Source organism: Populus nigra, chromosome 10, assembly GCF_951802175.1.
Source record: "Populus nigra chromosome 10, ddPopNigr1.1, whole genome shotgun sequence".
In the NCBI taxonomy this organism is placed as follows: domain Eukaryota; kingdom Viridiplantae; phylum Streptophyta; class Magnoliopsida; order Malpighiales; family Salicaceae; genus Populus; species Populus nigra.
This window is the reverse complement of record NC_084861.1, coordinates 8,678,659-8,750,747: the sequence shown is the minus strand read 5'-3', so window position 1 is coordinate 8,750,747 and position 72,089 is coordinate 8,678,659. Positions and strand designations below refer to the sequence as shown.

Below are 72,089 nucleotides of genomic sequence, written 5' to 3'. Positions count from 1 at the left end.
TTCCACCTCTTGCACGCCCACCGAGAGGACTTATTTTTTAGTCGAGCAGAGATTTTTCAGTGATTGGTGTTGCGGTGTCACTACTTATACTGGTTGGTCGGGGAGTGGGACAAGGTCCCAGTACTGTTTTGTTTAGCTGATGGAGTGCGGGCCGTTTGATTTGACCATTGCTATTCCCCATGTGGACATTAACACGTTCGTGATGCGTGCTCCTCTGAAAATTATGTCTCTTTTAATTAATTATTAATTAATAAAATTTAAAAAATACCAGTTGTTTCCAATGCTACGTACAAGAATACTCGGCCCTGTCAATCCGACGACCTTGCAAAGAAATAAGAATATTATTCTTTTCTTCTTCTTGCTTTGACTCTTTCAAAATATTTCAAAATTCGGATTAATACTTAATCGTTCATAAATAAAAATATTAGCTTGCTTTATATTTTATATGAACGAGACGTACACTGGCTTCCTTCGAAGATTCCGGTATGTAGAGTCACTTTAAATTGGACGTTACGGTTAGTAGTGATTATTGAATAAATTTTACAATCGGAAGGTAAATAGAAGCGCGGAGTAATGATTAACTTTATGAACAGCTTGTTTTTATATTTTAAAAATATTTTTTAAAAAATATTTATTTTTATTTTAAATTAATATATATTAATATCATATCATCTTCGGATATAAAAAATAAAATAGAATTATTTTAATATATTTTTAAATAAAAACTATTTTAAAAAGTAAATCTTGCCAGGGAAGGATTTACGTGGAAATTAAAGAGATTTTCTCTCTCTTTTTATTCAATGAAGAGATGTTTTGTTCTGTGCAAGTCAATCATTAATTAATTAATTAATTAATTAACAAGCACCAAAAGGAGTCACTAAAACACTATAGTCTATAGCACACATCACTACCCACACATAAACAGTTTAATTATGCTTTCCGCAAACAGGTGAAAATAGTAAAATAAAAATAGCCATGTTACTGCAATAAATAATTAATACGAAAACAGAAAAAATGAATAAAATACAGACTACAGAGGACACCTCGACCACCGGACAACAACGTATGGAATAAATCACATATAATGTTACCAGAAAAAACTGAACTTCTTCTATGCCCCGTTTGGTTGTGGCTTCTTAGTTTTTTTCATTTAAAAAAAACTTATAAGTGGAAGTCCTTTCTCACTCAAATAAACAAATCATCGTCCGACAATCGAAATAAAAAAATCACAATAAGAAATTGCACAAAAAGTAACACTTAATTTATTTCATGCGTTATTAAAGAATGTTTCTCCGATAGCAATTAAATTTAATAATATTGTTTCTCATGAGATCTTGGTGTATTTAGCATAGTTTACTTAAAATATATTAAAATAATATTTTTTTAAATTTTTAAAAAATTATTTTAATATTAACACATTAAAATAATCTGAAAATACTAAAAAAATATTAATTCAAAAGAAAAAAATAAACTTTTTTAAAAGCATGAAAACAAACTAAATTTATAAAGTTGCAGGTCTATTCAGGAAGCTCGTGCATAAGGGAGTCGATTTTGTTTTACATAAGGTGTTCAAAGAATTGATCGATAAAATGTGCTATACTGTATTTGATTGCACACATGAACTCGACAGGGAGATCATTCAGACAACTACTTCTTCTAGTAAAATTAATTACAGTTGCACTTGAGGGTCTAGCTCGTGGTCAATTGTGTGACTTGTTCCGTTCCTGTTTCGAGTTCGATCCTCTATGTGCACGCCTATCACCCCCGCGATGCCTTACCTGCTCACTGGGCTTGCAGGATGTTCAGTGGGCCGTGGGGAATAATCGTGATACGCGCAAGCTGGCCCGGACACCTCACGATAATAATAATAAAAAAATTAATTACAGCTCCAGTGACTCCAATTAAAGTCAGCAACAGGCACTCGATGGGCCCACTTGATGGCCACATTTATTTATTTTTACTTGACAAGGAAATATTACCCTTCTTCATCAACTCAATATCCGGTGGACATTTCAATTAAACAAAATATCACCCGAACCCAACTCAGCAACAGCTCCATTCCCTTATTGTCCCCGTCCCTTCCTTTATTTTCAAATTTTTTCCTCTGATTTCTCACAAAATCTTTTAAATTATTTTTTATAAACAGCAACAAAGAGGTTTTTTGTAAAATTCGTGTAAAGTTCTCTCCACCCATCAATCTTTCACTTTCTTGCACCTCTGTGAAAAACAAGGAAAAAGAATATTTTCAATTGAAAAATTTACATATTTTTAAACATGGAAAAAGATTTATGTATTTTTTTTAAAAAAAAATTTGAAGTTATTCTTGTCATACATGAATGTTTCGCTTCTATGTATTTTTATGGTTTCACCTGATAAAGTTGAGAAAATTCTAAAGAAATAAAAGAAATCCAAAGAAACCTTTCCATTTTTTCAGTATCCCTAATAAAATTGTGAGTGTCGAAAGCCTAAGCACGTACAATTTTGTTTTTTTTTTTTGGTAAAAATAGATACCAATTTAGAATAAAATCACCATTACAAAAGGTGAAAATAATTATGGAAAACATAGTCCACATCAAACATAATTGCACCCTCAACAACTTTTTATTTATTTATTTTTAGAATCACATTAATTGACAGTGCAAAAAGGGAAAGAAGTATTCCCTCCCACTTTCAAAGATTTGGCCAGTAAAGTCTCGACGCCAATACATTATCCTACAAATCCTCCCCCGAGATTGCCTGTCGATTATTAATTAATATAGAAATGTACAAAGGAAACCAGTCAACTGAATAAAGTATTCCTGTTAAAAACCATTACTCCCAAGCAAGACTACAAGGCGGTACCGTTTAGGACGGGGAGCAAGACTTTTTAAGGCATCAACTGCAAGTTATTTACAGCTATAACCCCCACACATTTCGATTAAATGTGTGCATGGCAGTATAAGATATTTTTATATAAATATTTTTTAATTAAAGATATATTAAAATAATACTATATTTTTAATATTAACATATAAAAATTATTAATTTTCATCTAAAAACTATTAAGAAAGACACTCACTTAACTATCCCTCGAATACGCTTTCGCGGCGCCAAAAAGCGGCCATTAACTAGTCACGCGCATCCACATACGAACTCTGATAGCGCGTATACTCAACATTCCATGTAAAACGCATTGATATTAACCCCACCTACCGTTTCCAAACCAATAATCACCTCAGCATCCTACACGTGTTGACTCAAAACTCATGTGAAAACAAAATTTTAAGTGGCACGGCATGATAGACATGACATTGTTGAGTAGATGATGGTCATGCATGATAGATATCATGCCAGGTCAGTATTTATCAGCCACAACTTACTTTCCTTGGTAGTATTAATTAATTCTTAACAGTAACTTAAATTTCTCTCTTTTTATAAATACGTTTGCACCGTCTCTCATTTTTTGACCGCATGGAGAAAAGTGAAATTGTGAATGGCCTAGAATAGAGAAAAGGGCAGAGAGAGATAGAGACCAGTAGTGGAAGAGAAGACAGAGACACAGTCACCAAGGTAGTACTATCACTTGTTAGATTTTTATTTTTTTTATTCAAGTTTTTATGGAGATTTGCGTTATGGAGTTGAGGTCTGGTTAAGGTCTTTATGATAGTATCTTTCAAAAAAAAAAAACCTGAAACCTTAAATATTTTTTTATAAAGTATCTTAACAGATGATGTTTTTGTCATGTTATGGAGTGAGCATTGTATCCATAGATTTGTAATCCTTTTTAATCTTTTTTTTGTATTACCCTCGTGGGCTTGTTTATCATTTGGTGCTTATTCTCCTAGTATATATCTGTAGCAATATCTCATTTATTTGTTCTTTTCTTTTGGCTAAACTAAGGGAGCGGGGAAGAACCCTAGAGAGAGGTTTCTCTGTTTTGAGGAGTGGATTTATGTCGGCTGAGTTTGATTTGGCTTTGGTTAGGGTGCAATTGAAGCTCTGGATTTTATCTTTGATTGCAAAAACTTTCGTTGTAGCTTCTTGCTGTTGTTTACTCTGCTATATGCTTCTCTGTTGTTTACAACAGAGGTTGAATCTGGTGTACTCGGCAATTTCGATGCCTTTGAGACCAAAAAGGTATGTTTTTTTTCCTTTTTTATTAACCTGTGACATGTTTTTTTGGGATCTTTGGATGTTTTTGGTCAGTTTCTGAAATGGGTTTTTTGGGTTTTCTCGTTTTTGCAGGACTTGTTCTCTTGGGGCTTTCTTCTATCTTTTCCTGTTCTTGAGAGGGGCTCTCACTTGATAATCAAATAAACTTTCTCTGCTTTAGTTTCTTCTGATTTGTTCCTTCCTTTATCATTCACAAGGTTCTCTGTGTATCTCACTTTGAAGGGTTTTGAAGAGTGTCTCCATCGTTTATAATTCCAGAACCAAAAAGGCAACCTTTTTTTCCCATAAAATCCTGCCAAAAATACAACGATTCAAATCCAGTCTTGTCCCAGGAGTCTAAAATAGAGTCCAAAATGAGAAAAATCCGTGTCATCTGTAATGATCCATATGCCACCGAAACTGATTCGAGTGATGACGAATCTGATAAAAGATCCTTAAAAAAACGTTTCGTGCGAGAAATCAATCTTCCTCTTGCTGTTTCTCCCCAGCCAAAAGCCCTTGAGCCTGAGAGCTCCTGTCAAGACAGTAATAATAGCGCTAAACCCCCCAGTAAGAGGAGAAGGGTTTTGCCTAAAACCCCAACATCAACAACCGAAGAAAAGAAACTAGCACCGAAGAAACCTGTTGGTGTCAGGCAAAGGAAATGGGGTAAATGGGCAGCTGAGATAAGGAATCCAGTGACCAAAGTGAGGACATGGTTGGGTACTTTCAATACTCTCGAAGAAGCTGCTCAAGCCTACGAGGCGAAGAAGCAGGAGTATGAGGCTCTTGCTTTGGCTATGGCTGCCTCTGAGAAAAGCCAAATCATGTCATCATCTGCTGGTGTCTTACAATCTCATTCTCACAGTAGCAGCAAAAATGAAGGCAGTTCTGCTTCCGATGAAACTGATGATAGCGTAGTTTCACATACTTCCCCAGCTTCTGTTCTTGAACTTGAACTTGACACTTCTGTGGTGTCAAATGTCACTGGTGATTGTGGTCTTTTGATTAAAGATGAAGATATTTGTGCCTCTGTTGCGGATCTTGATATACCTGATCTGGATTTTATGACCGATCCTTTGGCTTCTTCTCCGTTTGATCATGATCTTAACCTTGGACAGGAGGTCGGGAATCTTATTGATGAGTTTGGTCGATTCTATGATGATTACTGTGGAATTGTTGATCTTGATATCTGCGGGCTAAATGGTGATGAACCAAGCGATCTTCCTGATTACGATTTCGAGTTTGGCAACGAGGAGTTTTCTTATTTGGATGATCATCAACAGAAACCCCTCAACATTGTATGCCTATAAGTTTTGCAGCTAGGATTTTAGTAATAGTAAAATTATCATTATTATTATGATTTATCAGTTTACTTTGGAGTTATATTACAGCGACTAGAGATCTCAGGAGGACTACTTTAACATAGGCCCTTGAGAATGTTTTTGCAAGTGAGTTTTGTTTTTATGTTTTGTTGAGAGATAGGGAGGAGTGAACACATTTTACTGCGCAAGTATTCTTTGGGTTTTCCTGTGCTAATAGAGCCGTCCAAGGAATTCTCCAGTTTCCTGAATTGTTTTCAAAGTTACTGGGTTTTTTGAGTTTAGCTCATTCCTCACATCTTGTCTGTGTTATAGCAATGAAATCGAACTTTTGAGATTTTCAGCTCATCTCCAGTTTGTTCATATTTGTTGCATTTCTTGCCATATTTAATTAAGCTGTGTCTTAATTTTATTGACGATGGGCACATCTCAATTTGTTTGTGGTCATGAAAGCCTGTGAATCCTTCTCAGGTCTTTTTGCATGCGGGATCTTCTCCGCGGGATTGGAAAATTATAGTATTCTCATGTTTTTATACTCGACAAGCGATGTTCTATTGGAATGATATTTTTTATAAATATTTTGTAATGATTTTTATAATTTAATTTTTTCAATACAAATGTAGGAATGATTTTTTTGTTGTTGTTGGAACTGTAAAATCAAGAAAAGAAAAAACTAAAAATTTAGTTTTTTATTCCCCCCAGCCCCCCAAAAGCTTACTCAACTAACAACTTTGGGGTGTTTGTTTTTTAAATTATTTGTTGTTTGAATTTTTTTTATTTTTAATATTAATATGTAAAGATTGAAAAATATATATGAAAATAATAATTTTTTAAATTAATATTTTTTTGATATTTTAAAATTATTTTTATATGGGGATATTAAAAATAATTTTTTATAAATAAAAAAAATTATTTTAATATTTTTATAAATAAAAAATATTTTAAAAAATAATTATAAGCGTTTAACACAGGTAAGAGATGCTTTTTCTAAAGGCTGCCCCAGAAGAAGTGGGCCAAAAAATTAATTTTGCTTCGATGATTTTTTGCTTTCCTGAGCAATGTCTATCTGCAAGGAGAGATGTAGTCTCGAGAATCCCTTTTAAGCCAGCTGTACAGCAATAGCTTTGTGCCCATCTCCTCCTTGTCCTTCCACGTACTATTTTTTAATAAATTAAACTTGTGACAGTGTTTGCCTGCATTCGGTGACATCATCTTCACTGTGATGCTTAACCAAGTGTTGGAGAGTTTTAACAAGGGTGTGGCCTTTACGTATTCTATTTATTTAATCCTCTGAAAATAATGGAGTAAAGGAGGGTTTCATACTAAAATATTAATTGAGACCTGGAAATTTATGTGTGCTGAGTTGAACCGTGTTTATACGAATACCGCAGACCATTGGGTTATGTTGAATGGGTTAACTCGTAGACAATGTAGTTGAAGTCAATTTTTTTTTGTAAAACTTTCTTCTTAGATCACGCATTCTAAAAATCCAATAGAACAAAAGAAAGGGTGAAATGCATCCTCAGGTGTTATCGCAATGTAACTGGACGGAAAAATAGTTGTTTTAGCATTAAAAAACTAGTCGTGTAGCCGCAGTTTTTTTTTATGGTTTAAAATAATATTTAAGAAGCGTAAACAACTAACAAAGTTTTAAAGAAGAAGAAAAAATCAATAACTCTGAGTTATGGATTGAATTTAATCAAATAAATTAATTTTATTTTAATTAGATGATAAAAAAAATAAGAACCTAGAAAAAAAATATTTTAATGTAAAAAGGAATAAACGATATAGCATAGTTCTCAACCCGATAAATACCAAGTCAATCCGAGTTAACATGATAAATCTGTAACTTTGGGAATAAGAAGCGAGCCATTCCAAGTTGACACGAACCCAAGTTATAAGAACATGATAATCTGGTATATAAAAAAACATAAAAAGAACACAGTTGAAAAGAATATAAGTGTGTGTGTAAAACAATATCAGCTCACGTTAACTTCTCAAACTCATAACCTAATGCATTAGATCGGAAACACCTTATCTGAAAAAATTAAGAAGTCCAACTAATTAAATATTAAATAATTAGCTTGGAAAAAGAATATTAATCACACAAAATGATTCAAAACAAAAGAATAATAATTAAGAGAATGAAGATCAAAATTGAAATACAATATAATTTTTTTTATTAAAAGGTGAAATTTAAAAGAAAAATTAACCGAACAAAAGGATAAAAAAATAATTAAAAGAATGAAGTTCAAAATTGAAATAAAAAAACTGATTGAAAGTTGAAATCGGGAAGAAAAAACAATTTAATAAAAAGGCTAAAAAGAATAAGAAACAAATTAGAATATAAAAAATTGAGATTGAGGGATAAAATTAAAAACAAACAAAACCTCTACAAAAAGACAAAGGAAAATAGAAATTAAAATAATAAAGACTAAAGTTGAAATATAAAAACGCAAATAGGGTTATATTGTAATTTTCAGGGAAGAAGAAAAGAAAAAAAAAAAAAGAAAAGATCCACTGACGACAAATCAGGCCAGCACCACCGACACCTACCACACCACTAAGAAAATGATGCGGTGGTGCTTCAAAGACATGATAAAAGAGCATTTTTAGATGTTAAGAGGCACATATTTTTTTATATTTAATCAAATATTAAATTGCTCTTCATTGATATGAAAATAATAATAAAAAAGCCATTATGAAAGGCCAACCCCCCGGGCTAATTTTACCATTTTAGCTTCCTTTAACATTTTGATTGGTTCGTTTTATTTTCTATTTTTATCAAATACTAAATTACCATCCTGGCGACGACGTGATAATAACTAAAACATTCATTGTGAAAAACTGAAAATAATAAAATGTTCCTCAACTTTTTTGTTTTTGTTTTTAAGAGTATTCTGGTTATTTTACTATATAATTAAAAAAAATTTATTTGTTTTTGGTTAATTTAGTAATGACTAATATATATTATAAAAATATTTTAATACCCTTAATAATTAGTGTAAATATTTTTAATATAAAGAGCAAAACCGCAAAAATACTATTATAATGATCACTGTTTTCACTCTGTGAAAATCCTTTTCCAATTAGCTTATGTTAATCGCTGTGAAACAACCACCCAAAAAAAGAAAAAAACCTTCACGAACAGGAATCAATTTGGAAATGATCCCCAATTATTTTGTCTTGGCACTAGCGCGCTGCTTGTGGACAAAAGCTGTGGCTGCTTTGAAATATTTTTGGTTTTCATTTTCTCAAATTAAGTTCGGCACATCATCTAGTGAATCTGGAGGTATGAAGGGGGGGTCCCTCCTCTCCAAAAAGACAATAAAATCAGAAACCCATTATCTCTTGATAATCAATATAATGTCTAAGATGGATGTACCTGGAAACAGGAAGCGCATTCGGCCTTAATTGCTCACCTACCCAATGAGTTATTTGTCAAAAGACTTGACTAAATTGGATGGTCATGGGCTGACTCTCTGTTTACTGGTTGAATTTCTTTACCAGCTCGTTCCGACTCTGTGCATATATTAATTTGTTTTTCTTTCTTGTTTTACACTCGGAAGGAAGGTGGATTGGGAAAAGCAGCATCCAAAGGAACCATAATCATTGATTTCAAAACAAGTAAAATTAATTGAAATACATGTAAGTTTATCCGAATATTAATATTAATAACAAAAATCATAACAAAAAGATAATAATTACCCAGTATAAAACACAGATGGCCGAGTCGGCTAGCAAACAACGAGAGACCAGTCCTGGTGTCTGTTAGTGACCTGAAGGGTTGAACCGTTGATGCCATTCTAATGATTCTCGACTAATGGCTTCCATAATCAAATAAATGAGAATTAACCTCGTCCGTTGGACAAGTCTATACATAAAAGGGAAAAAGTTGTCCATATAAATCTTGCAAACTGATGTGACAAGGGGTGTGTGGTGTTTAAATAAATGTCCTGTGAAATCATTATGTTTAATGTTGTTTCGAGTAGTAATACTTAGTGTTTGTTTCATGTTAGGCACGTGATTGCTTTGAATTGTATATATATATATATATATATATATATAGACACTCACTGATTAATCTAAACTGATTAAGCTGGGTTAGCTCATTAGAAGATAAAGTTCTTCCAGCTATAATGTATTATATATATAAAATTCAATCTCGAATTTTTATTTAAGAATAATAAACATAGTAGAATCACTTGAACCAATCATAATTGATTGCTATGAATTATTATTTTTTTATTTTCCTTGTTTTTTTTTTCATTTTTCAATAAAAAAGATTAAATAAAACTCAGAATGCATAAACTATTTAAAAATTAATAGAGAGGAAGGTTAAGTTAATAAATTAGTTACACCCAAAGGTTTTATAAATAGATTATAAAAGCCAAATAGTATTCTTTAATTCTTGGATAGCTACAATTAATTGCATTAAATACTCGATAAATTGTATAAAGAGTTCATGCAGAATGTTAATTGGAAAAATTAAATTAAATAATATTCATTTTTAGATTTTCAAAATACTCAAAACACATGAAAATTAAGATATCATATTTTTCAATTTAATTGAAAAAAGATGTATGATGTGTCAAATTGACAAAAGTAGTGGCTTTCCACGTTCAATGAGTGCAGAAGAAATGTTGCCACTGAGCTTCATGGATTATGAATGGTACGATTAACAAAATAAAGTTTCGCGTTTTAAATGGGTTCTGTTGCCACTGAGCTTTATTGACAGATTTTTAATGTTGTCCGATGTTTGATCCAAATAGTTGCCCCACTGTTTTTTATTGTAGTTGAAATTAATGGTTGGAGAAAGAAAAAACATGACAGAAGCGTCTCCCATATCTGATAGCAACCCTTGCCCTTCAAAAGAAGAGGCCGATTGGATTGAGCAGAGCTACAAGGTGAAAATCGGGCCATATGGTGTAGGTGTAGCAGACGTATCCAACCACACGGCTGATATTGTTGAATCTCAACTTAAACGTAAATACTAAGAATGGTTATTGGGAGGTGATGGAATAGAGGTTCAGCTTGATTGGAACTAGAAGCTCCGCATCCCCTCTAGAAATGCAGGTATTTCTCTGGTTGATGCAGCATGGAAGAGTCGTCACTATTAGCTTACAGATTGAATGTGGTTATCTTTGGATGATGTTTGTGCTCGTTGCCATTGTGAATCTGAAACTCTAGTTCATTTGCTTCAGGATTGTCCAAAAGCTGCTTTACCATGGCAACACCTTTTTGGCATATCCTCAATTCATCATCTCTTCTATTGCTCTATTCAGCAATGGATCGATACTTATGATAAAGGATCCAGCTTCCAAAACTATAATCTGGTGTCACTGACCACCTTTGTTGTGATCCATTGGCAGATTTGGTTATAGACATGAAGAGATTTCTCATGAACGCACTGGCAGTGGCACTTTGCTCTAGCAAGTGATCATTGTACGTAGAAATTGGTTATGGGGTTTTTCGGCTCATATTGAGAAAGCTACTAATATGCAAGCTGAAGTGATGGCCACTCGTCCAGGGTTAAAAGCTACTTGGCTGAATAATATCAGACAGGTTATTGTAGAATCAGATTCGGTTTAGGCTTTGAGATTGGTTTCTCAAGCAATTGCTTCTTCACATCATCCTCTTGGGTCAATAGTTAATATATATTAAAGCTCTTTGTGCCAGAAATTGGCCTTTTTCCTTCAATCATACCTTGCGCGAGGAAAACTCTTGCGCACATTTTATGACCAAGATTGATTCTGCTCAAGGAAATCATTTTGCTAGCTGGGATTCTCCTTCTCCGGGTTTTCGGTCTCTGTTGGCTGCTGATAACGTTGGTGCCTCCTTTGTAAGGTTTGCAGAAATTGATTCTTGCTTGTAAAAAAAATTAAAAATGACAGACAAATGTTCATATTGAGCTCTTTTACTATTTTTAATTATTTTTTATCAAAACACATGAAAAAATTCAATTGAAAATTAAAATACTATATTTTTTCATTTAATCGACAACAATTTATTACATATAAGATAAATCACACTTGTAGTTCCTTTGAGCTTCAGATTCTGGTCATTAATCCTTGGATAATGACATTTTTTTTTAATGTTTGGGTCAATCAGCGTGCATCTTAACCAATCCCACGAGTCCTGAAGTTAACGACCATGAAAGTTTTTAGTGACCCTGAGGTTTGTGAGACTTGAACTGGTAATCTTTAAAAAACAAACTTAGAATCTCACTAATTGAGTTACACCTTTCAGAATTTATTGAATAATAACTTTATACTTGTAAACTCGGGCTTTAAATTCATGATTCCTACATTTATTAATTTAAATTAACTTGATATGCAATCACAATCAATAGCTCGGGAGTTACTATGTCGAGATTTATAGCTTAAAAACTAAAATGATTAAAATCTAAAACTTAAAAAAAATCACATGAATACATGATGCTAGTAACTTGTGTTCAAGTGAGGCAAGTCAATGAATGTTGTTTAAGTATACATGCTCCCTATGAACAAAAGAGAGGAGAGGATATACCCTAATTGAATTTAAACCTTATATAAATTAACAAAAGAGGAACGTTAATCTTTACCTAATATGCTTTTCAAATCCACTTGAAATTGTATTTTAAGTGAGTTAATCCACTAATGAATGCTGTAAATTTAATAATTAAAACTTTATTCTCTTTTTGAATAACTATAAATTTTTCAAAAAAGGGAACCAGGAAGTTTTTTTTTTTTATTCCAGGCATTACATTGACAAGTCACAAAATGCTCCAATCCTAGTTCGATGCATTTTGTCTTTACTGTATATATATTTTAAAATAAATATACCTAATTAGTCACGCTCGTCCTTCGAGAATAATTTTCAGGTGGATCCTACTATCAACGCCAGGAAAGTTCCTCGAAGGATTTCTTCCTTTCTCGTCGAACCCGTGATATTTCAGAGCAGCACCCTTATCGTTGCTTGTCAGTTTGCGCTCCTTTTCTGCTGAGAAACAAAGTGGCAATAGTTGCATTATCATTACAACCGTGCCACGACTACATCCACCAAGATTAATGGAAAGTAATGTTTATATACACTTAATAGTCGTCAGGCGGATAATGGACTTTTATACAAACATTAAGTAAATATTTGTTTTGTTTTTTAAAATAATTTTTAATTTTTTTTAACGTCAACAACATTAAAATAATAAAAAAACAAATTTTTTTCTTTAAATTTTAGCAAAAAAACACGGTTAGTCGGTTGCGAAGCACACAATAACTTCTAAACTGTACCCATTATTACAAGGGTCAATGTGAAGACAAAATCAGGAGAAGCATCTTCTAAATATCTTTGGAGCCCCGTATGGTTGACACAGTATTCATTTGTTTTTACGCCTTTTCATCCACTATAGTTTTGGTTCTTTCGATAAAAAGAGAGAACCATCCAAGTCCCTTTCCTCCCTTTGTTTCGCAAGAGGAGAACACATTATTTGACTAAAGCATCCAATGGTAGCTAATCTCAGATTATTATAACCAGGAAATAAAGGTGCCCATAAGCTCGTTCCAACAATACGATAGATGGGGACACTTGGCGGTGAATATATACCAGTTGCCCCTGTAAAAGGGCTCCCTTCGTTGAAAGAGCTTGGACAAACAGGAGGCGAAGCCCGTGATTAAGTCCTCGAAAGTCTCATTTTTCCTCGTATAATTAATTTCCAATTTCCCCCGGTCACTGACACTCACAAATTGCCGATTTTTTATTTAATCTACTGGATGAAGAAATTTCGGACTGTTGTTCTGTAAGAGCTGGCACGTGGGGACGTAGTTCCAGCTTTGAACGTGTCTCTTTCTCTTTTTTAACTCTTCACCATACGTGAATGCTCTCATAAGTCGAAGGCATCTTACGCTAACTCTTAACTATGCTTAACGGAATAGTTTATAATTTTAGAGATTTACTTTACTTCAAAAACAAATGAATTATATATAAAAAACTATAAAATATTTCTATGTGATCCAGTGCCAAACCCGATCAATCACTAGCTGGGCTGTAAACCAGTGAGCTAGACCCCTCATCGGTCAGATAAGCCTGTCAGACTGGGTATGGTTGTTTTTCAGATAAATTTTCATGTTAAAATGTATCAAAATAATATTTTTTTTATTTTTTAAAAATTATTTTTAATGTCAGCATATTAAAATAATTTAAAAACACTAAAAATATATTAATTTAAAGTAAATAAAAAAATAAAAATAAAATTTAAGTTTGTTTTAAATTTTTTTTGAAATACATAAACAAAGGTCATCTAGGAGCCTATCAAACTATATATAAAAAATATTTTACATATTAGATAATAATATAAATTATATTTAAAAATTTTATTATTAAAATGATTATTTATTATGATATCAGACTATTAAATTAAAATAATCACAAGTTAAAATAATTATAACAATTCATAACTCCACATTAAAATGAAAGGCCAGTTAGGTCATTTTCCAAATCAACATTTTAACAACCCCATTCAAAATCAAATAATTAAGTTACTCGATATTTTATAAAAATAAACCTCTTATATTGTCATTAAATTCATTCCTGACACCTTCTTATAACTCTGAAAGTATACTTGATTGAAATCCAATAATAACAATTCATTTGAAAGAAAAGACAACACTTACAAAATAATAATTTTCATGATATAAAGCCATACGTTAAAAAAAATCAATTGGTAAGGATTATTCGATGCTTCCAAACATTAATCTCTTACTCGTGTGACAGTGGGACTTATGAGTAATATCATATTAGATCCCTCTTTTATATGAGTGGCAGAGCGGCTAAAAATTCCGGCTTCTCTTGTATACACCAGTGGCGGAGTGTCTAAAAATACCGGCTCCCTTCCGGGAAAACACAAATAAATGCCGTTCCCTTTATTGGTTTTAGAGGCCTGTGCGGTGTTGAATATGGATATGGGCTTCTACCCTTGGATTTAGGTTTTGTTTTGATTCATTGGGTTATTGCTTTCACAATATCAGGCTCAATAGCTCCTTTGTTTCATAGAATTGATATCGATAATTACGATGCCACCAGCCTTAGAGGTGTTCTGTTACCTTTTTCTTGGTAGGGGCCCATAGACTCTCTTTTTTTTTTTATTATTATCTGTCCTTTGTAACCACCAGCTGAGATTTCTTAAGAATTCAAATCTAAAACAGTTGTTTAGAACCTCGTTGGAATTTGTCGTCCTTCATAGCATTATAGTGGACGCACAGAGGACAATCAGAGAGGACCTAGACAGCTTTCACGTAGAACTTTACTAGATCAAAAGAAGGAATCAGAGAAATGCAGTGGACCTAGACAGCTTTCACGTAGGACTAATGATTTTGAGCAGAGATAGATCAAAAGAAGGAATTAGAAGGTTTGGAAGCTCATAGAGGAGTGGGAAAGAAAGAGGGAGTGAGAGATATAAGAGAAGAAACGCTGACAGGAATTCCATGGATTAGCTGTGTCACACTGGGATAGTGTAGCGATAAATTAAAATTTTTTCAATGAAAAAAAAAGAAAAGATATGTAATATTTTGTTCTTTCAAGAAAAAAATTGGGGAAAAACATAATATTTAATATGGGACAGATGGTTAATCTATTTTTATTGGGGAAAAATATTAATTTATCTCTGTTGAATTCGCAATACCATTTTTTTTTTTCTGTAACAATCAAGCATTTTATTTTATATCGAGGCTTAGCTTAACCTATACTCAACCATGTGTGTCCTTAATTATGTGCGCGTGTATTTGTATTTATATTTTTTAAAATATGGTTTTGTTATCATAAATGAAAAATCTGAAACTAAAATGGAGGAATTAGAATGACATTTTAATATCGTGTATAAAATAGTAACAAAAAATCAAAATAAAACTTAGTATATTAATTCCTTGTTTTTAAAATAAAAAAAATAATGGTTACAAAATAATTCATTAATAATGGTGATAGTAAAAATAATAAAGGTGATTATATCGGTGCTGGAGAAGGATGGTGGGAACAATGATATTATAATGATAATGATAATTAAGATATTTTAAAATAATTAATGATAGTATCATAGAAAGAGGTGGTGGTGGTAGAAAAAAAAACGGGGATAGTGGAAAAGTGACAGAGATGAAAGAGTAGCGTTATAATAATAATAAATTTTATATTTTAAAAAAAATGTTATCATCTCCCTACAATGATGATAATCAATGAAATATATTAACCTAAGTTTTATTCATGAAGTTTGTGAGGCTAGTAAATTTCGGAAAGCTTAAGTTTCATTCTCACTCTTTATTTTAACCTTCAGGTACTTTCGGAAAGCAAATGTAGGCGATTTAATGCAAACTAAACTCTAATAACAGAGCATTCTTAATTGTTTTAAGAACTAAGGTCCAAACTGCATGCTTCTTGTGTTTCAAGATTCAACGCTGACGATTTCTCCTCTTAATCCAACCATTCAAGGGAGTGCAAAATGCCACTCAGAAAACGAAGAAACGTCTTCCCATCCCCAGTTACAGTACATTATTTATCCAATCTGAGGAAGTAATTATTTGTAGCACGGATTATTGGTTTTACAGGAATCCCTTCTCCTGGAAACTCTTGATGCAGTCATCAAACATTTCTTCCAGTGTTTTGAAAGGAGGGAACCCCAACGTGGCAATCTTGGTGGTGTCCATGCTATGCGGATTGCTGTCTCCTTTCTGGCTGCTACACCTACAAATACAACGCCACATTCAATTAGATCATAGGAAGGAAGATCAACAAATGTTAAGAAGAAATCTACGTGGGATTGTTGAAATGCTAGTAGGAATACTGCTAAAAAGGAGTAAATTAACTGCATCATGTTATCATGTTGACTACACAGTGGACTAGACAGCCTAGCATTCTGGTTGATGCTTATTGATTAACTCACTTGTTTTCATATGGATAGGATGGATATTTGGCCCTGAGCATCTCAATGATCTCTGACCAGTGAGCTACTGAGCCTGAACATACGAGCCTGCCTGATGCTTTCTTATCCTCCATTGCTAAAATGTGAGCAGCGACCACATCATCTATGTGCACGAATCCGATTGTCATGTTTGGATATTCGCCTCGCAGACCTAGCTAGGAAAAAAGTAGTGCAAGTTTTATTGGAAAAAAGAACAAATACCGCAAAGAATAAATGTGGTATTTGAAGTGGCATCTAACCCTCCATTGTCTTTTAACTCGGAGTACTATATGTTAACAAAAAAATTCTAATGTTTTTGGGGCCCTATCTTTCTGCGGCTGGGATCTTTATACAAAGGAGCAGAATTACAATATACAGAAAAATATTGAAAAAGTTATTGTTTTGTAATTAGCATTTTGGATATGCATTTCATGAATGTGTTATTAGGTGCTTGCTTAAATAACAAATGAAATTCCAAAACATGCATGTAAAGGATCTTGCTGATCGTTATTTTGCTACGGAATATATACAAACTAGCAGAATTTTCCAACCCTTCACAAAAAAAAAACGATCAAGATCCTTTAAATATGTGTGTGTGGTGTGACGTTTAACATTTTATTGCATGTACTAGAAAACAAAACCTTTAACAATGGCCAGTATCAAGAGCAAAGTGCTGGTTGGTTGTGGTGCAAGCAGTGGACCAACTACAAAGGAAGGATTAACCACCACAAGATCAATGCCATTTTCCTTCGCTGATCTCCAAGCCTCTTTCTCCCCTACAGTTTTTGCATATGCATACCAAAGCTACAAGCAAGAAAGAATTCATTAGAAAATCAGTTACTGTGAATTAAAAGGATGGATTTGATGGAGGAGGGATGAGAAATGAAAGATCGGATGATTAATATTTTCATGATTTTCAATAATTCCAATTTAGGCAGATTGATTTTTATCCCTCCCTCTAATATTTATCTATTCTCCTATTGTTCATCTGATTCATACATCATGACAAACAGACCCTTAAATTGGTGAGTTGCAATGTTTATTGATGATACAAAGTAGAAAATGTTATTACATCGTAGCGTTTGCAATATTCGGGATCGCTCCAATGCGATTCGTTGAGAGGAGAAACTTGTTGGACGTCGTCACGGTATCTTATTGCAGAGCAGGAAGAGGTAAGGACAACTCGTTTCACGGTATTAGCCTTCGAACAGGAGTTCAGCACATTCAAGGTGCCATTGATACATGGATCTATCAACGTTGCCTGCAAAATATTTAGCAATAAATAAAACAAAAACAGTCAACATCACCATGGTACAACGAAATATACACCAAGATACCTTGAGTACAAAATATTTATCAATATTTCACTTTTATCCCATGCATGATTCATCATTTCTTTGTGTTATCCTTCTAGCAGTCACAAAAATTTCAAAATCATTAAACCTGCCTTTGCTAATTCGGTTCAACCCGCTGTTTTTTAATGTGAAAAAGCATTAAACTAATATTATCAGGATTTGAGAGGATAAATGAGAGGAAGATGAGAAAAGGCACAAGAAAGAGATGAAAAAAGTGAACTTTCCTAACTATTTGAACATTTGGGGTATTATAGAAACTCTTAGGAATCTATAGGGGTAATTTTACGCAAAGTTTAAACTATAACATTGGTGAATCTGAGTGAATCAACTAGGATAGAAATGAGGTTTACTCTTCATTGCGCATTTCTGGAACGATGCAGTGGCCGCGGCTGCCACTGGTAGCGTCATTTTTATGATCAGATATGCCACGTACGGTCAACAAGGAGTCTTTTTCAGACATTTGTGCCCACGTCAAACAAGTATGGACACCCAATTCCAATTTTTAAGTCGGTTTGGTACTAAATTTTAGCACTTGATGAATATCTCTGTTGGGTTGTGACATTTTTTGTCTCCGATAACTCTATGATTTTATTTGTTTATTAACGTAAGTGTTATTATAAATTCTAAAATTAACAATTTTGTAATTTTTGAATATCCTGATTATAATTATTGAAAAATAAATTTAAAATCTAATTAATTGAAGCTTCAGGTAAAGGTAAAGGTTGATAGCTCCCTGATTTGGAGCAACGAAAAGGAAACAGACACAGCTACTAATAGGGTGGAATATAGAGATTTACCTGGATATTATCGTCGTGAGGAACAAGCACCGGTGATGCGGTATGAAACACCCCATCAACACCTTGTATAGCCTCATCAAAGCTGCCTTCTTCCAACAAATCAGCTTTGAAAATCTTCAGTCTCTCCTTGGCTCCATCAAACTCCCGAAGTAAACCAACCTTTCCAACATCGCCTGTAAAAAAAAAAAAGTTTGGTATTTATCACTGTATATATATAGTTGATGGCATGGCATAGCATACTTGATAAAAAAAAATTAAAGAAAATCTAGTATAGATTGTTTCAACCGCGTCACCAGATAAAAATCACTCCAAGTACAATTAGTACCTGGGTCTCGTACCGTGGTCCGTACACGATGGCCTTTCTCAAGCAAGGATTTGACCAAATAGGCCGCTATGAACCCTGTTCCGCCTGTTACACAATATTCCGGCATCTCCTCTTCCCGTTTGCTCCCTCTCCCTCTTCTATAGCGTGCTGCTAACAAGGCGGACTATATATGCTGCTCGCCCGCTCGCCCGCCTGTTATCTACGTTTAACCTTTTTGTTCTTTTTAGGTAACACTTGGGTGGAGAAGCATGTGGGTAGGTGATTCATTCATTACCTCAAGTGTCTCTTTATTTATAAAAAATTGTTTTATCAACCCACTAATTGGCAAGTTGGTGGATTAGAAATTTAGACATGTTCTCCACTGTGCCAGGCAGGGTCAATATGGGCCTATTGTTTTGGTCTGGCCCAGTATAGCTAATTGGGCTTACATCCTGTTCTGACGTTCTTCTGGATAATTTGCGGTTTTCTAGAAATTATAATATTAGATGTTTTCTCTTAAAGAACAAAACATCATAAACCCTATTCATACTCCTTTTTTAAAAAAAAGAAAATTCACCTGAAATCGAATGCCACATTCATCACAAGTCAATTTGAATCTATTAAAAACAACATTGCTTTGGGTTTTTTTTTTTAAGATAACACGATGTTGTTTGGACAAAAATATCTTTTTAAAAAAGTAAAAACAATAAAATATCATTTTAATCAATAAAAAAAAAATTAAATTAATCTAACAGGGTTTGACCGGTCAATTCTTAACCAAGTTTAAAACAAATCCAGCCCAAGTCATGCTACTTATCAACCTGTCATGCTAGGTTTGCTAAGTCTGCATTCATTACAAAGCATGCTCGTAGTGTATATGTAACAGGACTTGGATATATTAAAAAATTTTGATTAAAAATTATAAATTGAAATAAGTTGCATGTACATATAAATAACATCCTTCTCGGAAAGAAAATGAAAATATCAATTGAATTTTTTTTAAAAAAAACGAAATCTCATTTGTAAATTTTAAGCAATAATAAATTTGGCAATGTATTTTGAAGCCTTTTTTACAATAAATTGTAAATCATGTATCGTAAAGAAGAGTGACTCGAAAAAAATATCCCAATAAACACAGAAATAAAGGGAAAAGGGAAAAGGGAGATAAAAATGAAAAGAAAAAAAAATAAAACGGGAAAAAAAGAAAGAAGAAAGGCGATGTTGATCGAAGAGTGGAGAGAAACGGGAATCAAATGATACAGTGTACTAGCAAAACTATGAATGAACGTGTGTACGTACACAACACAACACGTGTGATTTCACATTCAATAGACCCATAGTTGACACGCGACTAATAACAATTAGAGATGGAGCTTGATCGTGGCTTCGGTAGCTGGTTGCTCCAACCCTCAAAATTAAATTCGTTTTATTAATTTATAGTAGTGAAGTGGACCAATGGCGTTGTAAATGTCAAATCCTACCTTGTCGGAGTTCAATCTAGGAAGAGAGTAGCAAGTTTTAGACACATAGATGCTGTTCTTAAGTCACATGTCTCAAACCGAATGGAGTGCCAAAAATCCTGGCAACACGTTGTTCCCAACTCAAAACATTATCAGTCATCTTGGGATATATTACCTGAATGCAAGCTTGAAGCCACCTCTGATGGATCATCCTACTCTCAGTTGTTGTCGGAATTGGGTTTTATATTTCGTGTTGGGTCTATGTTCCCGATCATATGATTCATGTCTCAAAGTTTAAGTTTCAGAAATGGATACAAAGTTATGATGGATCGTAAAGTTAACCTGAACATCTAAAACACAAATAAAACTTGCATCCATTATAATTTTGGACTCCTGGAAGTCTTACGGCCCAACGTGTCCACCATCAAATTACAATCTAATGACCCAACAAGTCCACAGATTTTACCATTAAATTGGATCTATTATATCCATAGAAACCAGAGAGTTTGCAGAGAGTTTGAACGAGAACCTGCAGGTGCTGGGCGAAGCTTCTCTCTTCCGCTTCCTTTCTGCTCTTTAACCCTTCTTTTTCTTGTTCTTCTTGTTTTTGTTTTCACACGTTCTGTCTCTCTCTCGTCCCCTCTGTGTTTTTTTTTTTTTGTTTTCGTTCGTCCTCTCTCTGTTTTCTTGTTCTCTTTTTGCTTTTTCGTTCTCTCTATTCTTTTCTGGCTTTAGTTCCTCTGTTTCTTTCGTTTTTTTTTTTCCTGTGTTAGTTCCTGTCAAGGGCGGAGCCTTGCACAAGGCTCCAGTGGGCTGTAGCTCAGGTAATAAAAAAATATTATTTAAATACTTGAATATTTATAATTATATTTTTCAAAATATTCTGAGTTCTTGAATATATCTTGTAATTGTCTTTCTTCGCACCACATTTTCATATGCAAGGACATGCTCTGATTAAATTATAATATAGTTTCAACTAGATTGCCAGATCACACGGCTACCACTTTTATACTGCCAACACAACTCAAAACCCATAATTATTCTCCTCCATGAAATCAAAGGGAGCTTTTTTTGTTTTTCTAGCCACGATGTGGCAGGCAGGTACCAATCAAATGGCAAGCTAGGACTGCAACCTGGAAGTTCAATGTATTACTAGAATGTTTTTTTATTTAAAATATATTAAAATAATATTTTTTTATTTTTAAAAATTATTTTTGATATTAATATAATATTGAAAAATATCAAAAAAATAATTAAAAAATATATTTTTTAAAAAAATATTTTTAAAGTGTAAAAACAATGTGCTCTTAATTATGACAGATAGGGGCATGGAATGGACTCCAAACTCTATTTTTCAGAGATTGTTCTTATGCATATTATGTACATTGCTTTGCTCACTGACTACAACTGGCATTAGTTGCAGTAGCTGTAAATGAGATTTTTATTTGGTTATTTTTCTCAAAATTAACAACTATTATTAATCTTATTAGTGCTTCTTCCAAACATCATATCGAGTTACATGATATTCAAGCTATAGAAATTGCACATATGGTAGCTATTGGAGAATGTGAGACTGGTAGAGTGGTTAATCAAATTGGTAATTTACATCGAAGTGGAACTACTCGCTGGAGCTCTCATTTTGATTCTATTTGCAGCTTAATAGATATTTATGGTGCAACTATTATTGTGCTTGAAAGTATGGTTAAAGAATGATCTTCTAATTCTATACGTGGAGAAACTGGTGGTTGTTTGATTATGATGAAATCTTTTGAATGTATATTCATCTTATATTTGATGCATAAAATAATAGGGATTACAGATTTACTTTGTCGAGCTTTGCAGCAAAAATCTCTTGACATCTTAAATGCAATGGATCTTGTATCAACTACTATAACATTGCTTTGAATTTTGAGAAATGCCAGATTTGATCTTCTCCTTGCAAATGTGCAATCAGTTTGCACAAAATGAGATTAACATACCACATATGAATGCTTAGTATAAAAAGGCTACATCTCGTTCATGTCAACAAAAAGGTTCAGTGACAGTTTACCAGCATTATCATTATGATATATTTAACTTAACAATAGATTTTTAATTGGAAGAATTAGATTCTAAATTTAGTGATGGGACAGTGGAACTCCTCGTACTTAGCTCTGCTTTAGAATCTAAGGACAATTTTAAATCATTTAAAGCTGATGATATTTATAAGCTTGCTGAGAAATTTTATCCTAAAGATTTCAATGAACAAGAGATGTATTATTTGAGATCTTAATTAGAGCATTATTAGATTTCTGTGATTTATCATGAGAGATTTCAGAATATGTTTACCATTTCTGAATTATGTCGAGGATTAGCTGAAATAAATAAATCGCAGCACTATCATTTAATTGACAGGTTGATTCGTCTTGTTTTGACTTTGTCTGTTTTCATACCACTATAGACTGGATATTTTCGGTTATGAAACATGTTAAAACTGTACTTCTTAATAAAATAAAAGAGGAGTTCTTAGCAGATTCTACGATGATTTACATTGAACGAGAGCTTGTTGAAGATATTGATTTGGATTCGATTATAGATGAATTCTATTCTACAAAACATCAAAGGGTGCAACTTTAATAGTGTAATTTATTTTTATTTTGAATTTTATGTACTTTAAATTTTATTTTTTATATATTTTATGTTATGTATTTGAATTAAAACTTTATTGTTAACTTGATAAATTTATATATCCGAGTTAACGATTAATCTTAAAAAGTAATTTATATGCATTTATATCATAGCCCAGGATAAGAAAAATTACTGGCTCCACCCCTGGTTCCTGTCTTTGTTCGTCTCTGTCTTCTGTGTTTTTCTATAATTCTATTCGTCTTTGTTCTCTCCTCCTCTGTCTTCTGTTTTTTTTTTATTCCTTTGTTCGTTCTTTCTGTCTTCTGGTTCTCTGTGTGTGTCTCCTCTGTTTTTCTATTTTTCGTTCCTGTTGGGTTGTTGCCATTGCATGTCCAGTAAATGGACAACACCAACCATTGACTATTGGCAGCCACCTTTGTTGACGAAGAGTTGGAGTTGGCAGCCACCTTTGTTGAAGAAGAATAGGAGCTGGTGGCACCATTCATGCCTATAAATAGAGGCATACATGAGAGAGCAAAATGAGAGAAGAGAGTGGTGAGAATGTGAAGAGTGTGGAGAGAAAGTAAAGGGCTACAAGGCAGCAGTCTTACTGCCATTGCAGCAGCTGCAAGAGCAGCAAAGATGAGTTGATGAGTTGAGTAGAGTGGATGTAATCCTCCTCCTCTACATGTATGTATTGTAACCCTTTCTCTATCTCTAATACAATGACTCTCTCCCGTGGATGTAGGCGGTTTTGCCGAACCACATTAAAATATTGTGTCTCAGTGTGCTTTACCCTCCGATGAGCAACTATCAGTACACCACCGGTCCGCGCATGGGGTGCCGGAATCACCCAACGGTTCCCCCTGTTTTTTCGTTCCTCTCACTGGCGTGGCCTTTCTCTGGCTTTTTATAAAGCCAGAGAATGCCATGCGATCGCCCGGCTAATGAACGGGCTCGCAGGACCGCTACAATGGTAATGGAGATGCATCGTGGGGCGCGGCGCGGCTTTTCTTCTTCCTGGTCAGGTCCGCTGAAGAAGACGAATAGTGTCCTTTGAAACGACGCCGTTTTCTTGACTAAAATGGCTATTTGCAATTGTGCCCCTGGATCAAATACAATTGGACCCCTGCATGTCGGATCCATGTACAAAATGGTTCTTGGATTTTAAGTTCTTGCAATTGAGACCCAACTGTCCCAAACTTTAGTATTTCTTTAATTAAGCCCATGATTTCATTAATTAAAGTAATTTCAGGTTTAATTAAGTTCCACAACTTATTAATGTTTTCAATTTTTTACCAAGTTGACTCTCAAATTTAATTTCTTTCAATTAAAACCTTAAAAACTAATTTTTCTTGCAATCAACCCCTTCAAAAACTCAATTAATCTTGCAACAAAATCTAATTGAGTTCTTAAACATCTGATTTTGGACTTTTCTTCTTCAAATTAATTTTTTTTTGTCAATAGAGCATTCATCAGTAAAAATATATCGCCAAATTTTAAATTTTAAATTTTTGAACTTTCTTAACCAATCTTTGATCATTTTTAGGCGCCCCGACATCCTTTTCTCACCGTTATTTTTTTTTAATATATATTTTTTGACTTTTGGTATTATTTTGTTTTTTGAGATTCAATTTCTAATTATGTAACTCAAAACCTATCAAATCTCTCATTTAATAAAAACAAACAAATAAATGAATGCATATTAAATAATATAAGGTGGGTGTGTTTATTTTAAAATTGATAGTACATAATGATTCTACACATTTTTCACCGGAAAAAGAAAAAACAAGAGAAAAAGTGGCTTTATAAAGAAGAAGAAACAGCTATTTTCTAAGAAAGTTGTCTTGATGAGTCTTCATATATTTGAATTCATCTATAATCACCATTTTACTGATAGCACTAGCAACTTTTTTTTCTTAATATAAACAATAATGTTATTTGTAAGAAATTCATCATTCATCACGTAGTTTTGTTTTGATAATTCCAAAACTTGTTCATATAAATATTAAAAAATTATTTTAATATAAAAATTTAAATTATTAGATAACATCTCAAGATATAATTTATATTATTCTCTAACAATAAAAATAAAAAAAATCAATATCTCAATGAGACGGTAAGTTTTCAACATTTTTATTTTTAATATGCTAGTCATAATTAAAAAACTATCGATATATTTTAGAAGTTCTCTTTATTCAATATATCAAACTTATAATGTTACATCTGAAGTTTTGATCAGTAAAATCTTGAAAAACAAAATTTATTTACAAGCTTACAGATATTTCTAATGGTAAATGAATCGTAACCATCATTGAGATTAAAATTCTAATTAGTTTAGAGTACGAAGTTCCATTATTCACTCCTTCAATCTGTAATTTAATTATTTTTGTAATTGATGATATGTTCCAACTATAAATATTTCAACTTTATAATGATGCTGGCGAGATGACCTCGACGAGTAAAATATTGGACACCAATATCAAGAATCTCGACATCACGTTCATCCACCCAAAGATCTTAGAGTTTCGAGTAAAGTACACCATCCATCATCTCTTATCCTTTTGAAGTACGTAGTGATTTTGATGCATAACATTTTAAAATCTTGAAATAAAGTTACAGAGATTGACAAAGAACATCAACAATTCCTTAATTTCCTTCATCAAACGTAACATAAAATGATGGTGATTTGTATAAGTTTCAAATTATTAAGAAAGTTAATATAAATTCATTTAAGCTAATATCATAGCTTTATTTTTTGAATTAAAATAGTTTATTGAGACAGTATAATCTTTTACTTAGCAATTATAACACAACAATTCGTACAAGTTATCGCAACTTTCTTTTGGTTGTCCGGTGAGAATCAATTTATTGAAAAGAGGATCACCATGGGTGAGCAATGAGCATCACTCAAAAAAATATGAATTGCCCGAATTACTCAAACCAATTCGAGCAGAAAATTTATAATTTTTTTTTTGAAGAAAGGGTAATTTGGAGAATTTCTCAAAATTCAGGTAAAAAAAACAAACAAACAAAAAATATTTGGGTTACCCATATTACCCGAATTATAGTTTTTTTTATTTGTAAATTTTTAAAAATAATGTGCTTATAATTTTCCTTAAACCTAATTTTTCATAGTTAAAACTTTCATAAGGTATAGTTTTATCTAGTTAATTGAATTTAAAAAAAAATAAGGGAAAAATTAATAAGTGATGGATAAAAAAATTAGGACAACCGAGTTTATTACCCAAATTGTTTGATCAAATAATCAAAATTTGGATCGCGTAAAGGAAAAATAATTTTGGATAATTTAGATATAATTCAAAATGATAATTTTCACTTAAATTATATAAATATTCACCCTTAATTACCAACACCGAAGTCTGATAAGCCACGAAGTAAGATATAATTCATGGTTGTTAATAATGTTATATTTTCGTCGAGATGTGTTTCGCATCAATTAAAAAATTAAGATAAATATTTATTTATTTTTTACCATTTAAAATATTATTCTACATCATTCCACGTGAGTTCAAATTAATTTTTTTTTCACTACATCACTTATAACACTTTCATTTTTGAGTGATTGGGGTGTCAACATTTGTAGTAATTATTATTTTCAAAAGTTATCTGGTTGAAATATAAGAATTATTTATTAATAATTAGTAGCATTTCTTTTGAGAAGAAAAGAGAAATAAAAGCATGCTCTACTTTGACTTTTCTTTTCCTTTCTCTAACCTGGTCAGCCGTAGCTTTCAAATGTTAGGCGCCGGTTGTTAAATGATCTCGGGAAGAGGTCCCACATCATAATTTTCTCCACTTCAATACTATAACAAATTTCGATAAAACAAATCCGTTGTTATATATTATTTTATCAAAAACTCCGATCTCATACTAATTAACTAATTAGATGTTAAATTAATTAGTTATTGGTTCTATAACAAACCCACCACATCAATAAAATTATTTGAAGGTCTAGGTTTTTTTTTAGATTTATTTTCATTAAAATTCATTTTGTTGGCATTATAGAAAATAATTGTTTTTATTTATAAAAATTTCTCTGTGTGTTTTTTTTATTCTACAGGATCCATCTAATTAGAGACATTTGTTTTTCATAAAATATATTTTCTCATAAAATATTTTTCATTCTAGTAATTAATTATGTGAAAAATATGATTGTAACAAAATGAGGGTAGAGTAAGGGTGATGATTGTGACGATAAAGGGGTTGACGATGTTTGGATTTTGATCATTAAAATTGGAAGATGTTATTATAATTAGATTATTGTTGTAAAATATTTTTATAAAACTTTATGAGTTTAAAGTATTTTTCAACAAATAAAAAAGTTTATTTTAGAGACTGATTATAAAATATTGTAAATTTATATTTTTTTATAGAAAATATTCTACCAAGAAAAACACAAAAAAAATCAAAAAAGTATTTTCATGTAAAATATTATAGCTAAAACAAAAGGTGCTGTTAATATGTAAAACTTTCTTTTTCTTAAAAAGAAAATATGATTCGTAAGAAGGTTCGACTAGAATATATCAAGCCCTGTGAATGATGGACGTTACATTTTATTAATATTTTCCCTTAGGAATCTTCTAATATGATAGATAGGGGAATTTAGCACAAGATTAGGTTTAAAATGGAAATTGATTACAGTGATCTGGGGTGTGTATCTTCAATTTTAAAAACTTAGCATTTTCTTAATCTTTCTCTCCTTTCAATCATATAATTTTTTTAATCATTTATTTTTCTTATTATATTGAAATGTATATATAATTATGGTTGCAAAAAATAAAAAAAAAGTCAACAGTGAGCTATCTTCAACTAGTATTACTGTCATTATTTTTTTTTAAAAAAAGGTATGGATGCAAACCTCTCTTCTATATATAGAAAAAGTATATTTATCAAATTTTTAAAAACAATATACCAAACATAATAAAAAAATAGCTCTAAGTCTATTTCTTTTATATAATGATCAGTCCTTTAGTGATTTATTTTTATTCTCTATTGAAAAATAAAATATATTAACAAAAAAACTAAAATAGAATGAGATTTTATTGTACATCTCATCACAATACACCATTCACTTCGAAAATGTTCTCTTCTTCTTCTTTGTTTTTCTTTTTAAATTTTTTTTTAATTTCAATTTCATTTTTTAACATTAAATTTACTAAAAATTGAGTTTTATAACTTTTTTAATTTTTTTTTGTGAGATTATTTCAGTTTAATGACTCATATCATGGTTTTAACTGCTATATTGAGTTTTTTTTCTTTTCTTAATTGACTTTTTTTTTCTTAATTTTATCTTTAATATTGAGTTTATTGAAAATTAAGCTATGTAATTTGTTTCAATTTGCTTTATGTGAGATTATTCTTATCTCATGACTTAAGTTACGGGTTTGGCAGGTTAACCTGAATTAATCCGAGCTGTTTTTTTTTGTGTTTTTTAATCAATTTTTTAATTTTAATTTCATTATTCAACATTAGGTTTATTGAGAATTAAAATTCATAACTTATTTAAAATTATTTTCTATTGGGTTTTTTTAGTCTCATGATCCAAGTTGTTGGTTTGACACGTTAACGCAGGTTGACTTGGATCATTTTTTTTGTCTTTTTTAATTGATTTTTTTCAATCTCACCTTTCAACATTGAATTTATTGAAAATTAAACTTCATAATTTATTTTTATTTGCTTTCTCAAGGATTATCATGGTCTTGTGACTTGGTATGTGGATTGACAAGTTTACCCGGGTTAACTCCAATTCAATCCCGAATATTGTCATCTTAATATTTATAAAAAATATAATCTTGAATATTTATTTTGAGTCAAATTATATTTTTATCGGTTGTTTAAGTTGCATTTGAATTCATCAAGATAACCAGTTTACATCGGATTAATCTTTATATGATTTAGTTTTTTTTTTCTCTTGAAAAAATATTACCAATATATACCTAAATGTTTTTTTATATTAAAAAAATTGATCCGACTTGTAGTGTAACATATACTAATAATGTAGTATTAATGTAAATGTCATTACTCCATCCAATTTTAATATTTCTTTGAAACTTTGCTAAATAACTCAACTAATTACTAGCTAAGTACTCCATATATATCTTTTTATTTTTATATAATATAATTTCTATTTATTAAAACGAATATTACTCATTTGATTTAAATAATACAGAACAACACTATGATTGATTAATGAGCAAAAAGAGACGAACAAAAAAGGCATAGGACGGGAATCCTAAAAAATCCTTAATTGGTCGATGTTTAGTTACAACTGGAAAGGAAAAGAAAGCCAGCAGAGAAGTTAATAGAGTCGAGTGAGCGTTGAGTGACGTGAGGGCCTCATTTAATCCTCTCATCTGCCTCCTACATTTCCCACGGTCATGTGCCTTTATATCTCCCATCCTCCCCTCCTTCTCCCCTCTCCTGATACCATCAACTCTCTTCCTCTCAAGCAACAATAACTCACTCTCTTCTCATCTCTCACTCTCTTCAATATTTCTTTTTTGTTTGCAAAATAATGCCTCCAATCTTGCCGGATTTTTCTAACCCCGTTAAGCTCAAGCATGTTAAACTTGGCTACCAATATCTTGTAAATCACATTCTGTACCTTTTATGGATACCTGTTATGGTTGGTATTCTTATTGAGGTTCTGCGTTTAGGCCCTGATGAAGTCTTGAGCCTATGGAGATCACTTCATTTCGATCTTGTCCAAATTCTTTGCTCATCTTTTCTCATCGTCTTAATTGCTATTGTTTATTTCATGTCCAAACCAAGAACTATTTACCTAGTGGACTATGCTTGCTACAAGCCTCCGGTCTCTTGCCGGGTTCCATTTTCTACCTTCATGGAGCATTCCAGACTGATCTTGAAAGATAATCCCAAGAGTGTTGAGTTTCAGATGAGGATTCTTGAGAGGTCTGGACTCGGTGAAGAGACTTGTTTGCCTCCATCAATTCATTATATACCTCCGAAACCAACTATGGAGGCTGCAAGAGGAGAAGCTGAGCTTGTTATTTTCTCCGCCATGGATTCTCTCTTCAAGAAAACAGAGATTAAACCAAAAGATATCGATATTCTTATCGTCAACTGCAGTCTCTTTTCACCAACACCATCTTTGTCTGCCATGATTATTAACAAGTATAAGCTCAGAAGCAACATAAAGAGCTTCAATCTTTCTGGCATGGGGTGCAGTGCAGGGCTAATCTCTATCGACTTAGCTCGTGATCTTCTCCAAGTGCATCCAAATGCAAATGCAGTTGTGGTCAGCACAGAGATCATCACGCCAAACTACTACCAAGGAAATGAGCGAGCTATGCTGCTTCCAAACTGCCTGTTCCGTATGGGAGGTTCTGCAATTCTCTTATCAAACCGCAGGTCTCATCGCTGGAGTGCCAAGTACCGCCTAGTCCACGTGGTACGAACCCACAAAGGCGTAGACGATAAAGCTTACCGCTGTGTGTTTGAAGAAGAAGATAAAGAAGGAAAAGTTGGAATTAATCTATCAAAAGATTTGATGACTATAGCTGGTGAGGCTTTGAAATCGAACATCACAACAATTGGGCCTTTAGTCCTTCCTGCTTCTGAACAGCTCCTGTTTTTGTTAACTCTTGTGGGACGCAAAGTCTTTAACCCCAAATGGAAGCCATATATTCCTGATTTCAAGCAGGCTTTTGAACATTTCTGTATCCATGCCGGTGGCCGTGCCGTCATAGATGAACTGCAAAAGAACTTGCAGCTATCTGCAGAGCATGTAGAGGCTTCAAGGATGACACTGCACCGTTTCGGCAATACCTCATCGTCTTCGCTCTGGTATGAGTTAGGTTACATTGAGGAAAAAGGCAGGATGAGGAAAGGAAATAGAGTTTGGCAGATAGCTTTTGGCAGTGGATTTAAGTGTAACAGCGCAGTTTGGAAGTGTAACAGAACAATTAAGACGCCTGTAGATGGTCCATGGGTTGACTGTATTGATAGGTATCCAGTTCACATTCCTGAAGTGGTCAAGCTCTAGGCGTCAAGATTGGTGGGTTACTTCTTGTTGTTTGCTAAACATCTTCAAAATCTGGGGATTTGCATTCACTTCTCTGATGACCTGTTGTGTTCACTGTTGCAATGGGGAACTATGTGTTAATCGTGGAGGGGATTTTGATTAGATTGGCTGCACTTTAGCAGCTAGGAGATGGTGTCAGTGAAAATAAAGCCTATGTTAATAGCTGGATTGCATGCGCAAGTTAACCCCAAGCTTTAATATCCAAGGCACGTAAGAATACCACATATAAACACTTGTTGTATACAGTATATATACTCAACCCGTTTACGTCTCAATAATAATAATAATAATTTGATATCATGTCAAGCATAACAGGTCTGGAATTTGAATTTGAATGAAGGTATGAGTATTGCTGTTCTTACAAATTTCTTGCGTACCATGCTGTCTACCTGGTGATGCTTTAATTTGGTATGCCCATGAATCTACATTTCTGAAGTGAAATCTAAAAAATTGTACTTGATAAATATAAACTTTTTAATTATAATCCAAAACAGTTGTTCGACAAGACTTACGCGGGTGTCACAATTCATGCGGTTTTCTTTCTTTTTTCTGGTTTTTATTTCCATTTTCAATCAGAACTTCAATAGTTTGTTCTTGGAGTTTCCGCTTTAATTCTTGTAACTAGATATCCGGCCATCCATTAGGGCTTGTTTGTTTTTAAAAAAGTGATTTTTAAAAAATTATTTTTTATTTTTTTATATTTATTTGTTATTAAAAAAGATGGTTAATAGAAAATATTTTTCGATCAATAATATTTTCCAGAAAATATTTTCTTTTTATTTTAGATGGAAAATATTTTCTGAAAGTTGTGAAAAATTTAAAAATATCATATTATTTGGTATTTGCTGATTATATCAAATTTGGTCCTTAAACTTTTGATTGCTATATATATATATATATATATATATATATATATATATATATATATTGAATATTTATTTTTCAATTTCATCTTTTAGAATTTAATTTTTATATTAATTTTGGTCCTCATTTTTATAATTGTTATTTGCTTTTCCCTTATTATTTTTTAATTGAAATTTTTTATCTATCAAATTTGATCTTCATTCGTTTGATTATTACTTATTTTATTTTAAATAATTTATGAAATGTTAATTATTATTAATTTAATTTATTCATCTTTTAATTTTTTTTATTTTTTAGATTTGATCTCTATTATTTTGTTTATTATTTATTTTATTTGAAATAATTTATAAAATTATAATTTTTTTTTCAATTTCATTCTCATTTAATTTTTTAATTTGTAAGATTTGTTTCTTATTATTTTAATAAACTTGAAAAAAATAAAACATTAATAAGTTATTTTCCAGTATATTTTCTATAACATAACTAAACACTGAAAATATTTTTCAACTTACTTTTCATTACACTATCAAATATTAAAAAATAATTTATTTTTTCAAAATTTATTTTTTTTAAAAAAATTATTTTTTAAAAAACAAACAATCTTAGGTGACGGACTTTTCACTTGTCGGTAACGTGTTAAATATAGGTAGTAAGAACCAAGTAGATTGTACGTAGTGCCTTTGGACTATAGACCTCGCTGCTGTTAGTCAACGTCTAAGGTTATATCATTCATTAAAATAACCTAAACTCGTGGGAAAAGTTTTGTAGCAATGCCATGTAGTACTATAGATTTTAATGGTAAAATTATTATTTTTCTCTTAACTGAAAAATCAAATGAATTGCCTTAAAAGATAAAGTCGTCTTTTCAAGTGGTTAATTTGTTATTTTTTATTTGTTTTAACAAAACAGTCTTTTTTTATTTTGTTAATAACAGTAAAATTACTATATTAATCTAAAATAGTTAAAAATCAAAACCTTTGATCAAGGGGATTATAGAAATTTTATTTTCAAATAAATAGTGTAATGATTCCATTAACTTTAACATCCAAATTTTTTTGTCTTGCTTCGTAGTCTTGATAGTAATTTTATAATGATTTTTTTTTGTTATTATTATTTAGCCTTGAAGGCATTTTAGTTTTTGTACAAATAAAATAAAAGAGAAAAGAAAACGTTGATGGTCCGTGCCAAGCACGCGTCAACCATTTCGTTACCTTTGAGCGATGCATGCAACTACCTACAATGGTATTATTTATGTTTTTGTCGAACATTTAATTCGTCTCGGTATTTTTTTCTTCCATGATGGCACATGTATGTTGGATCAACGGAAGTTTGCTTTTCTTTTTTTTTTTTCATTATTTTCTCTCCTTCACCTCAATTTACAAGTTGTCCCTTGAAAAAATCACATTAGCCCTTTAATTTCTTTTCCTTTGAGATGTAATCCCTTTTCTCTTGATTGCAATTTTTAAATTTGAAAGCATTATTTCAATTTGAAAATCATTTTCAATTTCATTGTTCTTTAGTTTTTTCATCTTTCAAATTTGATCATCGTTTTTTTATTTCTATTTTTTCATTTTAGATAATTTTAAAAATTATTTTTTTGCGATTCATCCTCTTTTAATTTTTTTTTCCATCAAATTTGATCCTCATTCTTTTAATTGTTAATTCTATGTTTTGACAAGTTTTTAGATTGATTTTTTTAAAAAAATTTATCTTTCAGCTGGGAATTAACCTTCTTTATTAAACCCGGGTATGAGATTTCATAGGTTGCAATATTTTTTTTAAAAAAATTTATTTTTAAAAATTAAATTGGTTGGGAAGTGTCATTTTCAATTAATTCCGAGTATGAGTTCACAGGTTGAGATTTTGAAATATTAACTTAAATTTTGAAAATTCACCCCGGTTTTCTTTGTTTTCATGTTGTTAAATCAGTGCTGCCTTGTTTACACTATTAAATTAACCAAACTTATCTTTTGTTTCTTTCATGTTATTTTGAAATATTATCCTAGTGTTGCCTTAATATTTTTCTTCTCCTGTCCAAAAAAATTTGCCCCAGCTCGTGTTGTTTTCTCTGTCGCCGATGTAGGTTTACTAAAGTCATCAATTTTTTTTTTTTAAATTTTATGGTTTTATTCATGTTTTCCTTTTAACATTTGATTTATTATTGTTGGGTTTCTAATATGTTTCAGTATGAGTTTTATGGTTTTATTATTATTTTATATTTTATATTATGAGTTTAGCAGGTTAATAATGGTTACCCTGAGTTAATTCAATGTGTTAACATCAAATTTTTTTTTTCAACATGTAACCAATTAATATTTCAAAAGTATTTTGAGCAGCATACAGCATAATTTTTATTTTCTAACATTTTTACAATTTTTTTAATGTCAAAAGAAAAGGCGAGCAGCGCAGCGCCGGTAAAAAAAACTATTGTTTACTAGACTTGGACATCTAACCGAGAAGTTAGATTTGCCCACACGTAGTTTCTTTGTTTCATTCTCTCCGAGAAGTTGACAATATAAATACAAAATGAAAAATGATTTATTTTTTTAAAAATAATATATATTTTTATACAATATACACCAATTATTTATGATACGAATTACCACTAGCTATCGCTATTATTAGCATTGATGATAATATTTTTTAAAAAATATATCATAATTACTATTATTTGACAAGTCAATAAATAAAAATCTATATTATTTGACAAGTCAGTATAAATAAAAATCTTTATGATTTGACAAGTCAATATATAGGATGGAAGAAAATATATGTTTTAAATCAAATGATTATTAAAAAAAATTTAAACTATTTTAATACATATGAAAAATATATATTTGTTTGAGTTGAATAAGAATCTCTTTTGTTCGAATTATATATATATCGTGGCCAACAGTCCTGACTCTTCTCAGAGACAGGAGCGAACGTGCCCCCATGATCTCGAGGCACGAACGCACGAACAGAGGCCATTAGATGGCTTTATAAAAGCCAGAGAAGGCCACGAACCAGTGGGGAGAGAACCAGAGAAACACTAAGAGGGAAAGAATAGACAGAGACTACCAGAGAAAGACGAACAAAAAAAGCAGAGAACAACACAAAGAAAAACAGAGAGCACGAACGGAAATAAAGAAAGAAAGGACTGACTAAAAAAAGAGAAAGGAGGAGAGAGCAAAAAGCCAGCGCTCCCAGCTTTGCCTTCGTCCCCAGAACGCAAGCAAAGTGAATAAGGGAAAACAGAGAAACTGCAAGTATTGATCAGCCTGGGCATTCGTCTCCAGCTTCACCACTCCGAACCATCAGAAACAGAAAGAATAAAGCTAGAGGAACAAAGGGAAGGTTGAAACGGGTGCCCGGCTAGTGTCACCCGATCACACAGAAAGAGCTTCACTATCGTCTTCATCGCCTCCAGTAGACCAGGTAAGCAACTTTTTCTCCTCCCGCTTTGCTTCATTTAAATTTTAATTCACTTGTTCACTGTAGCAACATGCCTGCTTTGCCCAACCGGGTCACTAACTTGGACCAATAATCGGGCCAGATTGACCAAGTCTAGCTTAACCCTAAAAAAATAAAAACAATATATGCATGCATATCAAATAAAATTTATTTTATTGGTTTATTCTCTGATAGTAGAGTCAAAAATAAAAATACTGATTTAAATTTATTTTATCTTATTTTTAACTACATAATATTTACCAACGCCAAAATTAAAAGTATCCGTAGTTGAATATTCACTAACATCAGAGTTAGAAATATTACAAGTAAATTATCATAACATATGTCAACCATATTTTAGCAGCCTGCTATACACAAGATGTTTAAGAAATACTAATATCTTTTCTTTTACATAACCAGTCTCATATTATATAATTTTTAATGACCAATTAAGATTTTCAGTGATTATAATACTAGGTAGCGACTTTTTAATCATTCTTCATCAAAAAATAAAATACCAAAAATCTATTCTTTCATTTAAATGAATATTTTTATGGCCATCACGATATTAGGTGGGCCAATATTAAAAGCTAATCGAGCTAAAAAAAACTTATGAACAACTTGCAGCTATAAACCAAATGTATAACAGATCTGTAATGCTTGTCTTGCAAGAATTTTTCCAACAACCAAATACTGCTTTTTGTGCCTTGTACCCAAAACTTCACTTGCCAGAGTATATCAAACCGGAACCATATATATGCATAATTGCATATCATCATCAATTTTTATTATTTCACAGAATAAGAAAAGAAAAAAAAAACCAACACCTGCTGTTGAGGTCAGTCATATAAGCAACGTATGGACCTTAGAAAGCTATTGTTAATTAATTACCCATTCCTTGTGTATGCCCATACAAGAGTTCTCCTATTGCTGCTAATAAAACTTATCAAAGCATGGCATATAGACTGTTTTTTTTTACCTAATGACTAGAGAACCCATCACATGACATGCATTTAAATAAAGAAGACAGAAACATACCTAAACTTACGCATCTAGGGCATTTAAAGATGGACATACTATAATGGAAAGAAGTTTGTGTGGGTTTTTACCTTTCCATGACAATGATGGTTCTAATTTTCTTGCTCCAGAAAAAAATGAATTGATCTCTCTTTTCTTGCTAAAGCTGGTGGCCTCCTTTCTATTCTTTCTTATTTCTGCTCACTGCATTCTTATCTTTGCTGCTATTAGTATGAAAGCTGCAATTGTTAATGGTCGACACAGACGCAGATGGTAGTTGTCAGTTATGAGGATGGTGATGGTTGGGCTTGTGTGGCTACTGTGGAAGAAGGAGAAGCATAGACCTGGTGGTGAGCTGGAGGAGTTCACGGTGCTGTGTTGCCAAGAAGAACAGCTGCAATGAAGATAGTGTGGTTCGGTCTGGTACACTATGAAAGAGGGGCTGTTGAATTCACCGTGAGGAGGAAAATGGAGGAAGAGCTGAGTAATGGTCCTTTTTTTTTTGGATGGAGGCTGTATGATGGCGAACTGTCAAACTTTAGGGAGGGTCATGTTTTTTTTGCTTTTTTCCGAGAGAGAATGTTTGTTTCGGTGATTTTTTTTTTTGGTTTTTTAACTAATTCCTCTACTTTTATGTATCACATAAATAATTTTTTTAACTTAGAGGTAAAAAAAAACTAAAATATCAGTAATTGAATTCCAAAAATAAATCTCAACCATTTATTAGATAATTTAGAGACAAAACATAAAAAAAATAGATCCTTGGACTTGGATTAAGAAAATGATTATAGACCATAGTTTTTAGACCAGTCACGGTCCAAGGCCCGGGTTTCGGGTTTTGACCGGGTTATCAGGTTTTGATCTGGTCACCTGGTTTTGACCGGGTTATCGGGTCGCCCGGGTCAATTTATTATTTTTTAAAATCAAAATGATGTCGTTTTAGTAAAAAAATAAAAGTCAAAGGGCTACAACCGAGTTTTTAACCGGATCACACCTGATTTTTCCTTCCCCTGTTTTTTCTTCAACTCGACCTGATTCCAGCCTCGGATCGGCCGGGTTTTAAAACTATGTTATGACTATTTGATTAAAAAATAGGTTACTAGGGTAGAGTATTTTCAATTTTCAAATTGATCATCTCCCTTTTACCATTACAATTAGATCAATAAAAATATATTTTTTTTCTTTTTCTTTTTCTTTTAAAAATATCTTTGGAAAAGATGCTAAAAACAACGCAAATATATTAAAAATATATATTTTTGAGTTTTTGTTGTTTTATGCCTCATCTTTACAATTCTTACAAAGAAAAACCTCATCAATGTTTTGTATAGTGAGTTTGTAAAGAAAAAGTGTCTGCCCGATTTGCTGGATGATCCGTCCATACAAAGACTTTGTTTTTTTTTTAAGAAAATGGTTTTATTATTATGGATGGTCTGTTCATTTTTAAAATAAAATGGTCTATTTTTATGGGTGACATGTTCATTTCAAAAACTGGTCTGTTTTCACGGGCAATTTACCCCTTTTGACACTCAAAGATTTATCTATTTTCACGACCGATCTATTTTTTTAATTTCAAAAAGAACTTTAATAAGTGTTCATGCTTCTTTAAATTTGGTTTATTTTCAAGGGCAACTTACCATTTTGAAATTCCAAAAAGAATTTCAACAAACATTCATGCTTTTCTACAATTGGTCTATTTTCACAGTCGGCTTTTCATTTTAAGATTTAAATATTGCTTTATTTTTATAGGTGACCTGTTCCTTTTTAAATTTCAAAAAGAAATTCAACAAACGTCTATACTTTCATGAAATTGATCTATTTTCATGGATAATCTTTCTATTTGAAAATTCAAATTCTAATCAATTTTTATAAGTGACTTACTATTTTTAAATTTGAAAAAAATTTCAGCAAGCATGCATTCTAAAATATTCTTCTTTTGATGATATTGTTCCTTTTATCTTCCTTTATGTATCTAATTAGCTAGTAGGTGTCTGCTGCGATACTTTCGGCTAATATAAAAATACTAAAATAGTCAAGGTGAACTGTTAATCCATGGATTAACCAAAAACAATTTACCACAATAGTTTTGGTGAACATGTCACACTTTTTTTTGTCAATGTACTTAGCCCCCCACCCCCAGAGTTTTTTTTTTTTTTTTCCTTGCATTTTTATGTATCAAACATTGCACCGCTAAACCAACAAGGACATAAACGGAATATCACACGATCTACCTTAATTCTTGTTGAAACCTAAAACTGACAGGCTCGCCAGACAAAATCGGGGGAGTTAACCTCTCTCATCAGCATTAATGACTCGTCACAAACAATGAATTAGATGAAGAGAAGCACTTTGAGCGAATAGTGTACGAGAATATAATAATATTATTTTTTAAAATGTTTTTTTAAATATATTAAATTTTTTTAAAAAAAAATTAATACAACACATGAAAATAATTTTAAAATATAAAACAATAATATTAAAAAAAAATTTTAAAAAATAAAATTCAATGAAATGTAAGAAGGTAAAGACGGAATACATCCAGATTACTAGGCAAAAAGTCAATGAACGCATAAGAAAAGAAAAGGAGGAATAGGCGAGCCACGTGAAAAATAGGATAGGATTTAAGGATGTTGCCTATTTGATATTTAAGAGACAATAATTTTTTTTTTAGATTAACGTGGTGTTCGGATCAGCTTGCGCGTACCTCGACTAATCTCGCGAGTTCTAAAGCTAAACAATAACTTATATTTACTTGTAAATAGGCCATGCCATATAAGGAGGTGTGCGTTCATTTAGTTGTAAATTAGAAGGATATCGCTTGATGATGTATTATTTATAAAATTTGATTGTAATCTTAATTTTATTTTTGTCGGGTCCAACCCAGTTAAAAAAAATTTAATTTTTATTTTTTAAAATTTTGTTTTATTTGAAAAATTAGAAGAAGATCGTTTAATGATGTAGCATTTGTAGAATTTGATTGCAATCCCAATTTTTTTCTTGATGATATTTTACCCGATGTTGTTGCGTGCTTAAAAAATCATGGAAAATATAGTTCTTGTTGGATAGATTTCGTACGTGATGAAATTGCACATAGTTTAAAGGAACAATAAAAAATATTTGATATCAATATTATTTATTTAATTATGTAATAACAGTAGTTAAATCTACAATATTTAAATTAAAAACTATCAATACTAATATATATATATATTTTATAGCCTTAATTTGAAAAGCATTCTTTTAACCAAACATCTTAAATTACTTTTTATTCAACCACAATTTTAACCAAATATATATTTTTCCAAACCAATCTCAACTAAAAATACTTAATTTTTATAAAATAATTTTTTTAAACTATAAGCACAACAACTACTGCAATACCAAACACCCTTAATAAGTTTAGGTTGTTTTAGTTTTAATTGTCTTTAGATTCAGTGTGTAATTTAATTTTCTTAGTTGATTTCACGTCTTACTTTTAATTTGCGACAATCGTGTAGTCACTAGTGAGGTCAATTGTTTGAACCAAACGATTCCTAACAAAGTGAAAACAACCAATCGGATTCCAACTTCCTAGCAAAGAAAACAACCAACATGGGGTGCCCACTAGGGTGTAGGCTGTTAGAGAATAATATAAATCATATCCTGGGACCTCACCTAAAAGCTTAAGTTTTTAGGTGAGATGGTCATTTGACATGGTATCAGAGCCTTGATGACCAAGTGGTCATGAGTTCGAATCTCACCATCCCTATTTATTTGATAAAAATTAAGCACAAGGTAAAGTGGGCCTGTGCAAGTTTCAAGCCCAAAGGGCTTTCAAGGGCTTTCACTTGAGGGGGTGTGTAAGAGAATAATATAAATCATATCCTGGGACCTCACCTAAAAGCTTAAGCTTTTAGGTGAGATGGTCCTTTGACATAGGTAATGTATGCCAACTGCAAATGCAATATATATCTTCGAAAGTCCGCTAAGAAAATTAAAATGGTGGCCTAAACTTATGCTATATATATGCCCATGAATGCGTGTATATATATATATATATATATCCATTTTCAAGTCGGATTTTCATTTAAAGAAAACACGATCTTTTACCCTTTTTCTTTGTGTGTACGTAGGTGTCATTATATATTTTTATTGGATTTGTAATTTTGTGAGCAAGAGTTAAAAACTTCATATTTATGAGAACTTGTGTTCATAATGACTGGCGGTGGAAGAGACAAGGACAGATCGAGATGGCAACAGGTGAGTCATTTTCAAGCCAAGGAATGTGTCGAAATTTCCCCAGCCCCCCCTTGATCCTCCCCAGGATTTTCTGCTGGCTGGATTTCAAACGTAGAAGACGTGTTGATGAGGCCACCACATCATCGTTATCCAATATCGTTAATCCCCATCTAACAGCAGGTTTTGTCAAACTGTTTGTCTATGATCCCATCCTTCTAATTTGTTGCAACTTTATCCTAAAACGATTATGAGGTCGTTATATACGCGTAGAAGTTTGGGTAATTTCTACACGGTACAACCGATGTGTTCTTAATTTGGGTAAAAACTCTCCAAATTTCTACACATTACCACAAGCATATGTGATTATCAAGAGAATATTAAGTGATATAGGAGAAGAAGAAGAGTTAATGCTTGAGAATGAAATTAGGAGGGACTCGTATATTGGATTTAAGAACCATTTCCTTAATTTGTGGTTTTCTATCCTTTTTTTCTCTAAATTGCAATAAGAAAAATGAAATAATTAAGAAGTTTAAAGTATGATCTGACTGCATATATATATATTGACTGATTTGTAATAGTAAGAGTCAAATTGGATGTCTTGAAATAAGTTCATCTTGTGTGTGGGATTGTGTATATTTATGTAAGAACTTGTGTTGAAACAATGCATTTGTACCTACAAATATCAATGGGTGTTTAGACCAATGCTACTCTCTTGACTAATGAGAGCGAGTAATCTTGGGTTCGAATGCTACTATTTATCAAATAAATTATATGTATATGTCCGGCTACAAATTAAACTCAACGACCCTCTCCCCTGGAAAATAAATTAATGGAATTCGATTTTTTTTTCAATTATCTAATATCGTAGTAAAAAAAAGGCATTATACAAGTGACATATCCATGAGGAAACACGGCAATTGGTTCCTAGAATTAGTTTTCTCTTACTTCATTTCGCCCCTTGGGACTGCCAAAAAAAAAAATCGATAATAAATACATTCAAGGCATTTTTTTAGCTTTTTCCCTGAAAAAATTAGGCATGACAAAGTGTAAAGCAAGTGATGTATAATGCTGCATGAAACAAGGAAATTACTCGTAACTGGTTCTTAATTTTCCCTATTTTCCTGTTTTTCTTTCCTGTAGAACGATGTTTATTTTACAAATTGATATATCATGATGATTTATAAAGATCTTGTGCATTATGGGATCACTTTCCACTACAGTTTGCGAGATGTTAGTGCATTACAAATCGAAGGAAAAAATTTCTAGTCTACGCCACTAATATATATTCATCTGTGGGGTTAATTGGGCCGAAAGTCGAGAGAGATTGATAGGGGACCTCGAACGAAAGTTTGAACTTTAAACACTGTATGATAAAGAAGGAGACGTCCCAACAAAAAGGTCTCCTTCAAATTCTAGTGAGAAACTAGATACCTTGACCGGCATTATGTTGTCAATAGAATTATCTTTTTAAATATATAAAAAAAAATATAAAGACGCTACTCATTTGTTTTTTAACATAAAAGATCAACAATGAATTAGATATCTAATGCATATTAGAATATATCCTTTTTAAATATTAAGAAAGTGATATATTAGAAAACTCTATTTTTTTTTTAATAGTAAGGTAATGATATATCAAATCGAGGGATCAATTATGCCTAACATGCAAAATCTATAATCTGGGTCATGAGAGCGTGATAATTCCGTTAAAAGTTATAAAGCGAAAAAAATTAGAAAGTCCAATTTGCAATAAGCAAAAATATTGAAAGAAGAATATTTAAAAAAAAATCAATTAAAGAACAAAAAAAAAAACTTGAACTAACCTGAAAAAACACACTAAATCCATGAATCTAGTCATGAGAATGAGATTATTAACATAAGGCACTTTGAAAATATTTATAAATCATATCTCTAAATCAACTCATTGTTGAAGAATAGAATCAAATAAGAAATTATTTTAATAAAATATGATTTAATTCAAGTTAACCAAACAAATATGTAACTGAGGTCATTAGATAAGAATAATTTAATAGAAAGCAAAATAAAAAAAAATTATGAAGCTCTCAGCCAACTAAACCCATGGTTCAAGTTATGAAAGCGAGATTACTCTTTAGAAAGCAAACTGAAAAAAATACAAAGCCAATATCTCAACCTTCTCATTATTAAATGATGAAATTGAAAATAAATAAAAGTAATTAAATAATAATTTAAGTCATCTTAAGTTAACTCGACAAACATGCAACTCGGGTCATGAAACTAAGATAATTTAATAAAAAAAAATCACAAAGTTAAATTCTCAACAACTAAACTTGTAACATGAATTGTGAAAATAGGACTATCCTATAAAAAGAAATTACAAAGTCCGACTCTAAACAGACTTGTTATAAAAGAACAAAATCATAAAAGAAACAATTTAAAAATACAAAAAGAAGAAGAAGAAGAAGAAGAAGAAGAAGAAGAAGCCAAATTCAGCATGGGTTAACTCGGCAAACCTATTACCCACATCATGAGACCAGAATAACATGATAGAAAGCAAGTAAAAAAAAAATACAAAACTCAATTCTCAACAATTAAATGTTATAGGCCAAAATTAAAAAGTAAATGAATACTTTTACAAAAAAAAAAAGATGCAAACACAAAGAAAAGAGAAAAAAAATCAAGAGAAAAAACAAGATAAATGATGAAGATCAATTTCTAATCAATCTAATATTGAAAAATGATTTAAAAAAAAAGACCAAAAAATTAACTTGAGTCAAGTCAAGTTAACATATCAATCATGCAACATTAGTCATGAAATTAGAATAATCCCGTAAAAAACAAATAAAAAAATTTATAAAGTTTCATTTTTAAAATATCTAGTGTTAAGGGTTGAAATCGAAAAAGAAAAAAAAATCTAAACCCATGAGTCTGGAATATTACTCAACACAAAAGGATTAAAAAAAAATATAAAGCACAATTTTCAAAACAACCTAATATTGAAGGATAAAATTAAAAAATTAAATTAAAATTTTTTAAAATAATATTATTGAAAATTGAAATTAAAACAAAAAAAATTAAATAGAAAAAGAAAAAAAACACAACACTATTTCAGTGAACAATATTATGTGAGCGTGTATAGTGAATTAATTGTACCTTTAGTTATTTTTGTTAATAAAAAGCTGAAATTAAAAAAAAAAGAACTAAATGCATGAGATTGATATATAACTTAACATAAAGAAAAAAAATTACAAAGTATAATCCTTGAAACAACAATGAAATTATATACATATATATATATATATATATATATATATATATATATATATATATATTATGTTGTTTAAGGGTTAAATTTAAAAAAAAAAAAGATAAGAAAAAAGAAAAGAAAAAAAACATATGAATAGTATTTTGTGATGGTAACTATAATGAATTAGTTAAACCCTTTAACTATTTTTGTTAGTTGAAGATTTAATTATTTTTATTAAATGAAAGTTGAAATTGAGAAAAAAAAATTAAATGTATGAGAATGATAAATGACTAATTATAAAAAAATTTATAAAGTATAACTTATAAAATAATTTAATATTAAAGAATAAAGTAAAAATAAAAAATTATAACACTGAAGTCTGAAATCTTTTTTTTTATAAAAAAAAACCCCAAAATACTACTCCAACTGCAGACAAAACAGAGAAGAGAGAACTGAAGATGGGTTCTCATCCTTACTATCTCTACTGACCCCACCAGAAATCCCTTGACATGATTGGCAGCCAATTAGAACACCGAAAATAGGATGATTCCTTACAAACTCAACCAATTAAAATTCAGATAAGGAATTGTTGAGGTCCAAAAGTGCAAATAGCTTTCAACGTGGAGAACTCCTCAAGAGTGCATCCAAAAATGAATAAAGAAAGCCCACTGCCGCTAATCGGACCACAAAAGCGCTCCTTGCGGGTCACACCCCCTATATACTCGAATTATCGAGCCACTGTATGGTACAGGAACTCAGAAAACACATCACCAAAAAAATAATAATTAAAAGACAAGTCCCAAAGACCCAATAATTTCTGGGAATCCTTTTGCTCGATTCTCAAGCTTTTATCAATTTGATTTTCTCGCTCCCACTTGTTTTTGGCTTCAAATTTTGTTTCTTGAATAAAACCACAGCAGCCTCATGATTTGTAACAAAAGTTCGGCCAACGCTGTTGGTGGCAAAACTGCTAGAGCCTGTGATAGTTGTATAAAAAAGCGTGCTAGATGGTACTGTGCAGCTGATGATGCATTTCTTTGCCAAGCCTGTGACTCTTCAGTCCACTCTGCGAACCCATTAGCACGTAGGCATGAAAGGGTTCGCTTAAAGACTGCATCACTTAAATCTTTGGACCTATGTTCAAAGGAGAATTCTGTGCCCTCATGGCATGGAGGGTTCACTAGAAAAGCCAGGACACCAAGACATGGCAAGGCAGTGTCTCAATCAAAAATTGCAGAAACGATAAGTAATATTCCAATTCCACTCGTGCCAGAAGTGGGTTCAGATGAAATATCGCATGAAGATAATGAAGAAGAGCATCTACTTTATAGGGTTCCAATCTTTGACCCTTTTGTTGCTGATTTATGTGCTTCAACAACAATCTCAAATGAAGCAGGCGCAATAGTGCCAGCTGGTGGTAATGTTGGTACTGATCAAAGAGTTGCTGATTCTAATGGAGTCGAATCAAAGATTTTGATAGGTGCTATTGAAAGGAGAGATGTTGAGAGTTTGCCTGGATTTCTTCCATCTGATATGGATCTTGCAGAGTTTGCAGCTGATATGGAGAGTTTGCTTGGCAGGGGTCTTGAAAATGAGTCTTTCGGGATGGAAGAGCTGGGACTTATGGATTGTAAAGAAGAAAAGGAGTTCGAGGTGAAAGGGTTTCCATTATGGAACGGAAAGGTGAAGGTTGAAGATGAAGAGAATGCAAGCGTGGAAAGAAAAGCTGTTAGGAAATGTCATGCTGGTATTGAGACTGATATGGCAAAAGACAGGATTTTTGAGTTGAGCTTTGACTATAACTCTTCTGCAACTTGTGGAGAGGAAGATGAGAAGGTAGGGATTGAAGAGGGAGACTTGAAGAACACCAGGGGAGAATACGAAGATGATGATGGCGCAAAGAGGAAGATACTGCTGAGTCTGGATTATGAGGCTGTCATGACCGCTTGGGCAAGCCAAGGGTCTCCTTGGACCAATGGTAACAGGCCAGATTTCGACCCTGATGAACGTTGGCCTGACTGCATGGTAGGTTTTTTTTTTTCCATTGCTGGTAATTTGTTTTATTTTTAACCCAATAGAATACTAAAATAGAATTTCGCGATTCAACATCGGTGTGTGTTTTGTACATAATTTAATTACAAATTCTGTAGTTACTTCTCATTTCCTTTTTCTGGACAAATAAAAGAGGGAGAATATATTGTTTTGGAGAAATTATGAGATGAATTCGGCTTTACCTATTTGGACTATGAATTAACTAATCATACTACGTGACACAATCGTTTTTCTCTGTTCTCTTTAACAAAACAAAAAAAAGGTTTTTTCTTATTCTATGATCACGGTTATTGTTTGTTAATTTATCTGAAAGTTCATGATGTAAATTTGTATGATCATTTAGTCTATAGTCTATGAGTGGCGAACCGAATTTGCCTAATAATTTAGTGGTTTCAATGCCTCGTTTATCTGCCGTTTTCTCTGACTTGCTTGCGTAATGGGATTTGAACTTTGAACTACTTGATGAGTTGATGATTGACTGCAATTGTAATATCGTCACTCCTAGGGTATTTGTGGAGCCCAACTTCATCATCCTTATGGAGATATGATCAGTGGACTAGGGGCACACCCTGCAATGGTGGATGGAGGGCGAGAGGCAAGAGTATCCAGGTATAGAGAGAAGCGGAGAACAAGATTGTTCTCCAAGAAAATAAGATACGAGGTCAGGAAATTGAATGCAGAGAAGAGGCCCAGGATGAAAGGGAGATTTGTTAAGAGGACAAGCTTAGCAGGAAAATAAACATGGACTGCTCTAGCGAGGTTCCAGTTTGCTTGCACCAAGCGGTGCGATCGACGCTGATATGCACATTACATAGGAGTTCTGATTGAGGGCCTTCGCAGATTTAATAAATAATAAGTTTTTGTGCTGTAGTAGAGCATTGGCAATTGGCAACTTTGTATAGGTACCCTTCCTTCCTGCTAACTTTTGCTGCGCAGAGGAAAAAATTTTCATGTGGATTTTTCAGTCATTATGAGAACTTTTCTCGACTTGATTTTTTTTCTTTTTGAAGGATCCACGTCAAGATGGCCACCTGTGTTGTTCATCATGGATGTCGATTTTCAAAATGCTAGTCTCTTTTCTCAAAAAACTTTTAAAATCTACTCTCTAGCGTTTACAGGTTTACAGTCTGAGCATCACAGAGGTATTTTTTCCATTGAAAAATTATATAATGTCATGTTTGGTTTTTTTTTTTTAACAATAAAATGTATTTTGGAAGTATTAGACTCAACTCTGCCAGGCCCATGTGCTAGGCTTTGAACTTCTTGACGTAAAATTTTGAAAGGGACTAGAGTGAGATTGGCTCATGTATCGAGGTGGTGTCTGGTACCAATATCTAACTATACTTTTAAAAGTATTTTAAATTCTCTTAAGATTTAAGTTAATATTTCATATTTTAAAATATTTTTAATATACTAATATTAAAAATAAATTTTTAAAACTAAAAAAATAATTAAAAAAAAACCCCTCAATACTCTCAATTATACCTTCGGCAGGTGCGCTTGGCCTACATGGCCTCCATACAGACAGACAGAGAGAGACCTGGTGCTCGGTTGTTTTATGGGTAGCATCTTTGCAGTACAAAAGTAGTCTCTAGGAAGTTGCTTCAACCCCTTTTTAAAAAATTTAAATTTTATTTTTATTTTTTTATAAAATTTAATATAATTTGAATCATTTTAATGTGCTATATCAAAAATAATTTTTTAAAAATAAAAATATTATTAATATATATTTTAACATGAATAATTATTTCTACACTATGACGAGTCATAAGTTAATGTGTGGTCCCTTACGCTCAGGCACCCCTTTTTACTCAACAGTGAAAGGCAATTATAAGCTTTGGACAAGAGCGCGCGCGCGCGCGCGCGCGCGCGCGCGCGCGTGTGTGTGTGTGTGTGTGTGTGTGTGTATAACAAGGGCCCCGAATCCTCCTTTGTACTAGGGAACGTCTGACAGTCAGTTGCTATGTTTTTAATTATAATAATTTAAATCTCAAATAAATATTTATTTTTCAATTAGTTACTCTTTCAAATTGTGACGTGTAATCTAACAAATTTTTGCGTGTGAATTGTTATGACAGTGATTCGTATTTTATGTTTGGAAAGATAAATTGATAAAAAAAAATTAACTAAAGATTGACTTCATTCGAGACTTAAATTGACATAATTAGAGATGTCAAGTGTAATTGGAAACTTATTTTGTTATACAAGGACAAATTTAAGACAATGGGAGACAAGATGATAAGGATGTAAATTATTTATGTTTGGCATGGCAAATAAAACAAATTTATGTATATTTTTCTATTTATGTCTCCATTTATCGTGCCCTCTTATATAAAAAGATTTTTTAAAAAATAACATATAAAAAATTTAACAAACTAGCATAATTGAAAATAAATAGTCAGCACACTTTAAGTGGTTGTATCAGTAAACCCTATTGAATTTATTTTTTTAGTTTAACGTGAGTGTTCGAACCAACTTGCATACACCTCGATTAATCCCACGAACCCTGAAGTTAACGATTATGTAAACCTCCAGTGGCTACCATATAAACAATCACAGGGCTCGAATATGAGACTATAAAAAAAATAAACCTTTTAATTTTAAAATCTTATCACTGAACTATTATCTAAATAGTTAACTCTATTAAATTTTAATTGGTTATGTTGATGAAAAGAACACAATCACTATATATATGTCGGTGCAACTTGATAAAATACAAAAAAATTTTAAAAAAAATTAAAGGGCTGAGCTCATCCTTTCAAGACGGTTCTTCAATTTTCTTCTTTTGAGGGTTGCATGATTCATCCATAAGCACAACCTTTTATTTTATTTTTATATTTTTATAAACACAACCACGTAAAGTTGCTGGCTATTTATTTTAGATTGTCAGGCATCAACTTCATCAACCACTTTTTCTGCAAAAATATCAGATACAATAAAATCAATCTCGAAGTTTACCAGATGACCACCGAATACAGTAATAGAATCTGTCTCTATACAAACTTGTACAAATTTGCTTCAGGTCACGACAATTAAAGATTTTAATTTTGCCTTTGATTGGACCAATGCCACATTTAACAGCCACGAAAAAAAGAATCAGAGAAGAAAAAACGCTTGATTATGGGATGTTAATTTCAAGGGTAGACTTTCTCTTCGTTGAATTGAAATGTGCACCAAATGTATGTGTGTGGCGTAAATTATTATCTGGAAAGGACACCTAACACCCAAGCTGTGAAAAGCAGATGAGATCTGGGGACCATGGATTCTATCAATTTAAGGGCAAACTCGTGTCATATCATGTCATTCCACTCTGTTGGCACTTGGCGTGATTAACGATAGCCTAGTCCCTAGATAGCTGCAACTGTTTCACTTTCATCTGGGTAGTAAAATTTTTGTGCAGTCAGTACCCTGAGGTTATGAAATGGTCCTTGCCTTTATATCTGCAATTCTTTGTTGAAGGAGGAACAAATATGATTTGAACCTCGAATTCAATAAACCAGTAAGGAAAAACAATGTAAAAGATAGATTATGACTGAAGAAACCAGAGTTAAAGCAGAACATTAATGGAACCGATCTTGGCAAACCAACTCAAACTCGTACGGCTTTCTTTTTTCGTAATTAAAGATAGAATACAATCATTGGGAATTAATAAATACACAATAACGCTCCACTAATCCTCTTTCATTTTAACAAAATTAAGAAGCCGAAACAATCAGACCACCAAGCATTGATCTCCACTGGTTCGGACAGTAGCAAACAGTTCGACGAGGATATATATTAGCACTCACCAAATGTCAATGTCATTTTCCCCCTTCAATTCTCTACCTTTCACTTCATGAAAGTAACCAGTTCCCCACTTGCAACTATCTTTGTACAAGTGGTCATAGGTTACAAACGCTCATGAACTTAATTTAGATAAAGAGTTTCGATCTCTAAGCTCGCAAGTTATTCTTCTTCAACCTTTAAATACTTATTATACCCTCTTTGTAACACATATACATGCACATAAAGATTTACTTAACTTCCAAGTATTGCCACTATGAAATTTTCCACAACTTATGAAGGAGATTTGTTTTGTAGGTTTCAATCCCCTTCACCACCAGTCATTGACTGATAATTACGAACACCTCTGCTACTCTTATATGGAAGCTTGCTCGTGTTAGATATTAGTTATAATTCTAGTGCAGGTAGGAATCCTTGAAAAAATATTTGTGTTAGATTAGTTTATTAGAATCTTTGTTTAATTAGATAATTAGATTTCTCGTTAGATTATAATAATTAGATTAATGCGTTCAGAATAATAAGCATGTTAGATAAGTATATTGGTGAGAAAATAAATTAATCAATAAAGTTTAGAAGGTTGATCCAAATACTTTATTTCCAACCATTAGTATTAGAGCTTGGATTTAGTGTTTTCAATAATCTATATCGGAGCAACAAGCATAGATCAGTAGGAAAATAGACACAAAATACAGCAACGGACAGAGGCAAAGGATCAGTCGAAACGACGATGGCGTTTCATGGCGATGACAAGATGGAAGAGGACTCTGAATCTGCGGTGGGATTGGGCGGTGAAGTTGTGGAAATTGATGATGGACTCCACGAAGAACAAATGAATACTGAGAATAAGGAGCACTATTTGAATAATCATGATCCTCTAAATCATGTTGGCGTGCCACATCCTAAAAGGGGCACTACCGCAAACCTACCAAGCTCTTCTCGAAAAGTTTGTCTCGCACTGACATAGAGGTTAGACTGAGCGCCCCTACAAGATGTCTACGCTTTTTCCCAGAACTTGAAGGGAAAAGTGCAATCGAGTCCCAGGCAATAGATGCTCTTGGGAAACAGTGGTCCTTTAAGCTATCACGGGACAGTGGCCTTGAATATGTGAAGTAGAAAGGTGTCAAGATGGGTGATATCAAAACTATATTACTGCAATATAATGAAGTTGATGAAGTGCAATACAGCATTACAGTGTCCAGAAAGGTTTTCAATGTTTTGGCTTATTTGCCAAAACATTCTCTCTTAGATAGCTACCTCAAGCCATGATATTTTAAAAACAATTACTGCCAATGCAATAATTCTATCAATGCTACGAATTCGACAAAGCTACTTCTATTGAAAAAGGATGAACTTCTGCTTTAAATTTTTTTTGCTGCTGTTACGTTAAGAAACTTGCTACTGTTTGCTGAAAAAAGACTGACGCTGCTGCTGGAAAGGTTTGTAAATGCTGCTGCCAAGGCTGAACTGACTTGTCTCTACGGCTACTGCTGTGACTGTCACTGGCTGCTACTTCTAGGAACGTGGCTTTGATTAAGAAAAACTGATGCTGGACAGCTGCTGGTGAAGTTCACTACTGCTGCCACGCGCTGCAGCGGTCACGGAGGGAGAAGGCAGGTGTGAAAAACAAATCAAAGCTGCTGCTGTTACAAAGTAGCTGCTGTTAAAAAGGACCTGATACTGAGGCTGATTGTTTCTAAGGAGCTGCTGCTATTACTATCAAAATTAACGCACTTCTACTTGTCCAAGGTACTGCTCGAAGAACGAACGGCTGCTGATTCGAGATTCAAGCTGCTGCTGTACTCGTCCGAAAGCACTGCGGTGTTTTCAACTTCAAACCAAGGATACAAAGCAATGTTATAATCAGAAACACGAAGAATATGATCCAAAAATTCAGCCATGAGACAGCCAATATCAAGCCCAAAAATGAGCATTTTTTGCCTTTAAAATTTGATTTTAAAAAACTAATAAAATCCAAAATTAGTTTAAAACAACATACATGTTCATACAACATAAATTCAAAATTAGTTTTTTAAACTCATTTTATGCATGAACAATTTTAACAAGCTAAGAATAAATACTTACTTTAACATGCATTACCTAGGTTAAATAAAGACTAAAACAACATTTTATATATAAAAAAACTAAACAACAACTTTTATATATATATATATATATATATATATATATATATATATATATATATATATAACTTCAAAATAACTTCATTAAATAAAAAATACTGCAACAAAGAGGTTAATACAACATTATTTGTTGAATATTCAAACCATTTACTATGCTTATAACCATAAATATAAACAAAAAAACAAATAAAAAACAACAGAAGCAAGCCATTAAGGACCTATTTTTGAATTAGAAAAGTATACTTAGAACGACTACTCTTTTCTTCATCTTTTTTCTCTAAGATTCGAGAATATTTATAAGATTTTACTAGGGTTTTGAAGTGAATCCATTTTTGACCTCTTGATCTTGAGAGAAGTATTATAAACCCTTGATAAAGACTCATTAAGAAGGCTTTGTGTGTGAACAATCCATTTTTGACCTCTTGATCTTGAGAGAAGTATTGTAAACCCTTGATAAAGACCCATTAAAAAGGCTTTGTGCGTGAACAAACAAAAAACAGGTTGGTTTATGCATGATAGTTACACTAGGCTGATTAGTTGTCCATTTTCAAGTTTTCGTAAGAGTAATTATGACATCATCGTCGCTTGAATTCACTTGAAGTTGGTACTGTGGATGTACATCTTCCATTTGAATCCAACCTTACTCAATTGGATGTTTGTAGCTCCACATTCATATGCTTGAAGTTACCAACTTGATTAGCCAAAACAGTCAGGACTGAATAGAATGCCTACTTTCAAAGCCTCGATGGAGAAATTTTGACGCCGCCGCCGTCTAAGACCATCTGAAAATGGTAGAGGCAAGGCACACCTTTCATTTGAATCCAATATTTCTTAACTTGGAGGTCTGTAACTTCACATTCATATTTTTAAAGTTATCAACTCGATCAACTAAAACTGTAAAAAACAAAGGCTAATCGAATGAACAACGAGTCCCTCACATTTTCTTCTTTAAGTCTGAATGACGTATCATTTAGGGTTTTAAATTGGGATTGGAAAATTTCAATTGAGCCTCTATTCTTTCAATTTCTCTTAATTTCACCCATAATCGTCTTCAAACTTTTAATTCCATCCCCTACAAACTCAATCAAAAGCCTCTAAGTTGTCTGCCTTTTCTATTTGGTCACCAGTTCTGAATTTATGCATTTTGACCCTTAATTGACTAACAAATTTTTAATTTTTTCAATTTACCCCATGATTTGGTCAATTTCAGACCTATATTCATTTTAATCCTTTGTTTTGGATTTCTTCAATAAAGTCCTTAATTGCCCTTCAAACTTTAATATTTATGCAATTAAGCTTCTTTTTTACCAAATTAACTTGTAAAATTACAATTCGACCCCTAAATTTTAATTTCTTCCAATTAAAATCTAATTTGACTTTAAAAAATACTTTTTCTTGCAATTAACCCCTCAATAAATTAAAATAAATCTTGAAAAATTTAAATTGAGTCTTTAAACATTTAATTTTAAAATTTTCTCCTCAAATTAAATTTTCTTTGCTAATAGCCTAATAGGGCTTTTATCAGTCGAAAATATACTGTTAATTTTTTTAATTTTGTATATTTGATTTTTCTCGACAAGTCTTTGACAATTTACCATTCAAAACATATATATGTGTGCGTGCGTGTTTGAGTGCATGGAAAACTTTCTTAATATATGTCTCCCAAATTTCCTCTCTTCTTCATTTCTTTATAAAAAAAAATCTCCTTATAAAGAGAATGATTTGCTTTCTATTGAAGTCATAGTTTTGAAGTCCGATCCGGTCATCGACCCGGTCAAGTGATCGGGTCATGAATCAGATGGGTTGACCCGAGTTGACCCGGGTCCACCTAAAAAAAAGAGTTCCTAGTTAGCCAACCATTTAAACAAAAGGTCCAAGAACATGTAGATATGCTCAGAGAAGATTACAGAAAATTAATGAGCTGCTCATATCTCTCCATTAAAAAAAAAACAACTCAGTTCCAACAAATCAATTGTTTCAACAAAATTTGAGTATTTATATAATAGTTATGGATGCATTTGTGCATGAGTGCACATATGAACACACACTTTGGTGCGCTTTCACATCATACCTCAACTAAATAAGGAAGAACTACATGGACACCACTGTATATTCAGTGGAAAATTCAATAGTCCAAGCATCATATAATCAATTGATAATTTCTAACTTTTGAAGCCAGCTACCATGACAGTACCCAGAACACCACCATCATTAACTTGGTGTGATCCAAGTCCATCACCCTCTACTGCCAAATAGCGAAGAACAATCTCGATGCAATAATTATCCCTAGGTGAAATGGTAACATTCACCTGCAATAACAACTCAGGTCATGACCAAAGGACATAAAATTAACTGAAAAAAGGATGACACAAAAAAGTGTGGAGTACATTATTTCCCCCGCAACCTGTAAAAGGTAGAGCCCCAGGTGTTGCTGTTTTCCCCAATTCTGAGTGAAAAATAGTACTATTTCCCATATATGGCTGAAGTTGTTGTTTTCCCAGTGCGCAGAGCCCCAGGTGTTAGTTGGGTTAATAGTACTAATCACTTTTTTTGTGCTCCTAAGGCGAGAAGAAGAAAAGAAAACGCGAAGCAATTTGCACTTGTCTCAATCAAGATGAGCTGCAAGACTTCCTTCATTTCCTAATTGTTCGATCCTTAGCATCTTGGGTGCCAACGAATACCTTTGCTTTCGCTTGATTTGAATCATCTCTGTCGAGCCTCTCCAAACTAAGGGGCGAAGCGACTCGACGTCAGAAAAGGGATAGAAGGCTAAAGGCCATAAAAAACAAAGAGTGAAAGAAGGAGATTCAAACCTTTTTCACAGAGAAACAACAGCTATCAATAGTTAGACTTCCCTTTCTGCTCCTCAGCTGGGTTTCAAATAATTAATTAGGTTACTGATTTTGCTTCATTTTTCTTCACTCTTCAGTCTTCAGCGTTTTGATTTTAGAAAGCTAAAAATGACATCGTTTAATGACAGTTAAAATAAAAAAAAATTTGACCGGGTCTCACCCGGGTTTGACCGGGGGGACCGAGTCCCGAGTCAACCCGCCGGGTCGAACGGGTTTTCCCGGGCCAATTCCCGAGCATGTTTTTGCCTCCACCTGGACCGGTCCCAAGCTCGGGTCAGCCGGGTCCCGGGTCGCCCTGCCAGGCCGGTCCAGGTTTTAAAATACCGATTGAAGTTTTTATGGTTTGAATTAAATTGTTTTGCCTGATCATAGGAAGATATATTTGTAGTGTTAGGCAAATATTATTTTAAAAATAATGAAGTTTTCTAGTTTTTTTTCCAACACATACCACTATCATATTTTGATTGTTAAATTCAGTTCGTTATAAAACCCAACATATAATTTTCTTCAGTAAAGTAGATTTATTTGATTATTTTTTTGTATAGCTCAAAATCCGATAAACCTCGTAACAAACCTTTTTTTTAGATGTACTTATAAGTTTATGTTTATTTATTTTATTTATCATGAGATTTACTTCTTCAGCATAAATCTTATATCTCATATCGTGTTAGAAAGAAAATTTTAATACCTGCTCTCTAAAACAATCATTTAACTTTTCATAAATTAATAAAAATACTTTAATCGATACTCCTTGACTGAGAGTGAAAGGAGTCACGGCCCTGCAACAAATTAATTGATGGGGGCAGAAATGAGAGGAGCTGTGTCCACCTGGAGCATTATAGCCACTACATGCGATGAGACCTGGAAACAATCCCCTAGATTCATTCATGAAGGGCAGCTGTCTGAATCCTTACAGAACCACCACATTACGTGGAGTGAATTCACGACCAAATACATGCACTGATGCACAATGGTCATGACTCTTTTGACGACCACCATAATATATCATCCACCGTGACTAAAATAAAAGGTTAATCAAACGGAAAATAATGGTTCTCGATCAGTAGCTAATTTTTATTAATTTCTCTAAAAAAAAGTACTGGTACGTCGGTACTGGAAAGATTAGTTAATAAGCAAAGCTCATAGAAAGATTATTTAATACTGAAGTCTGACCACAAAACAAAAGGATGGAGACAAATTCGAGATGAAATATTTTGTTGATTTCATTTAAGCAATCCGATATATTTCATGGATTCTGAAAGAAAAAAAAACAACTACATTCATACTCCTCGCCAAATTAACAAAAGGTAAAATTATATATCCCTAATATTGTATGTGTCTTTTCTTCTAAGTTTTTGATGATTTTTCTTAAATAAGAATAAATTATTCCTACAATATATTTATGCTAGCAGAAGAAGTTCAAATAATTATAAAACCGCATCGCTGAAGCTAAGGCAGCACACCTGCATGCCTCAAGTCAATTTTCTACGAACAGGTACCATTTTAACTTGTACTACTCTGAAACCAAACCCAGAGTCAGATCCAAACGGACATCACTGTCATCACCTTGTCCATTAAACTTGAAGAACCTGTCCGGTTCAACCTGACTCCACAAAGAACCCTCCACTGTTTCAACAGAAAATATGCTATCCTCATCTTTTATATAACTACCCCCATTTCCCAAATGACCCAAACATGAATCACGAACCGGTTGAAATCCCCACTCACCCGGGTTAACCCTGCTCGTTGGTTCAGACTGTGAATTGGGCCTGGTGGCAATGGACCGCTTGAACCGGGTCTGGTTCTTGGCTTTGGTTAGTTCAGGAGAGTCTTGGTCCCTGGGCACGTGGCGTATGTCGTAGGTGTTGAGAGAAGAGATCAAGTGTGGTGCTGGAACCTCAGAAGAGGAAGGCAATGACATGATGGGTGACCCTTTGAGCACCGCATCAACGGCTGCTTGGCATTGGGCCCAATTACCTGACCAAAGCATGCCTACTGAACCATAGACCGGATTCACTATCCGGCCACACGCCTCATATAGCAATGACCTAAATATAGCTGCATGCAAAGCCAATAACAAAATCAGACCTAAAATTTGCTAGAAAAATATGTATACAAAATCAGATCGAATAGTAATTTATACCTGGGCGGAGTTTTGGGGGGCCGGCTTCAATGAGGTTGACGAGGCCAGCACGACCATAGAACTTGGCTAAGAATAAAGTGGCATTCGCTTGAGAATCAGGGGTTTTGATCCATTGAAGGCAAGGTCTAATGGTGCAGTTATCACTGCAACCTTTACGGAGAACCCTGCAGCCATTGCAGCTCATTCTCATGGTTATTAATGTTTCTGATTTACAGAGAGGAGGGGTTTATTGTACGGAGATGGAGAGAGAGGGATGGGTAAGGAGGGGATGAAGGTGAGTATTTAAGGGCAAAGGGTTGGTGGGATGCAAAAGGCGCAGCGGTTTCCGAAGGAGTGGTGTTTTGGGAGTAAAATAGATTTGCTGAAAACCAGGGGTTTTGTTCCTAATCTTTTCTTGTTAAGGAAGCTGGGTGCTTTCCTTGGAAAAGCCTCTGATTCTCCAGTCTTTTTCCTTGGTTAGTATTTTGCCCTACATGCATAAATTTTATTACAGATATACCACGATACACTTTAGCATTTAAATTTATGGAAAGCACAATATTCAATCTCTATTAAAAAATGAAATATTAATTATTAATTAATGAGTGTTTTCACCCACCAAAGAATAAAAGGATGGTACAAAGTCTTCTTTCAATATTGGAGCTGACTCCCATTATATGTTCTTATACTAAAAAAGAGCTTGAATAGACAAATATAAAATAATTTTAGCTTTTAAATTTTTCTATGGTAGATTTAGATTATTTTTGATAGTGTGGTTGTGGATACGTTTTAAATGAACCGCAAAAAATTATATTTGATTATGATTGAAATTGTGTTTTATTTTGGTGGAATTCACTAAGAATTAAGATTGAATTTTAGTTCGAAAAAAGTAAGACAAATAAGCTCCAAGCGTATTATCTTATTTTTTAAATCCATTGACAAAAACACATATAGAGAAGATAAGAGAGAAAAAAACTGTTGGAATAACCCTTTTTCTCGTACCACCCTGCAATGGTTCATTACATCAATAATTTTTCATCATAAAAACCATTGAAAAAAATATCTTGCAATGGTTTTTTGATTGGGTAAATCCATCATCTCTCTCCCTAAAATTCCAAAGCTCTATCTTCTCCAACCATTTCCTTTCCTCATTTGTCAAAATTATTTTTCCTTCCTTTTTTTTGCCTTATAAGTTTTTCCAAGGTAATGATCTTATAGATCTATTTAAAAAGATATTTGATTAAGTGATGTTTATTGCTTACACAATGAGCATTTCTTTCTTTCTTTTATTCTTCAAAATTAAAACCTAATCTGACATTTTTTTGTTTTGTAGTTGCAGAATAAAAAAGAATTAAACTACAATTTTGTTATTGTTTCTTATAGTGAAATCCGTTCTTGCAGAATTTGCTTACAGATCTGTGTTGGTTTTGGAGGCATAACAACAAGAGAACCCTGAAAACTGGTATGGAAACAAGAAGAGAAGGTGTTGTGAAGTAGATAATGTGTTTCTTTCTTTACATATCTTTAACTACAAAACTTGTTTTAATTACACAAAAATTAAAGTTTGGATGTTGTTGATTGTTTTTATTTACAATATTATGAACTTTGGGTGTTGTGAAGTAGGTTAATTAACCATGTGCACTACTAGGTTTTCATGCCGACAATGTGCATGTTTTTTCCTCTTAAATCTTGTTAAAAATAAATTATTCATACTTAGAAGCTAAGGAATTTGAATACCCAAGGATATGTCCTAATATTTTCTTAGAATGATAAGATCTATTTTACAGTATGGACTTTGTCATCTTGTATGAAGGATATGTCAAAAGTGACTCGAATTATGCACCACCAACCCTCTTTACTCGTCTTAGCACTCTGTCTTTTGTTCTTTCGTCAATTTGCTTTGTTTAATTAGTTGTTTATTAAATAATATGGTTTCTGATTTACCCAATAAAAAATTAGAATATTAAGATTTTGTTTTGCCTTTTTAAATAGGCAGTTTCTTCACCTTTTTTAGAATAATTATTTTTAAAATATAAATTGAAATAATTTAGAGATTGAAATAATTAATTTTGTAAGATATAAATGATTGGAGATTATAATATTAAATCTTTTTATTATTATTTATCCCAACAACTTTAAGTAAGTTTAAAATTGACACAAATGATTTGCTTGGTTTTGTGCAACTTCTTCTTTCTGACTTAGCTTAATTTTGTATAATAATAAAGTCATGAGTCAATGGAATTTTTTATAAACAATAAAGAAGAGGTTGGATCTTGAGACTTTAAGTAATGTGATAGATTGTTCTTTTAGAGTATGGAAATAAAGGTTGATAATTTTACAAAACATGTCTGTTTATCCATACAAATCGCAAGTTTAGATTGTAGTGACATCAATGACACTACATAATTACTTTGAAAGAAGATCATATGATGACGCGACATTTACAAAATTTATTTACAATTTCAATTTTGTTCCTGATAATTTTTTAATTGACATTGTTATACGCTCAAAAATTCATGGATACCAAAGGTCTTTTTGAATGGGTTTTGTACGTGATGAAATTGTAAATGGTTTAATGAGACAATAAAAAAACTTTTTTCATGAAGTATTATTTATATCATGATGTAATTATAATTAAATCTAAAATATTATAATTAAAAATTATTAATATTAATATATGTCTTTTATAGTCATTTTATTACCAAAACTTAATTTGAAAAATATTTTTAATCAAACACATTAAATTATTTTTTTATTCAACCTTAATTTTAACTAAATATATATTTTACCAAATCAACATCAACTAAAAATACTTTTATAAAATAATTTTTTAAAAATTACAATAATAAAATTTATTACAGTGTCAAACACACCGTTAACTTTCGTTCCACTTTGTGGAGAAGGCAGAAGTTTGAGGAAAAATTGGAACGAGGCACGTGTTGAGCACAAGCTCGGACATAATAATTCGTGCGGATCGCCACGTCTTATTATTTGTTTAAAAGAAATTGTGGCTGCTTGCAAACTCAAAAGCTCCCCGGTTTTCAGGGGTCCGTACACGGAAGCAGAAGAAAAATAGAACCTCTTTTTTGCCCTTGAGAGAGAGAAAAAAAGGTTTTGTGCGGGTACTGTGGGCGCCCTGTGCGGAACGCCTGTGGTTTCGAGAATTCCATGTTTGTCTTTGCCCTGCCTTGAGAGAACGATGGGATTTATGGACTTGGATCATATTATCCACTCGATCTTTTTTTATTTAGTTTCGTTTATGTTCTGAAAATCATATGTTATTTAATGATGGATTCTGTGTGTTCATTTCCATTTAAAAAATTTAGACATTTTTTCACTTTAGAAAAATGATTTTTAATTTCTTCTTCTTTTATTTTTATTTTTCTTTTTTTACATTTTCAGTTGCGTCTGAACTTCCTTATGGACAATGATATAATTAGTTAAACATTTGAAATAATGAATAAAATGCCAATGCCGACACATTGAGATTTTTGCTACCTTGAATATCTTGGCGACGTTTGATGATATCTTTATGTTGCCACCTTTGACATAACGACGAAGAAGGCTTAGGGTTGTTTGTGTGAATAAATTATAATTAGAAAATGGTTGGGTCAATAAATATTTTTAAACATGCGTGGATAATTCCACTTCCATTAGACTTAATTAATGATCAGAGTGCATTCACCAGAAAATATTTTACTGGATGGTTTTAATTTTTTTCCCGTTTTTTCCAAAATATTGAAATCCTCGAACCTGAATCTCTATGAGCAACACTGTAAGCGAATATATGTCAATTGGTGCACCCATTAAGGAATAAAGGATATATACCATGTAAGAAACGAGAGAAAAAAATTTAGAAAAAAGCCTTGAAAAACTACAAAACAATGACACACAAGAAACAAAGCGTTAAATTAAAGTACTCTTAATTATGAGTTATGAAATTTTCTTCTTATTATTTTTTTTCAAACTTTGATCTAATCGGCCAGACAATATATATGCGACATTGATTAATAATAGATGACAGTGTTCTAAAAACGAAAGAACAAATAGCTGGAACCAAGACTTTCTTGTCTGATAATCAACCAAAAGAACTACAGAAGAAGTTGGAAATTGAAGTGCATACATATATAAAAATAATCGAGTCAATTGATACATTTGTTGATCAAGCACCGATTTGGTGGTTGGTCGGTGCTTTTAATGAAGTAGATGATGCATAGATGAGGTTTTGCGTGTATAAAATGAGAGGCAATTCTACATGATCTCTAGGTGATATTTCGAAAGTGACAGTTGATACCGCTTGAAACTGCAATGTGCATGGAAGAAAACATCCTTAACTTTTGTTTACAATACAGCAGATATGGTAAAAAAAAAATTCGAACCAAACCCATCGACACAAAGTTAGTATATTTGATCTGGTCACGTCAAATGAGTAGTTGCAAAATCACAGAGCACCATTTTCGGGGTTCTCCTTCTTTGCATTGCTAGCTGTCATGTCTGATGTTTTAAAGTTGTATGTTGAATATTTGTAGCAGTATGTTTCATGTGGCTTATGGTTTTCATGGTGGTTGCATCGGTGGGTGGATATATATATATATATATATATATATGCCTTGTTGTGCTTTTTGTGATGCATGGTGCAGGCTTAATTTATAGACTTGGTAAAAAAAAGGTAGAAAAATTTAATCTATTGATGCTACAAAAGAGATTCGAAATTTTAGATTTTAATAAAAAAGATACTAAGTGATTAGCAAACGTATCTAGCTCTTGTAAATTATTTAGCAAGAGAAATTACATTGCACAAGGGGTTGGTATTCCCAATACGAGAATTAGAAAATATTGATGGAATATTCCATTGGTATTTAAGGAAACTTTTGATGATATATTAGCAATTGCAATAAATAAAATTGTCGAAAAATATCTCATTGGAATTTTTATTTCGTTAGCAATTTATAATACCGATGAAATCATTAATAATATATTTGCACCTCAAAATCAAATTTTACCACTGATTTTTCATTGATAAACTTGTCGGCATTAGAAATTATTAACAGGAAAAAAAAATTCTAAAAATTGAAAACTGTCAACAATTATATTTGCGTTTTCAATTATTTTTTTTTTTATCTTTAAGCTAATAAATACTCGCAATAAACTTACAGCCATGACAAAAGGCATCTTCAAATATTAAAAGAATGGACACAAATTAGAAACAATTCCCATTAGACATTAACAAATGCACGTAGCCGCTAAGGTCGGGCTTGAATCAAATATAAACAAGATGTCAAAGAACAAAATCTTTTTCATGGTCATGACATAAACAAACACCATACTAATCTTGTAAGCTATATCAAACCCATTATAAAACAGTTGCTCATATCATGTGCAATTAATAAATGATGGGTAATGATGAACAACCAACACAACATAATCAAAACACATATTTGAGGAAATTACATTACTAATTCATTTTAAAACCCGAACTACTGCTCCGTTGAAGATGAAAAGATTTAATAAGTACATACCACCATACGAGATCCATGGCCACTTTGGTTTTGTCCTAAGCTAAATCTAAACAACAGCTAAAAACAGAGCTACTATTTAAAAGCTATAAATGCAAGTAATTATAATCTACGTGTCAAAGAACCATCTCAACCCAAAAGCTTAAGCTGTTAGGTGAGGTCCTAGGATATGATTTATATTATTCTCTAACACACCCCCTCAAGTGAAAGCCCTTTGGGCTTGAAACTTGCACAGGCCCACATTACCTTTATGCTTAATTTTTATCAAATAAATGGGGATGGTGAGATTCGAACTCGAGACCATTTGGTCATTAAGGCTCTGATACCATGTCAAAGAACCATCTCAACCCAAAAGCTTAAGCTGTTAGGTGAGGTCCTAGGATATGATTTATATTATTCTCTAACACTACGCAATTATACACCAAATTGCTCAATACTTCATCTTTATCCTCGGTTGCTCGTAGTCATTAGCTTACTCATCACCATCTTTCTCCTACAAACAACAACCAAACATGATTGATTATAACACAAAACTCTTAAAAAGTGATGCAAAAATTATACATGCCAAGTCAAGTGTAGGTTTCAAAACTACCTCTTCTTCATCGCTCTCGCCTTCCTCACCCTCATCATTCACTTATAACTTTGACCTGACATGTTCATCATCAACATTTCCTCCAGCCTAACATCACCCAACAGAATCCAATCAAATTCACCCAAATTCATTTTTCCTTAAATTTTCAATTAAACCATAAAATTAATAAAAATCAATTTGTACTCAACTAACCACCTAATATTTATTCAATTCAAGCACACATAACATCAATTAATGCCCTAATTATACATTATTTAATTTTCTCTAAATTTTCAACAAAATTCTAAATTAACAAAAATTAATAAGGACCCTACTAATTATTTATCATTCTTACTTGCAACTTATTCTGCCAAAAATTAAACCTTGAGTTATTATCATTTCCATAGAAATTTATTTTTCCATTGATTTTCATTGGCATTACTATTGCTTTCTCTAGTTTTTTTATTGTGTTTATATTGGCGAGAAAGACTGCGGATGTTTTTATTTATTTCCAACCGATTACCGATCATCCTTTAATATTGAGATTCATGTTATTAGTAAATTATTATAAATTCAAATTATCAAGGAAATTATAATTAAGATTAAGCATTTATAATATACAGATTATTCAGATTTTTAGTTTTTTTTGTGTTTAAACTTAATTATTTTAACAAACTTATTGTTTAAATTATTCTTTAAAAAAGCCCGGTTTCTAATTGTCAACCAGTGATTTTTATTTGTTTTTCGTTTACAGTAATAAAATATTAATTTCGTTGATCCTTCATCTTCTTAAGCTTTCACGTGCCAATATGCCAAGAAATATTGGAACTTGGAGAAGTGACAAGCGAATCCCATTAATTTCTCCAACGTTGTTTTGTTGCTTTCCAAAGTACGAATATTAGTAGTACGACCTCATAAAACAAAAGGAAAAGAAAAGAAAAAAATTACCAAGGACTTCATAATACCGGTCGACTCAAATTTAAGGCGCATAGGCAAGTGATCATTAATTAAAGGGCTGATGAGGCAACAGATGAAAATGGTATCCAATGTTTACAGGAAATGCTCGATCCATGACGCCTCTCCTCTTCTAACATGCTGGAAATGATTGATTAAGGATTCTGTGGTTAGTTACATGCATGTTACGGGCTTCAATGGCGGTTCAGACAAGAGGCGGCGGCAGCCTTCCGGAGGATTTTCATTTTTCTTCAGCTATTATATATACACATTTTAAAGTCCCTATATTTTCGAATTATTCAATTTAGTACCTGTATCTCAAAATTTACTAACTACTCGGCTCCTAGTGGATGGACGTAGTTTGGGATTGTGAAAATTATTAATATCCTGGGACCCAAGTCTCAAGACAGTGTGCTATGGACGTAATATTAAGATTGGGACTTCGGCCCCGGCATTCACTCTGGGACTTCCGAAAAAGTAGTTGTTAATAGCTTTGGATTTGCAAGTTTTGGCAATGTAGAAACCCCGCGTATTTGAGAGTCCAAAGAGAGAGCAAGATGGTCTTTTGACCGCGGACCCTAACATATAGGAACCATCGATCTAGGTATGACAGCAATTGCCGAATCGCAGCCTTTGTAGACAATCAATCGAACATCTTGTGAGCATAATCAGAGGAGGAGCCGTCTCCAAACTTGCAAGTCTATAAATAATTGTGTATCCTTTTCAGTGTGGATGCTTGAGTGGTGGTATATTATGAAGGGAATCTTTGCTACCTAGCCATGGGCATTTTGTAATATTACCAGAAAACCCTCCTGGTTTTTAGAACAGACTACTAGTTCACACGCCATTTCTAAAGGAGAAGATATTCTATTACAAAACCACAGAATTAGAACACCGGTGACCAACCACGCATGTTTCTGGCGAGCTTTCTGAACAAATGCTTATGCACCAATTAATTTATTTTGTTCATCATTTTTTAACATGCTCTACTGGTTAACAACTTCCTCAGCGACGCGGCAGTTGCCGGCCTGTGCTGTGCTGGGATTAATTGAGTCAACAAATTAAATAAAAGAAGTGGGCTACCAAGCTATTGGGCTTCAGTAGACTTTAGACTCAATGAATGATGGCGCGCGATTCTTGAGCTCTGCTGCGGGGGCCCAAAAAACCACCTCTTTAGTGCTGCCACAATGAGAATTCCGTTCATCGGCAAACAAGCAAAAAACATAGTTATATTGACAACAGCTTAGAGGCTTTTTGACACACGCTCGAGTCCACTACAAACCTGTCAGCAGTTTTGGATGGCAACGCGAGGTCAGAGCATTAAATACCGCCCCATCTCCCACGTCCTGTACGCAAGGGGGCATATCTGCATTGGTCCTCTTGATAGCTAATGGCTATTTTGCCTTGTCTTCTCACTCAACGAGTATAGAGCCCACATGCAAGAGGTATAAGTATAACCATAGTCTAAATCACAATCGCTTTCATTTCAAGTCGAATTTAAGCAAACTATCCACATTTAAACTAGTATAATTATAGAAAAAGTTTTCCTCGTAACTGCTTTGAAATTTTGAAAAGGGAAAACGAAGAGATCAAGTCAAATATTAAATTAAAGTTGAAAATTAGTGAGTGTTTAATAACGTGATTGAAATTATTTTTAACAATATTTTTTTGTAAAGAAATATCAAATCATTAAGTTTTTTTACACAGAAAATCTAAAAAAAATCTTAAATTTACCTGAAAGGAATAATAATATATACACAACGCGTTTATCATTGAGAACCAATATATAGGGGCGTTGGTGAGCTAAACTGTCTTCAAGGGGAGGATTTGTGAGAGGGCAGAATCAGTTTGATTCCAAATCCAAAATGCAAAAAGACAGATTAACACGGCTACAGAATCACTTGCAGCTTTTTCAACTTCTTACGCCGCATAATACGTGGAGCTTTCTCACGTTGGTTTCTCTGCATTTTTTAACTCTCTCTCTCTCTCTTTCTCTCCCCTCATACCTCCCACAATTACCAGAGAACGAGAGAAGGCACCTTTGTTTTGTTCACGCAAAATACAAAGAACATGCTTATTTTATAATTACAATCCAAGAATATTGTAATGCCCATGAAATAATCATACGCAACATCATTAGTACTATTGCTAGTTAAAACACATATAATCAATCCCCTGCAACTTGGTACCCAGATTGGTATCAATCATACGTAATTTACTGGGATATAAAAATAAAGAAAGTAGACAATAAATATCCCTGGAATAGTACTGGAAGGAGGTCTCTCATATTAAAATTTGGAACTATAACCGAGATTTTTGAGGCTTAGATTATTAAAAGGTGAGAGGACAGTAGGAGGTCGGAGACAAAAAAAAAAAGATTCTAGAGTGTTTAACGCAATGATTTTTAGTAGAGTACCTTTAAATGTTTCATTAATGATACTATCCCCTATTGAATAACTCAATTTTCGTTAAACCTATTATCCTTATTTAAGAGAGAGAGGACGGAGGAAGGAAGGAAAAATTAGTATCTAGAGAGTGATAAATCACTAATTAATAAATATTTCGAAATCAGACGTTTCCCTAACAAGGTAGGGTTTAGTTTAAACATGCGACAAACACCACTGCTAATTAAGGGTTTTTGTGCTTTAACTAGCAACGGAACTTGACCATCTTAGATTGTTCGAATATCTGATACACACACACATACGTATAGAAAAACAGCACAAATAATTGACGAAAAGCTTGCAAACTATTAGCCAGGTGAATTGTCTACCTCCTCCTCCACTTTTTAGAGGGAATTAAGAAAAAAGAAGAAAAGTTTCCACATCTTTTCCACTGTACAGTCGATAATAACTTATCCTTGTGCACTTCTTCACGACGGGACAAAAAGTCAACTGGGAGTAGCAATAGAAAACTATATATATACTTTAAAGTTTCTAAACTAAACAAATTAATCGATGAAAACTGAAGTCCAATCTAATATTCAACTACATGTGCTCTAATTACTATATATCTTATGAAATCTTTATGGTGTTAACCTCTAGAATTTTCATGTCTGACGTTTGCAAAATCTTTCTCCGAGTAACATTTACAACGCAAGTATCTTGCTTCAAATACCATCCTCAACAGCACCATAGGAAGAAGAGTGAGTTCTCTCTCTTTTTTTACTTACAGTGTTTCTTCTAATCAACTGTCAACTGGTGAGAGTCAACGCTTGGGACTTGCAACAAGAGTCCATAGATTTAACGGCTTAGATCTCTTAATCAGACGACTGCTGTGAAGTAAAATCTAATAGATGCCGGCAGGACTTTGAAAGCAGAGAAAGCACGTGATCGACGATCAGTATTTATTTGTTGGGGAAAGATGAAGAATAGACTACAACACTAATCAATGAAGAACTTACCAAAGGAGGAGAATACAAGTACGGGAAGAATTTGCCAGAAAATGCTAAAACCGGAGACTCAACACTGAATAAAGTTATTGCCTCATCTTACCCAGAAAGAAAAGATAAAAGCTTCCATGATATCTCATTGACACTGTTGCAAACAATCAATATTCGATGATAGTGATGTAAGGAGCAAAAACAAATCTTTGGATTGCTATAGTGAAAAGCAAAAGTATCTGTAATTACAATCCCTACCACGTGTACTCTTTTCTCTAACTAGTTCTTCTTAAAAGAAAAGATGAACTCAAAAGGATTCCAATTGTTGTGCATAGAGACAGATTAAAGCAAAACAAATTTTTCCATGGTGTAATCACTATAAAACAAAATTCTCAGCTACTATAAACATCATCATCCTCCATTTTATGATCTTAAATGCAAAATAAAAGGACTTGACATGGCAAAATACCCAAGTTTTTCCCTCCTGAATTACAAACACTAGTCAAGATTCTAGCACGAAAGCGATGAGAAAAACGTGGGTATTTTGGACAAGATTCAGCAAAAAATGCCAAAAAAAAATGAAAAATGAGTAATTCAACTAGTTATGGAGAGGATCTGGACAACTGGGCACTCTTCTTTTGCTCTCTTCAAATCCTTTCTCAGTTTTGTTGAAACCATGAGAAGTGTTACCTCTTTCATTGAAGTACTTCCTGAAGTATTCTTCTTTGCTCTTGTAATTATTTGCAGTAATATTATTGCCGCTCTCTTTAAACTTTGCCATGCCATTCTCTTGAAGTAACCTTATTGCTCCTGCCTTACAGTTGGAGACACCGCAGACCCAAATCTGTAACACAAACATGACCAAGACCACCACCAGAGATGTAGAGTACATGATTCTCCTAGAGCTGCCAAATGACATCTCGCCTGTTAATTAATTAACCCGCATAAAGCTTTCAATACCCCACTCGTTTTAACTTTCTATTTGACACTCTTGTAGTTCTTAATTTTTTCTCAAGAAGTTTTGCTACTTGGCTGGGGTGAGTTGGTTTGATTGTTTGGATTCCAGGCTCAAAAATCTCTCTCTCTCTCTCGCGCGCGCGCACTGTCATGTAGGTGAAGATTCTATAAAAGTGAAAGAAGTGACGGCTATATTGGGGTAAGGAAGGAGAGAGTAGCTGAAGGCGAGAGGGTGATAAAGGGAGCCTCTTACTCTTCTTCTCTCATGCACACCCACACTGGCCCACGTGACGAGAAAAATGGCACTTTAAATTCATTTTGTAAAAGCATATTGCAAACAAGACTGATCTTGTTAAGAGATAACTTTACTTTTGCCCAAGCTTCGCAGCTAAATTACTGAAACTAACATTGACTCCTTGGCATTAGCCAAGAGAATTCAGTTTGAATTCTGCCGCATGTCGGTCATTATGTTGAAAACTCACGCCCACGCGCCTCTTTTCTTGAGAAGGGCCTTTGCACTCTACTATTTAAATGTGGATTATCAATCATTCTCTTAATTATCAATACGTGTCCATTTAATTATTTCGTTATAAAATAGATGCTCGAGTGGATGACCTGCTAACAACAATAATACATTAATGTGGTTGATTTAGCTACAATTCATTCACAAAAATCGCTTTTATAATAGATGATGTACAAAAATACTAGTAGCCTAATAGTAGGGTTTAATTAGTTAATGTTTTTATTTTAATAATTTATTTTATTTTTATTAATTATAACAATCAGTAGCCGTTGCTTGTAAATATATATTTTTTTAATGGATTTAAGGACTCTTTAATAGTTAAATAAGTATTTTTTTAATAGAAAAAATAATAAAATTTTAGAGAAATATTTTAAAAATAAACATGTTGTAAAGAATGAAAATCGTTAACCTTCATGCAAGAGGGGCTAGAATGTTATCTCGACATGATAATATTAACAAAATAAAAATTTATAATATATATATATATATATATATATATGTATGTATGTATGTATGTATGTATGTATGAAAGATGGATAAATGCTCCTTATATGTGACTCTTTAATAGTTAAATAAGTATTTTTTTAATAGAAAAAATAATAAAATTTTAGAGAAATATTTTAAAAATAAACATGTTGTAAAAAATGAAAATCGTTAACCTTTATACAAGAGGGGCTAGAATGTTATCTTGACATGATAATATTAACAAAATAAAAATTTCTAATATATATATATATATATATATATCTGAATGTGTGTGTGTGTGTGTGTGAAAGATGGATAAATGCTCCTTATATGTTATAGATGGGAGATACGTGGCAATTCTTTTTAAAGATTTTCATGTATTTAAGAGTGAAGAAAAATGAGTACTCTTAACCTTAATATATTTATATCAAGTGTAATGAAAAAAACAAATGAAGTATTATGGCTTGATAAGGAACCTAAAAACATCATCAATTTTATATATATTTAGGTCTGATAAGATGTCAAGTCTGACAACCTATCAGGCTTAGAGGTATATGGGCCTAGCATGTAGTCTGAGTATGGGGATATTATGTCCAACATGTTATAGAATTCACGTGTACCTGGGCTTAACCATATGCTTGAGTCTAAGAATGTTAAGTTTGCAACTCGCCAAAATTATATGTACTTGGATTCGGTGTATAGTTAAGTCCAGGGATATTAAGTCTAGCAGTTCATCAAACTTTATATATGCGAACTCAGCATGCAGTGAAACCTAAAATTTTTTGATCTAGTAACTTGTCAGACTTGCATGTATTTGAATTTAAATAGTCAACTTTAAGAACGTTGGATCATCACCATGTCTTTGGTCTTTTTTTAAAAAAAATTTAGTCAAAAATGAAATATATAAAATCCACACATCCATCAATATTGTAATTTTATTTTATTTTTGTTCAATTATTCACCTACATGTGTCGTAATAGCATATTAGTAAATTGTTTGTTAATTTATAATAATATTTATCCCAGGGAAGGTTGAAAGGAGACTGGTCCCGGAAAAAAAAATATTTATCCTTGATTTGGCTCCCCAAACAAAATTTTTTATCTTCGCTCTTGATTTAACTCTATTTATCTTTGAGCAACTGGGATTGGTAATGAGTTATATGAAAAATACATTTGATAATTTACGCACACGTATATATATTAATCCTATGCTAATTAATTTAACTATCAAGATTTTGGAATTAATAATAATCTATTGAAAATCAAGGGAGATTTTTTAATTTTTTTCAAGGAAATAATAAAACAATAACATTCATTTTCAAGAGAACAGAAACGGGATTAGTTTGAAGTGTTCCTGATATAATTTTGAACATCTTTAAATTTATCCTCGCAATTAAATTATAATAACTACTATTTCTAAATGCTACTTAAAGTTAAAATAATTAGTTAAATACAATATATTATCTTACGATTTTTTTACCAAGTGGGTCAACTTAAAAGTATAAATTTGATAGAATGAAACATAATCGTTATTTAAGTATTTAAAGAACCTCAGCTACATAACGATAAGTAGAATTCTCATGATTTTTTTTAATCATATATATATATATATATATATATATATATAGAGAGAGAGAGAGAGAGAGAGAGAGAGAGAGAGAGAGACTTGATAAAAAGTTAATTAAAAAATATTATTTAGCTTCAAGGGAAAAAAAAAAGAAGTAATGTACAAGTGAAAATATTTTTTACAGTCACTGTCAGCTGAAATATACAAAGAAAGTACAATTAAAATGAAAGAAAAATCTAAATCATGTTCTGTTACGTCATGTTTGTGAAAATAAAGAAGAAGCTGTTACTCCCACGCGCCTTTACTTGGGATAGCTGGACTAAAAGAGATATCGATGTATATTAACTGGACGTTGAGTCGAACATGGGATTTGGCCAAGGCTGGCCGGGAATCTCGCGGCGGTGTTGGAGACATTGGTCGTGCTTGACGTATGTAAGAAGGAAATCCTGTCTGAATCAATGAAGTTCGTACGATCTGAGGTATCAAACTTGATGCAGTCTTGTGAATTTTCCTCATTCTGAATAAATCTATTTTTTTTCCTAGCTTGCAATTTGCACCATTCATTAGAAAAAAGGACGGCCTAGCTATATAGAGGTCAGATCTTTGAAAGGCTAGTTGTCTCTCAGTGAAGTTTTAGTTTTGCATCGATAAATAAAACAAGTGATGCCTTGCCCTTGGGGCAAGTTTGAAATCGACCTTGATAAATACGTATATAATTTAAGAATTTATTGGTACTGATGATCCACTTGAGATTTTATGGGTTTAGTATAACGGGAGAATATGGAATTTTCCACAGCATTAGCTCGAGATTAATTAAACTAATTATGAATTCGTGCATAAATCGTGGCCTCAAAAGAAAGGTTATTAAATAGTTGATATATATAGGGATGACAACACTCTAAATTAATGGTGATAAATATAGTAACTCGTAGCTTGGACTGGAAAATGCAATTGATGCCAGCTGATATGCTACACTGTGATTTATGACAATGCAATGCATACCCATCAAAATCACATGTTATTGCTATAGAAAGAATCACGGCTGGAAAATCACAAAGAATTAGCTAATGCGATTCCTCAACTACTCCCTGCTTGCAATCACCATGTATTCGAGGAAACTCTCTCGATTCTAAAGAGTAAGAATCATTTATATGCGATGTTCGCATCATAAATTTGTGATAATTTTTTAACATGCTAATAAAGTTTTAATTACAAGTGATTCACATTTTTTATTTTTTCTTATTAAACTAATAAAAAAACAAAATAATAATAGATTTGTATAATTTTTAAATTTAAAAAACTTTTGCTCGAGAAAGAGTACATATAAAATCACTTCCAGGTCAAACAAGTTCAACTTTCTAATCATTTCTAGTTTTAAGTTTAGTGATTATGAAGTTGTCATTATTATTACTTGGTATTTTGCTTCATATGATGATCAACAAGATATTAGGATGTTAGAATATTAAAAATTAAGAACGATGAACAT

General features: G+C 32.5%; 5 protein-coding genes, 2 long non-coding RNA genes and 1 pseudogene across 7 annotated transcripts; 5 read left to right on the top strand and 3 right to left on the bottom strand.

The window, feature by feature from the left end:
- The first annotated feature begins 3,407 nt into the window (after positions 1-3,407).
- LOC133705610 (ethylene-responsive transcription factor ERF119-like) lies at positions 3,408-5,801 on the top strand. The gene is made up of 3 exons (XM_062130903.1): positions 3,408-3,549; positions 3,880-4,116; positions 4,225-5,801. Exon 3 carries the CDS (start codon positions 4,506-4,508, stop codon positions 5,442-5,444), a length of 939 nt encoding a protein of 312 aa, XP_061986887.1. The 5' UTR covers positions 3,408-3,549; positions 3,880-4,116; positions 4,225-4,505; the 3' UTR covers positions 5,445-5,801.
- A 9,902-nt stretch (positions 5,802-15,703) lies between these two features.
- Positions 15,704-19,137, bottom strand: LOC133706021 (tetraketide alpha-pyrone reductase 2-like). The gene is made up of 6 exons (XM_062131519.1): positions 18,852-19,137; positions 18,527-18,699; positions 17,447-17,635; positions 17,016-17,178; positions 16,357-16,546; positions 15,704-16,157 (listed from the first exon to the last, which is right to left on the bottom strand). Exons 1-6 carry the CDS (start codon positions 18,955-18,957, stop codon positions 16,016-16,018), a joined length of 963 nt encoding a protein of 320 aa, XP_061987503.1. The 5' UTR covers positions 18,958-19,137; the 3' UTR covers positions 15,704-16,015.
- A 10,200-nt stretch (positions 19,138-29,337) lies between these two features.
- On the top strand, positions 29,338-31,265 carry LOC133705013 (3-ketoacyl-CoA synthase 6-like). The gene has a single exon (XM_062130107.1). The coding sequence runs from the start codon at positions 29,436-29,438 to the stop codon at positions 30,924-30,926; it is 1,491 nt and encodes a 496-aa protein (XP_061986091.1). The 5' UTR covers positions 29,338-29,435; the 3' UTR covers positions 30,927-31,265.
- A 3,400-nt stretch (positions 31,266-34,665) lies between these two features.
- LOC133705081 (uncharacterized) lies at positions 34,666-36,510 on the bottom strand. The gene is made up of 2 exons (XR_009844192.1): positions 36,371-36,510; positions 34,666-35,386 (listed from the first exon to the last, which is right to left on the bottom strand). It is a non-coding gene; the product is annotated as an uncharacterized LOC133705081 (long non-coding RNA).
- On the top strand, positions 34,718-36,970 carry LOC133705080 (uncharacterized). Its single transcript, XR_009844191.1, has 2 exons — positions 34,718-35,246; positions 36,510-36,970. It is a non-coding gene; the product is annotated as an uncharacterized LOC133705080 (long non-coding RNA).
- A 7,400-nt stretch (positions 36,971-44,370) lies between these two features.
- Positions 44,371-46,772, top strand: LOC133704124 (zinc finger protein CONSTANS-LIKE 16-like). Its single transcript, XM_062128876.1, has 2 exons — positions 44,371-45,744; positions 46,277-46,772. The coding sequence occupies exons 1-2, from the start codon at positions 44,644-44,646 to the stop codon at positions 46,508-46,510; spliced, it is 1,335 nt and encodes a 444-aa protein (XP_061984860.1). The 5' UTR covers positions 44,371-44,643; the 3' UTR covers positions 46,511-46,772.
- Positions 46,773-50,077: 3,305 nt separating this feature from the next.
- Positions 50,078-50,820, top strand: LOC133705269 (uncharacterized; annotated as a pseudogene).
- Positions 50,821-55,838: 5,018 nt separating this feature from the next.
- LOC133704365 (LOB domain-containing protein 42-like) lies at positions 55,839-57,018 on the bottom strand. Its single transcript, XM_062129175.1, has 2 exons — positions 56,691-57,018; positions 55,839-56,605 (listed from the first exon to the last, which is right to left on the bottom strand). The coding sequence occupies exons 1-2, from the start codon at positions 56,878-56,880 to the stop codon at positions 56,061-56,063; spliced, it is 735 nt and encodes a 244-aa protein (XP_061985159.1). The 5' UTR covers positions 56,881-57,018; the 3' UTR covers positions 55,839-56,060.
- Between the last annotated feature and the right edge of the window lie 15,071 nt (positions 57,019-72,089).

Bases quoted from the DNA above. Each gene is read 5' to 3' on its own strand.
- LOC133705013 (XM_062130107.1), top strand. From the start codon at position 29,436: ATGCCTCCAATCTTGCCGGATTTTTCTAACCCCGTTAAGCTCAAGCAT.
- LOC133706021 (XM_062131519.1), bottom strand. From the start codon at position 18,957: ATGCCGGAATATTGTGTAACAGGCGGAACAGGGTTCATAGCGGCCTAT. The intron at 17,636-18,526 runs GTAAATCTCTAT...AATATTTTGCAG, and splicing joins CTCACGACGATAATATCCAG to GCAACGTTGATAGATCCATG. The intron at 16,158-16,356 runs GTGAGTTAATCA...TTGTATTTGTAG, and splicing joins TCCTATCCATATGAAAACAA to GTGTAGCAGCCAGAAAGGAG.
- LOC133704365 (XM_062129175.1), bottom strand. From the start codon at position 56,880: ATGAGAATGAGCTGCAATGGCTGCAGGGTTCTCCGTAAAGGTTGCAGT. The intron at 56,606-56,690 runs GTATAAATTACT...CTTTGCATGCAG, and splicing joins CCCCCCAAAACTCCGCCCAG to CTATATTTAGGTCATTGCTA.
- LOC133704124 (XM_062128876.1), top strand. From the start codon at position 44,644: ATGATTTGTAACAAAAGTTCGGCCAACGCTGTTGGTGGCAAAACTGCT. The intron at 45,745-46,276 runs GTAGGTTTTTTT...CGTCACTCCTAG, and splicing joins AACGTTGGCCTGACTGCATG to GGTATTTGTGGAGCCCAACT.
- LOC133705610 (XM_062130903.1), top strand. From the start codon at position 4,506: ATGAGAAAAATCCGTGTCATCTGTAATGATCCATATGCCACCGAAACT.